The sequence below is a fragment of the Schistocerca nitens genome, chromosome 4 (genome assembly GCF_023898315.1).
Source record: "Schistocerca nitens isolate TAMUIC-IGC-003100 chromosome 4, iqSchNite1.1, whole genome shotgun sequence".
In the NCBI taxonomy this organism is placed as follows: domain Eukaryota; kingdom Metazoa; phylum Arthropoda; class Insecta; order Orthoptera; family Acrididae; genus Schistocerca; species Schistocerca nitens.
The window spans coordinates 375,158,004-375,230,092 of record NC_064617.1 but is presented as its reverse complement, the minus strand read 5'-3'; the positions used below and the strand labels follow the sequence as shown (position 1 = coordinate 375,230,092).

At 42.2% G+C, this 72,089-nt stretch overlaps 1 long non-coding RNA gene across 2 annotated transcripts; it reads left to right on the top strand.

Annotated features, from left to right (window-relative positions):
- The first annotated feature begins 16,128 nt into the window (after positions 1-16,128).
- On the top strand, positions 16,129-63,951 carry LOC126251953 (uncharacterized). Of its 2 annotated transcripts, none has more exons than XR_007545810.1 (2): positions 16,129-16,337; positions 63,780-63,951. It is a non-coding gene; the product is annotated as an uncharacterized LOC126251953 (long non-coding RNA). The 2 variants fall into 2 exon arrangements; XR_007545809.1 differs by lacking the exon at positions 16,129-16,337 and adding an exon at positions 51,085-51,326.
- Positions 63,952-72,089: the final 8,138 nt, after the last annotated feature.

Sequence of the window (72,089 nt, the reverse complement as noted above, 5' to 3'; positions counted from 1 at the left end):
ACTTAACCTAAATTATCCTAAGGACAAACACACACACCAATGCCCGAGGGAGGACTCGAACCTCCGCCGGGATGAGACGCACAGTCCATGTCTGCAGCGCCTTAGACCGCCAGGCTAATCCCGAGAGGCTGTTGTATAAGATTTCTTGTTAGTGTTGTTAGAGATAAGTTCCACATTAAATAACTGTAGGTGACTTTTGTGTCGGTCCTTGACAGATCATGACAACGATAGTAAGTAGGAAGCACCTTCCCGATGTTCTGCCAGATCTTCTTTATTTGGTCACACTCTCCCTTTTGGCTTATTTGGCCGTTGTCGGTGGCGTACGAATTACTTTAAAAATAGATGACATCACATAACTAGGACGAAGATTTTCGGGAATGTTTTCTTTGTTACAAGGCGAATTCCTGAACTAGTAACCCTTCTTAGTATTTCCTATGGGTCACCTGAAACGGCGGAGAGTGTCGGAGGGGAGTCGGGCACTGGTTTGTTTGTGACTAAGGGTCGCTTGGGTTGACGATTTTGTTCTTCAATTTTTTTTCTTCTTTTCTCAATTATTTCCATCAACGAGTCCTGAGATGCGACGCCAATTAGGAACGCCGGAAGTCCTGGGAGTGAGCGAAGTGCCGGACGGAAAACCTCACCCAGCGGGATCAACGCTGCGTCGGTAGCAACGACAGCGAACACCGGTTGTCTATCGAGAGTGCGAGACCGAAGACAAAAATGGTTCAAATGGTTCAAATGGCTCTGAGCACTATGGGACTCAACATCTTAGGTCATAAGTCCCCTAGAACTTAGAACTACTTAAACCTAACTAACCTAAGGACATCACACACACCCATGCCCGAGGCAGGATTCGAACCTGCGACCGTAGCAGTCCCGCGGTTCCGGACTGCAGCGCCAGAACCGCTAGACCACCGCGGCCGGCAGACCGAAGACAATCGGAAGCACTCTTATTCTGAAACTTATCTGAAAAGCAACTTGACCTCACTTCAAGCAACACCACCAACAGATGACATTTAAAATCACACGGAAACAGTCAGTTGAACTATGGCAACATACTCAGAAATATATTGACAAAATTTTTTGGCCACAATAAAATGTTCAAATACGTGTGAAATCTTATGGGACTTAACTGCTAAGGTCATCAGTCCCTAAGCTTACACACTACTTAACCTAAAGTATCCTAAGGACAAACACACACACCCATGCCCAAGGGAGGACTCGAGCCTCCGCCAGGACCAGCCGCATAGTCCATGACTGCAGCGCCCGAGACCGCTCGGCTAATCCCGCGCAGCTCCACAATAAATATTGAACGTGGAGGTAACATACAAAATGGTTAAGAAACAAGGATTCACAATCAACGAATTTACATAACAGTTTTCCACGTTAGTAATAAAAGCTGTCAAACATTAGAAGACAGTAGCGGCCACTCTAAGCTACCGCCATCTACTTGAGCTAGAGCACGTTTAGTGAGCTTTACGTCACTTATATCTATGCTAGTAGGCCTTATTAACTAATCACTCAGCTACTCAAGACTGGTTACAACTTTAACTAGGGATCCAGTTAAAGCGGGGAGTTAACTATCATATAACAAGAGTGCACTAGCCTGACTAACAGTAATACCCGGCATGCAGTAGTAGCCTTAAGAGCAACCATCTGCTCAGGCTCACTTTTGACTAAAGCAATTAAAACAGTTCTGTGTAGGACGTTGCATATGAAAGATTAAGACCATCACTGAGGAAAATGTACCACGTCGACGACGAACGCACATTCATTATTCCTTATGCAATACAACGGCTCACTTTCAAACTATGGACACATCCGTACAACAACCAACACGGACAAGTATACGAAATGTTCACCCAACAAGCAACGTGGACCTCGTTCTTTAGCAGCAGCCAAAACATACAACGGCAATCCTGAAACAATACGCCGATCGATAGACAAGTAATTTCTAAATCACGAAGGGAACACTCAAGACACAGAGGAACCTGGGGCAGCGACAACCAGTCACATGCTCGTTCATCCAACAACCAAGCAACAGGATAATTACAGATGAACTGTAACGTATATGCAACCAATATGTGCCTATGTTCGTCTGTCAAAATGGACTCGATAAGCAACCTGAGCTGTTAGTAATCGTTATCTAACCGGTGTAGCAAAGTGTGCGTATTGTACGAGTGTCAGTTTCATTGCCATTTAAGCCCTCAACAGATCGTTACATGAAAAACTTAAAACTAATCTTGGATAAGCTATCCGACTGCGTATTTGAATATGAAAATCCTACGGGAACAAATGAACCTGTACCAATGAATACCTAATCTATCTGACTGCGTTTTTGTATAAGAATTCACAAGTGATACAGAATCTTACTTGTGCAACGGAATTTACTGGATTAGAGTACGTGACATACTGTGGTGTGTAGGTGTCTCTGTTTTGACCCTAAGTTTTGCACTCACCTCTTTAGATGGCTGTCTTTTTCCATGAGGTTTGCCGGCCGCGGTGGTCGTGCGGTTCAAGGCGCTCCAGTCCGGAGCCGCGCTGCTGCTACGGTCACAGGTTCGAATCCTGCCTCGGGCATGGATGTGTGTGATGTCCTTAGGTTAGTTAGGTTTAATTAGTTCTAAGTTCTAGGGGACTGATGACCACAGCAGTTGAGTCCTATAGTGCTCAGAGCCATTTGAACCATGAGGTTTACAGTAATTCGCAGCAGCACGCAGCAGCAGCGGCAAAAGCTTATTGTTACTAAGAATGAGTTTAATAAACAGGAGTCCAGGTAACTGCTAAATAACTTGTAAGAAGGGATTCCGTAAATTAAATTTAAAACTTCAGAATCATCATAACCCATAACCAATAATAGACAATGACGGCTGAGTACCAGATTAGCAAATGCTACATTAACAAATTATTTCAATTTAATTTACATAACATTTCATAATCACAACATGTTATTTAGATGTGGAGAATAATTATTATTATCTGGAGGCTAAGGAGGCTTATTCAACTGACAGGCATAACATGGGATTATTGCAAACTTGGACAAATAATCACGAGCCTAACCCTGCAATTGCTTTTGCGCTATGTTGCGAATTTTACCTTGAATACCATCTTCAAGCGCAGTTAAGCCATCTAAATCTCTCCTGGCTATATAAATGATATCAGACCTTGAGTGTGGTAAGGTCTGTCACCGCCGACGTGAGAGCAGCGTGACACGTCTTCTCTCTCTCAGCTCTCGACCGACACTACTGCTTCCTCTCTCGCAGACAGACCTCGTCTCCCAACAATGCTTAGAATCGCGCTCCCATGTTTCACCCTCAGATTGTTGCTATCGATATCTGAGTGCTTATGCAATGCAAAGAATATTGTTAAGTTGGATACATTGTTATTAATGTAATGGAGAGTTCTGACACACTTCTTCCATAATAAAATACAGCCCGTTAAGTTTCATACTGTCGGACATGGCTCTCACGAACCACGTCGTCGAACAATACTACTGCGTAACCATCTAAGCCAGAGTATTGCCTCCAGTCTTAATACAGTTGTTCTAGGCGCGCAGTCCGGAACCGCGCGACTGCTCCGGTCGCAGGTTCGAATCCTGCCTCGGGCATGGATGTGTGTGATGTCCTTAGGTTAGCTAGGTTTAACTAGTTCTAAGTTCTAGGGGACTGATGACCTCCGATGTTAAGTCCCATAGTGCTCAGAGCCATTTGAACCATTTCAGATGGCACAAAGAGCACAATACAACAACATAGCACACCAGACAGGCCAGTTATAAGCCACTAATCATTCATGTGTTTGTCCCTCACCCCCCACCCCCTCCCAAAAAAAGACACTTGTGTGTCTAATCACAGATCACACACCATTGCGGAACCACTCACGATGAGGTTAACCGATTCTCGAACCGGTGATATAGTACAGACCAGGAACACAAAGCCACTTTGACAACACCTTGTCGATGTTTGCCGTAGCAAATAAAACCCAACCTGCGGCTGACGGAACGTGAGAGAAGCTAGTCCGTAGCTTCGCATTCCAGAAGCAAGTAATTAAGCCATGTGATTTCGGAGAAAATTTAAAACGCTCCTATTTCGAGGGCATACCACATAGCAGGTTTCGTTGCACGCAACTGGACTCGCTACAGGAATAATGCAGCCATTATTACGAAAATTAAATAAGGAATTTGAATCTGACTGCGCAACTCAGATCTCAATGTACAGCTGAGAGCGTGAAGCAACAAGAATAAACTTTCGAGAACGAAACCTCCAAACGATTTGTATATATGCAAATCGTAAATACCCCGTTACGAACGGCAATCGAAAGCGATCAAGAACGATATCACTACACGTGGTGCCTAAACCTGCCGGCAACACACACTCTCACTGGCGCACCTGATGAGACCGACGAATGTTAATAAAAATTCCTACACACAGCTCGCAGACGAATCAAACAATATGTATCCCCAATCACTGAACTAGCGTCGTTTGCTAAACCACCCACAGTGAAGCCAACGCATTTCAGAATACGTTATACATAACTAATTACGAAAAACACACACTGTGCCCGCATCTCGTGGTCGTGCGGTAGCGTTCTCGCTTCCCACGCCCGGGTTCCCGGGTTCGATTCCCGGCGGGGTCAGGGTTTTTCTCTGCCTCGTGATGGCTGGGTGTTGTGTGATGTCCTTAGGTTAGTTAGGTTTAAGTAGTTCTAAGTTCTAGGGGACTGATGACCATAGATGTTAAGACCCATAGTGCTCAGAGCCATTTGAACCATTTGCACCACACACTGAACTCACAACGAAATCTCAGAGACATTGTCTTTCCGGTCCCTACGAGAAACTACTCTTACTACAGCTGGTAGAAAGTAAGAATTCTATCCGATGCTTCCACCATTCGACCAACGAGTAACCACGACGGAACAGCTGGACGAATTACTTGAAGGACTTCTGCTACTAGGAAGATTTCTAAACAGCAACTCCACTGCATATGATATGACGGTGCGATGGATAGCGTGTTACAACAAGGTATAAATATATGACTTCACGTCTCGCAGCGCGGTCTAAAGCGCGGCTCCCTCCGTCGGAGGTTGGAGTCCTCCCTCGGACATGTGTGTTTGTGTTTGTGTGTGTGTGTGTGTCTGTGTGTGTGTTGTCGTTAGCGTAAGTTTAAGTTAGATTAAGTAGCGTGTAAGCCTAGGGACCGATGACCTCTGCAGTGTGGTCCTGTAGGCACTTACCACAAATTTCCCAATTTCACGCCTCAGTGATACAACAAGGAAACGAGGAAAACCTATCACCACCACTACTACTGGTCATGAAAGAGAATACAAACACCCTGGCTGCTATAAGACACCGGCTGGAGTGACCGTGCGGTTTTAGGCGCTGCAGTCTGGAGCCGAGCGACCGCTACGGTCGCAGGTTCGAATCCTGCCTCGGGCATGGATGTGTGTGATGTCCTTAGGTTAGTTAGATTTAATTAGTTCTAAGTTCTAGGCGACTGATGACCTCAGAAGTTAAGTCGCACAGTGCTCAGAGCCATTTGAACCATTTTTTTGCTATAAGACGCCAGGCTTCGAAAACAGCCGCTAGAGAGAGTAACTCTGACAGACAGGACCGCGGATGGTAGATGGCGGAATTACAAAAATCCGTGCGAGGTAGGACAACACGGAACACTACGACCGTGCCTCGATACTAGCTCACCCTCCTGCAACTTATTAATGGCTTACTTGGAACTGGTCGGGAGGGGGGGGGGGGGCGGATGAAAGAACGGATGGTCTCAAGTAGCGCATTATTGCCCTTCCATGTAGAGAGTGAAAAGCACGAAGTGCATCCAGATACTAAATTTCGATGACCGATAAAGAAAACAAAATCATCGCTAAGTGAGAATATTTACAATGGTTCGCTGATTACTTCTCGACATAGTCGCCAACACTGTTGAGGCATTTTTCCTAAGGATACACCATCGGTTGTAAGCCCACGTGATAGGAGTCGCTGAAAACATCCAGAGCCACGATGTCACTTCATTCTGCAACTCAGCGTCGTTGTGGAAACGTTTTCTTGCTAGAACATGCTTCATAAGACGGAAGAGGTGAAAGTCAATAAGGCCGAAGTCGGGGCTGTAGGGTGGAGGGTCCAACGTATCCCATCCTAATCGATTCAACAAATTTCATGTGGTGTCCGCTGTAAGGGTTCTTGCACTGTCTTGCACAACATCCCACATCTCGTATTTTGGATGACCCTCCTCAGATTTTCCATTGTCTGACAATATCGATCAATATTTACTCTTTCCACTCTCGGCAACGGTAAAATAATCTCGTACAGTAGGACAGAAGACAGTGCACTCTTTTTTTTTTTTATTTGACGGAGACTGCCTGTTTCACAAATGCACTACTATTGTTTCTGGCTTGGCATGTACACCCATGTTTCATCACCAGTAACTCGTCACCTTTCTCTGCGTCCCGCTGTAGGAATATCAATGTTTCTGCAAGACGTACGTTTTATGTTCATCTTTCAGTTGCCTTGGCACCCGTCTTACACTCACTTCATGAAAACCAAGCCACCGGGCGACAATATTATGCAACAGCGAGCGCGACATCTGGGGAAACTGATGAGAGAGTTCTCTAACTGTGAAGCGCCGGTTCTGCAAAATTGCCTTCTGCGCACTTTCCATCAACTCTGGCGCCACAGTGGACGGTCGGTCACAACAGTCTTCATCGTGAATATTGGTTCGTCCTTCAGCGAATCGGCGATGGGTCTCTGCTGGAGAGTGTTTCTGAGCGTACAAAAATTGGATAACTGCACGAACCTCGCAGTTGGCGGGTGACAAGAACAGAGCGCCATTTTATCCTAGCACTGTGATGAAACCACTGCCCTACCAATACTGAAACTGCACCAAATTATTCCCACATACCTCCTATAGGACTAATTATATCATCCTTGGACGCTATTTGAACTGGATTCGCCACGTATTTTCCAAGAATCAAGGGTATCTACCAAAAAATTTAGACAGTTATCCCCTTATTGTAAGGCGAATGCCGGAAGTAGACTCTCCTGATAGTTATTCAGCCAGGGAAGCTCTCTGTGCGCGGTATTCAACTGGGTGGGATATTTGACTGGCAAGAACAGTGTTAAGCTACCATTACCCTTCCTCTCGTTAGCAGGGAATCATAATAAAATAATAATAATAATAAATCATTTCAGTAATCGTAATCCTACTAGAAAGAAACTCAGAAAAAATTTTCAGTCGTACAAGTGCTGTACTTCGATTGGCGTTTTGGGGATCCTACACCCTTATCATTAGTCCCTCAAAGTGGCACTTAGTTAGCAGTTGTGGAACACATCCAAAATAAATGTCAAGTTCACTTACGACAACATATCAAAGTAAACAAAGATGAAACTGCTTACCGAATTTCGCTTACAACAATTAATGCCGGGCAGTTACATAATGAAATTCCCAGTGTGACCACGAAGAACCGTCCAGCCAATGCCAAGAAAAAACCACAATTCGTATGTAAACATCAAATGAATCCGAAACAATTCCTTGGAAACAAAATCCAGTTGTCGACGAGTATAATGGATCCTGTCACGAACAAGAACTACGACTGCGCATTGCTCGATGCAGTAGCCGGGAGGAAAATAAAACGATACACAGCTTTGGCAAACGTTGCAACAATATTTGTGTCACAACACCTCAGCATATGGCGATGTTTGAACGTTTCCGTGACTCTAATAACATACCTCGACGTTCTATGAAAAATCTCACGGGGAAAGCATGTAACGACGCAGCTTTATCATTGCTAGGGAAAAGTTTAAATTTTGCGACAACTCCCAAGAGTTTGCCAATGGTTGATTTTACTAGTTCTATTGAATAGCATACTTTTAAACTGCTTCCTGATGTTGCAGAGGAGGTTAGGAGGGGGGCTTGTCATGTGTTGACCGAGGTACGACTCCCAAGAGTAATATTACAGCAACTGAGAGGACTGCTTTATGTTCACCTGGAGCTGATCCGAATGTTGTTATTTTAACCGCAGACAGAGGCAATGCTACCTTGTTTTGGACAAACAGGATTACTTTCAAAAGCTGCAGTACTGTCTGATTCACCGTATCACAGGATCCGTGGTGAGCCCACGAAAAGTTTTGATAGACTAACGGTCTATGAGGTAATGTTCCTTTTCGCAAAACACTATGAAATGTTTTAATTCTGATTAAGCTGAACCTCTTAAAGTTGGATGGCCTTCCTAAGGTCCACATGGAAGGGATTCCTCTACGTCCGATTGTAACATAGGAGCTCCGACATATCGTGTTGAACAATATAGTAGGTCGGTGTGAGCATCACAGTTAATAACGGCGGATTTCTTACATCGATGGAGAGAATGCGTTTGAATGATTCTTTATATTTTAGTAAGTTTCGTCGTGGTCTCCCTCCTCATTGATGTTCCCCTGTCTAATACGTTACGGCTGACCGGGGTTATATCTAGTGTTGAAAAACCGAAACATTTTCTACATATGTTGACTTCCACTTACTTGTTATTCAAAGAGCAGTAGCACGAGCAGACAGATGGAGTTTGGATGGGAAGCCGATTGCCACCTGTTACTTCCAATTTCTGCATGGAACACTTCGCATAATGTGCCTTGCAGTCTGTGGCTTTGAAGCCTGTGTGCTTTTTGTAGAACGTAAACAATATATTTGTTGTTTGGTCTCGTGGCAGTGAGAAGTGGAACGACTTTTCGAACACGTGAATTCAATCCACTCAAATATTTGTCTCGCGATGGAAGTGGAAAGACGGCTGTCATCCCTCCCTTGATGTGTTGATCAGGAGGAAGGATGATGGTACGTTGGGTCGCATCTGCAGGCTGACACCTGTCACCATTCGGCTCAATGTGAAGGGGTATTCTGCACCTTGGCTCACAGGGCCCATGTCATCTGGAACCCTGAGAGTTTGTCAGTTGAGTTAGCCCATCTCGAGATCAACTTTCGTCAGTGCGGTTTTATTGAAAGACAGATCAGGCGTGAGCTGCACTATCGATCAACTGTGCACCGGGTGAGTGATGATAATACCGAGGTGGGTACAGGGAGCATTTCGAATAGGATTGGTCGTATTTTGAAATGCCTTTTTCGACCACCATATAAGATCAGGATCCTTTTACGTTCGGTAAAGGATGACCTTGGTTTGAATAAGGCGAGAGTCTACCGCATTTCATACATTGATAACACTGTGAGGACTGTGGCGATCGGCCGGTGTGGCCGTGCGGTTAAAGGCACTTCAGTCTGGAACCGCGTGACCGCTACGATCGCAGGTTCGAATCCTGCCTCGGGCATGGATGTGTGTGATGTCCTTAGGTTAGTTAGGTTTAATTAGTTCTAAGTTCTAGGCGACTGATGACCTCAGAAGTTATGTCGCATAGTGCTCAGAGCCATTTGAACTGTGGCGATCGGTGTATTGAGCATAAGCGTCACACCAGTTTACAACAGCCGAGAAAATCCGCCGTTGCAGAACATTGTTTCGGCACCGCTCATCCTATGGAATATGCACTGAAATGCTAAAGAAACTGGGATAGGCAGATGTATTCAAAGAGAGAGATATGTAGATGGGCAGAATACAGCACTGCAGTCGGCAACGCCTATGTAAGACAACAAGTGTGAATCAGTTGTTGGAGCGGTTACTGCTGCTACAGTGGCAAGTTATCAAGATTTAAGTGAGTTTGAACGTGGTGTTAAAGGCGGTGCACGAGCGATGGGACACAGCATCCTTGAGGAAGCTATGAAGTGGGTATTATCCCGTACGACCATTTCAAGAGTGTGCCGTGAATATCAGGAATCCGACAAAACATCAAATCTCCGACATCGCTGCGACCAGAAAATGATTCTGTAAGATCAGGACCAACGACGACTGAAGAGAATCATTCAGCATGACAGAAGTACAACCCTTCCGCAAATTGCTGCAGATTTCCGTGCTGGGCCATCAACAAGTGTCAGCGTGCGAACTATTCAACGACAGATCATCGATATGGGCTTTCGGAGCCGAACGCTTACTCCTGTACGCTTGAAAAATGCACGACTCAAAGCTTTACGCCTCGCCTGGATCCGCCATTACCGACATTGGACTGTTAACGACTGGAAACATGTTGCCTGGTCCGACGAGTGTCGTTCGAAATTGTATCGAGCGGATGGATGTATAGGGGCATGGGGGATGGATCTCTACGGGTATCGAGACAACCTCATCAATCCATACTTTTAAAGCTGGTGGAGGCTCTGTAATGGTGTGGGGCGTGTGCAGTTGGAGTGATATGGGACCCTTGATACATCTAGATACGACTCTGACAAGGTGACACGTACTTAAGCACCTTGTCGTATCACCTGCATCCATTCATGTCCATTGTGCATTGTGACGGACTAGGGCAATTCCAGCAGGACAATGTGGCGCCCCACACGTCCACAATTGCTACAGAGTGGCTCCACGAACATTCTTCTCAGTTTATACACTTCCGCTGGCCGCAAAACTCCCCAGACATGAACATTATTGAGTATTTATGGGATGCCTTGGAACGTGCTGTTCGAACAAATCTCCACCCCCTTCTACACTTACGGACTTACCGACAGTCCTGCAGGATTCATGGTGTCAGTTCACTCCAGCACGGCTTGAGACATTAATCGAGCCCATGCCAAGTCGTAATGTGGCACTCCTGTGGTGCTACGGCCCTTGTGCGTGCTCACGGGGGCCCTACACAATATTAGGCAGCTGTACCAGTTTCTTTAGCTCTCCTGTGTAATAACATGGAGAGCCTGGCGTGGACTTCCAGATATTGGGGTGGTGTTATTAAGGAGGAGTTGAAATTAAATTAGCATGTAACGTTAGAAAGAGAAAAGGTTGTTTTTGTTTCACTTTCTGCCGGACCGCCGCTCCCTCCCTTGCCAGATTAAATACTGTTGATTAATAATTTCACTATCGATAACTTCTGACGTCAGTCATCTTTGGTTTGTGTTGGCTCTCATGTTTTTCAGTGTGTGTGTATGTGTGTGTGTGGGGGGGGGGCGTTTTATCTTTCAGGAGTTTCTCTGCGAACAGAGAATCCAGATCCTTTTTTACAGCCATTTCCTACTTCAGTTAAGCCTTGAATGACAGGTTGTGCCCCTGTCGAAATACCGGAGGTGGTCGATAACGTCACCCTGCTGCATTCCTGAAGTTATTTGAAAAATCAACACGGTGTGCACTGAAGTTCACTCCACTTCTTAACCAGAATGTAGACCTTAGAAATGTCAGTGACAACCATCTGGGTTCCTTGGTGAGTAATTCATTAACGATCATACACAGATAACTTACAACCATCATTAAATTATATTAGATTATATATAATTTTTGTTCAAATAGATTTATAGTGAGGAGATATTCCAGGATGCAGAACATGTGAGAAAACAAGAATATTTAGAAAGAGAAACGGATTTGCTAATATACCTTCCCCAGGTCTCAAGTGAAAAAATTGTCCTAATGGATGTGGAATAAGTCAAAAAATCTGAAAAATATTTCCATTTTAAAGGTATCAGCTAACATCTTTTCACGAATCATGTTAATGTTATATACACCGATGTGGATATGATTATCCGTAGGCTCTTGTAGGCGTACTTCATGAAATGGAGAAATCATTCCACAACATCTATTTAGAATGATCATATCAGTACACTGCAGTTAACGTTTTCTTGTAGATGCGCTTTAATTCATAAGTTCGTATAGAGACTAGCATTTCAAAAACTGTATGTGAACTGGAAAATCGCGAAATTCTCTTTAACTGCCGCAACAGTTTGATCTACGCGATGACAAGAAAAACTGCTGTCAAAACAAAGGTGAAGTCAAGCTGTATGGTCGTGTCAACGCATTTTTCTCTTAGCCACAGTTACACAGTACTTCACAAATTTAAATAGCACGCCTTTGACAACAAACAAATTTGAATTGTACGTAATCTTTGTACTTTCAACTTCTTACAAAAATACATTTTCGAGATTCAGCCGCGGTGTCATGGGCTCATTCTTCCTTAGCAGCTGGACTTACATTAAATACAGTTCTGTTAGTCGTGGGATTAAAAAAACTGGAAGAGAAAAAGCTCCACTTTAGTAATGTTTCAGAATATGTATCAAGGAATGAAATGGTTATCCTATACTCGTCAAGAAGAACTGATCGCTGAAATCAGCGTGAATACCTCGTCGTACATAAATTTTTGCTTCAAACAGAGTAAAGGCTGTGTTCTATTGGCGATATAACGGTAAGGGTCAAGTTTCAAGCGGATTATGGTTGGTTGGTTTGGGGTATAAAGGGACGAAAGTACAGGATTATCGGTCCCAAGCGGCTTATGGAGACGCCATTTAGTTCCTGGGAGGTTCCAGAGAAAACCAGAAAAAACGTTTTTCACCATTTCTTCGCCGTTAGCAGGGGATATGTCAGTATCTAACTTCAGCAAATTGCTCAAATTTTAACGGCTTATTCTGTGGGCATTTATCTAGACGCTCTATTTTCCCTTTTCGTAAATATTTATCCGTATTCGAGAAACATCTAAAAACGTGTTTTTTTCTGATTCTGATTCTAAGACGATCATGCACAGCAAATTCCTGAAAATTTTACGGTACATTCCTAAGAAGCCGATCTCAGACAACTTCTAAACTTGTCTTGATATCTTTATCCGTCTCCGATGTTCAAGGTTATCTTACTTGTACACATAAAATACGCACGTAAAATTCTTGTGAGTGACGTAGCACGGAGAAATTTTCTGTGAGGTGTCTCCGTTATCATCAGTAGAGTCCTTGGAACCTCACGTTGTAGTACTGAAGCACAGGCAAAATTATTATGCAAACAAAATCTTGTCCGAGGTGTAAAATTATTTTTGTGTTGTTTCAATTTCACACGAGTAAACAATCAAAATTTTATTAACCCATAAGGTTCTTTTCGTATGACTGAGATGCCATGCTGTAGCAGGGAAAACATGTGAACGAGTTGAAAAATGCTCCTATCGGAACACAAAAATGACGAAAGTATTTCTCTTTAAAACACTAAAAATTGGGGTACCAATTTCGTCATTCTACCTCCCTCAGCACCTTTAAAAATTTTCCCAAGACTTTCAGCATACAAACATATTCGCTCATTTTTATGTTTGGAGAGAAGGAGACAATAGCAGTGGGAAAGAGCCGAGAAAGTAATAAATACCGGAAGACTGTAGACCGTGGTTGTGATATAGAATGACCGAAAAGGGGTAATGGCAGTGTGAGAGAAAGAGAGGGACACAGTGGCAATGTAACATATTTGACAGTGACGTAACAGTGCTAGAGGAAAAGAGTGAGGGTGATAGTGCGTCCGCAGCTCGTGGTCGTGCGGTAGCGTTCTCGCTTCCCGCGCCCGGGTTCCCGGGTTCGATTCCCGGCGGGGTCAGGGATTTTCTCTGCCTCGTGACGACTGGGTGTTGTGTGATGTCCTTAGGTTAGTTAGGTTTAAGTAGTTCTAAGTTCTAGGGGACTGATGATCATAGATGTTAAGTCCATAGTGCTCAGAGCCAGGTGATAGTGCCAGAGGAATAAAGTGAAGAAGAAAGTGGAAGTGGGTGATACCCATTGATAATGATAGACAGATTCTGTGACAATGATAACACGGAGGAGATATACAGTGACAGCGATACGAGACAGCAACAGCTGGAAGACGTGAATGAGATAATATCAGTAAGTGAGAGAGAGAGAGGCAGCGACAATGAGAGGAGACTATGGTAGTAGGACAGAACCAAAATTGTGGCTGAGAGAGGAGACGCCGGCTGAGAGACACAAGAGATGATTACAATGATATGGGCTGAATGAGTGAGTGAGAATGGATAAGTGGGAGTGGATGGGTACGAGTGACTTACAGCAAAGGACTTGCGTGTGTCTCTCTCTGTGTGTGTGGGAGCGAGCTACAGTTTGAAGACCTTGTGGAAATGAGAAGTTAGGTGCGTATTAAAATGAGCGCGAAAACATTGACATGCCAAAATTTCTGGGAAATTTTTCAGAGGTGTTGAGAAAGGTACAATCAGGCAGCTTCTATCCCATTTCTCAGAGTTTTTTAAAAAGGAGGATATTCCCCTTTTTGTGCTCCGATAGAACGATTTTATGCTTTTTTGTTTCAGCAACATTAAGAGCGAATTAAAACTCGTACTTAACATCGTCTGGAAACCTCTTCAACGTTTGAAACTAGGAGATAAATCATGTTTTATTGTGCCTTTAGTTGTCGTTCCTGAAATTTATAGAGCAGATATGCTTATGTGGTGAATTCTGCCGATTCGGTGATGTAACCGAAAAAATATTTCTGGCTCTTAAGTGTTTAGTTGTACTTAACCAAAGAAACATCAAATTTTGTGTAAAAAAAGTATTTCCTCAAAAATACATCATTAATAGTGCAGTGATAAAAAACTTTTTCTCCTGTTTCTTGTTTCAAACGAAGATTATTATTTTTTATATTGTAACGAAAGAAGTCAAGGGAAAGCTATAGCGAACTGTCATCCAGAAATTAGGATAATACCGCAGTGATGAGACATTTTGTAGAGCCTTGACAGTTCCATTTATTTTCACACTAGAAATGCTTCAGAATCTCGCGACATTGTATCGCAGCTGTGTCATTTCCTTGTGTAATTATCTTTCCTGTACGTATCTTTCTGATTTACTCATATTTTTTGCGTCACTTTTACAAGTATTTAACACAATATGTTGTATATGGACAAAAAGTTAAAGCAATGTGATTTATATACGATTACATGGTGTCTGTGAATGATCGGAATTGCTAAAAATGAAAACGGCCATGCAATCCCGCCGCGCTGCGTTGAAAATACACTGAAGAGCCAAACAGTCTGGTACACCTGCATAATATCGTGTAGGACTCCCGCGAGCTCGCAGGAGTGCCACATCACGACGTGGCAAGGGCTCGACTAATGTCTGAGGTAGGGCTGGAGGTAATTGACACCACGGATCCTGCAGAACTGACCATAAATCAGTAAGAGTAGGAGGGAGTGGAGATCTCTTCTGAACAGCACGTTGCAAGGCATCCCAGATATGCTCAGTAATGTTCATGTCTGAGGAGTCTGGTGGCCATCGGAAGTGTTTAAATACAGAATAGTGTTTGTGGAACTACTCGGCAGTAATTGTGGACGTATGGGGTGTCGCATTGTCCTGCTGTAATTCCCAAGTCTGACGCAGTGCACAGAGGACATGAATGGATGCAGGAGTTCAGACAGGGTGCTTACGTAGGTGTCACCTTGTCAGAGTCGTATCTAGACGCATCAAGGCTCCCATATCACTCGAACTGCACACGCCCAACACCATTACAGAGCCTCAACTAGCTTAAACAGTCCCCTACTATTATGCATGGTCCATTGAGTCATGAGGTTGTCTCTATACCCGTACACGTCCATCCGCTCGATACAATTTGAAACGAGGCTCGCACGACCAGACAACATGTTTCCAGTCATGAACTGTCCAGTGTCAATGCCGACGCGCCCAGGCGATGCATAAAGCACACGAGTGGGCCTTCGGTTTCGAAAGCTCATATCGATGATGTTTTGTTGAATGGTTAGCACGTTGAGACTTGTTGGTGGCCCGGAATTGAAATTTGCATCAATTTGTGGAAGGGTTGAACCTTTGTCACTTTGAATGACTCTCTTCAGTTGTCCGTTGATCCCGTTCTTGCAGGATCTTTTTCCAGCCGCACTGTTATCAGAGATTTGATGTTTTAGCAGGTTCCTGGTATTCACGGTACACTCGTGAAATGGTCGTACGGGAAAATCCCCACCTCATCGCTACCACGGAGATGCTGTGTCCCATCGCTCATGCGCGACTATGAAACCAACTTCAAACTCACTTAAATCTTGTCATTCTAGCAGCAAAAACTGATCTAACAACTGCGCCAGCAGCTGTTGTCTTATATAGCCGTTACCGACCGCAGCGCCGTATTCTGCCTGTTTACATATCTCTGTATTTGAATACGCATGTCCATACCAGTTTCTCTGGCGCTTCAGTGTATAAGGAAGTGCTACGAGTTGCCCGCGAAAGCCGGATTGTGTGGAAAAGCGAACCCGGTGACCTCCACTTCGAAACTGGTGGTTGTTAAAGCGAGCGGGAAGGTGCCCTTGCTGTCACTGCCGCCTGAGACAGTACTCGGGCAACATGTGGTCGCCGCTTGTGCTGTGTGTGGTTGTACTCCTGTCGGCTGCGTCCGCTGTCAAACAGGAGGCCGAAGTCCCACCACTGGGGGCGCGTGTGTACTCAGCCATAGCGGCCCCCATAAGATGTTCTTCAGGCTCTACAAACGTCAATGGGAACTGTATCGAGACTATCCAGCTACCAACGGTAAGCTCATTCTATGGATACTTTCACTCATAAAAATCTTCACTGTAAACTGTGCGCTATGTCTGTGCTGACCCCACAGATCCACTATCACTAGTGACGGGGTGACACCTTCAAAGTAGCCTCCGCTATTTACTATGTGGTGGCCTGCGGAGTATGTATGTAGATGTACATGAAATTTTAATATTAGTAAAAAACAAACACAGCTGTACTGATACACAATTATTACGTCACGAGCGGTTTCATTCACATGAACGTTAGGTTACACTGCCAACAGTCTCGTAACAAATCCCTCCCTTCTGTGGGGATTTCTTGGGAGACTAATATCAGTGTAACCTAATGATCGTCTCTCGAACGAAACCTTTCGTAATATAACAAATGTGTTTTAATACAGCTACGGAGACTTCTTATTAATATTTACAAGATTCAGTTGTGGAACTCAAGAAGGTCAAGATTATTTTTCTTTCAAATTTGTCCCTCCGTGTTGTTTCAGTGTGTGTTTTAAACCAAATCTAAGTTATGTAGAGCATGTGTGAAACAACGATAGAAACAAATTATTATTGCCAAACGAAGCATTTCCTAATTACTTAGAGTGCGATTCCTCAGGAAACAAAGGCAGTTCAATACATGGGACAATACAGCATCAAATCGCAGCTTTAACTTGAAGATGGTATATGATATAAACCTTACCTGTGAAACAATTAGAGAAAGTTTAAGTTACAAAGCGGTTAGAATGAACCTACTTACTACAATCAAAGACATAAACTCTGTACAAGATACATAAATGTAAGGATATACACACTACAGTTAATTTCAACGAACAAATACGAATAAATAAATGGTTCAAATGGCTCTGAGCACCATGGGACTTAACATCTGAGGTCATCAGTCCCATAGAACTTAGAACTACTTAAACCTAACTATCCTAAGGACATCACACACATCCATGCCCGAGGCAGGATTCGAACCTGCGACCGTAGCGGTCGCGCGGTTCCAGACTGAAGCGCCTAGAACCGCTCGGCCACCAGCGGCCGGCCATGAATAAATAACTAGCAGTGGATAGCAACGAAGTTTCTTAAAACTTCGTAGCTGCAAAATGCAATTAAATCTCTCAGCAAAATTGCTCATGGTTTCCATTGTGAGCTTTTAGCTCTTTAAAGTGTTATAACGGATGCTGAAGGACGTATATGCCGTACATTAGATGTTTTCTCAGTCTATCATTACTGCCCAGAGGTATGTGAAAACTTGACTTCCTCAAAAGTTGATTACATGTTAAGAAATATTTCCACGTGGAACATTTTATTTTAGTGCATAGTCTCCACAACTTTATTTCCTTGCTTGAGTTACGGAATGTGTTTAATTAACTTACTTTATAATTCTATTTATTCATGTTTCTTTTTTAATGGACTGTATTTTTTGCTGAAGAGATCAATCCATTAATAAAATTACAAATGCCCTGTGCAGCCTGTTTCTAAATGTTGCTTGTATTTCTGTATAAGGGGGATATGATGATATGTGAATGATGACGTTGTTTTCATGGATGTCCAACACTAAAATCTTCATTTTTATCTAAGATTTTGCGCACCCTAGTACTAACCAACATTTGGTTGCTTGGAATGTGAATGTTTACGTCGTCTAGTGTTCTTAAATTGTCTTTTGTAATTTGTTGCCAATGTAATGCAGTTATCTCTGTTTCCGGAGATGTGTCGGGAGCACTGGTAAGAAATGGTCCCTGCGTAAAAATATATGTTTATGTCCTCTTATGCGTAATCTATATAATATCTTATATTTAAACACGCAGGCTTAAAAAAATATGATAGGGCAGAGCAGCTGACAATCGATCCATTGTGTCCGAAATGTCTCCGCGTAAATTTATAACGAAGATGTTTAGCTGACTGAAAGTGAAATTCGTACCTTCATTTATAGTTATCACTCGAGCCTAGGTTGTTTCAAATATAATACATAAAATTAAGATATACAGTAGGCACAAACCTTAAGTCGATGTATTCGATTTTTCCTTTATTCTGTCTGTAGTTTAAGCCTCAGTGAAGTAAAGACCGTCAATAAATTAAATGTGGGTATCAGTCTTATGAAAGGAAACCGTTTTCCCGGAGTATGGTTAGAGAAACCAAAGATAATTTAAACTCTCGTGTGCTCTTATTCGTATTACGAAAATAAATCCCCCAGTCATCCCCATATGCCTCCAACGCTAATCTGCTGTTTGAGTACTTTTAGTCCGCCAATTGCTCATATTTTTGGTATCTTTGGTACATAGAGTGAATGAGTTCCTACGACATTAACACAGTAAAAACATGATAAGGAATTATCGGATACAGGTTAAGTCTGTAAAGAATTAAAGTGAATTGATTAGTCTTTATTACTCGTTCAGATAAAGGACTAGAACTTGAGGGAACTGAAATTTAAATACACTATCAGCCATCCTAAATCATAGCTTCTACGATTTTAGTTATCAGAGAACCACGCAATAGTTTGACTAAAGAAAACCATCGTCCTCCTGTCATTTGCAGCTCATAAAGGACACAGACTCTGACGTCACAGGCTGGCACCTACCTTAAACACAATAAATTATTTTCATATTATAGCTAATTAATACTTCCTTCACGCAGTTGACACAAACATCAATTAGGCTACATAGACTTTTCCAGTGTATGCTTCGTTTCTTTTACCGGTTCCAGTTTTTATTGCGGCGCCTAACTACTGTGCACAGCTGACTGTTCCAGTCCTAGATACACAAGACCAGTCATTTCTCCGTGGATCTTAAATATATCTTTTTTTTTTTGCAGTATTAAAATGCACTCCGCCTTACTTTCTCTTCTCGCATTAACAGACCACTTTTATGAATCCTATCACAAAAACTATAGGAATGTGTCCCATCTGATCCCATCCCAGACTTCTCTCCCTTTACTTATCGGTCGGTTGCCTTTCACTCAACCAAAGTTATATTATTTCATGCCACTTCATATATTTTATCCAACTTTTCATCATACATCCTCTTATCTAAAGGCATCGAAGCTTGTCCAGTGGTGCTTGAGAATAATACTAATGATTCAACTCTGCTTTTTATTGTTTGCTGCTTCACTTACCTTTCTGTTAATAAGCTTAAACGCACTGTTCCACTTTTGCAGATTTTATTACAAAACAGTCCTGAAACCAAAAGATTCTGTCGTCTTTCATATAAGTTCCGGAATATTTCATGAATTTAGACCGTGAGTGCCCTTTTCTGGTATTCTAGTTGAGGTAGCATTCATACTTCTAACAACGCGTACCCGATTTGTACAAGAGTAGTATTATTTTTCTATTCTTGACAACACCAGTTACGTTTGCGTCAGGTGAAAAGCAAATGCATAAATCTAAAACGATTGTTCTTCTTAAAACCTTTAATACTATAATGTCAGAAATAAACTGGAACGACAAAAGCCGATGTAGTGGGGGAATGGAAGTGCTAGTGGTTTTACTGGACAGATTTCACCTCATTTTCTAGTAGAAACCAGAATCTCAACTTTACACATCATTGCAAGAGCGAATTCACGCTATCTGATAACAACGGCTAGGTCTCATAATATATTTGTTACATTTGACTGTGAGATATTTTATCTTACAATAACCATAAAAACGTTTGGCTGTTATCGTTTATGTACGTTATACTAAAGCGACCAATAAGACTCAGCTATGCCCTTCATATATTATCAGAACACAACTATACAAGAGAGACGATAAATTCAGTTCTACTGACGAATATTGAAACTCAAAATATTAGAGCAAATACTTCAGATAATTCTTTGAAACGAAATTATTAACAGGGAAACGCGTACGTAGTCCGAGAGCACTGCGTATATCAATTAGAATCCTTTACCATTTGTAAACAACATGGGAACACATTACGTGTATGCTGTGACATCTCTGAGAAAAGCAATATGATCATAACAGTTTATGCGCAATATATCATAAGTCTGTTAACTCTCTAGATAACACAACACACACATAAATGTTTCCTTCACAGAATGTAAGATCAGACCAGATCCTTCTCCTTCCGCAAAGTATCACCATTCTGTTTCTGAAACTGCCCCTTTATTCCCTTACATTTCATACTCTAGACATATATAGTTAGCTTCTGACTTGAACTCGTGCCTACAACTGGCGAAATTAGTAGTGATCATGAACGCAAATAAACTTTTTGAAGTAGCATTACAGGTCCGACTAAATTCTAACAATTCAGTCGATAGTATTCGGAATAAACGTAAAAACACTAAGCAGTTTTACGGACTGAGGACAAAATCAGCCAGTGAATTAAATGTCCGAAATGCCTCAAATATGCATCTTGCCATGCAGCATTAAGGACGATAAACCAGTCATAGCGTTTATTTCAATAAATAGTGAGAAGATATTAATTAAAAATTATTACATCAACAGGAACCATGTTTTGAACAAGAATGGTCTTAACTAACCTGATCTCTTCCAAATAACTCAAAAAAGGAACGAAAGGGAAAAGGATACTCACAGTTAATCTGTAGTCACAAATTCACGCAAACTTTTGCACAAGAACGTACACAATATTTATGCTTATTAAATTGAGACACTGGAAATCTCAACCTCTCAACGATGCATGATAGTCCTTTGCAGCACTAAAACACATGATTACAGACATAAATAAAAAAAGAACCCACCCATAACACTAATTCCAACAAAAGCTAGCTAGAACGAAACATGGCCTTGCATAACAGGCCCTATCACTTACACGAGAGACCAAGGAACTGACATACACAGTTTAACAAGTCCCTAACTCATGTGCGGTAGGCAACACCAAAACGAAGATGACACGGATGACAGCTGAAACCCCAAGAAACACAAAATCATACAAATGACTGACCGAGAAAACAATATCGCTCACACAAATAGACGGCATGCAGCAGCCTCAGCTGAGCACCATGCTAATGGCCCCCAGGCACCGTGCTCCAGAACAACGAGAAAATGCCGTGCCGAGAGATTGCATCGGTTGCTGGTGAATGTACAGCGCCCGTCTGGTGACGCTGTACTCGATACGCGGCATCGAGGCAGCAGCAGACCGGCAGCCTGTTCCCTATGCCTGTTGTTCCACTACAGCCACGTGGTCCAGCCCTCCGCCCCTGATACCGAGAAGTGGCAGACAAGCAAAGAGCTTGTGCACTCGGTGCGCGGGGCGCACAGCTTATGACTGCCGTTCGTGCTCTGCGGTTGCGGCCACAGCTTCGACTCACAGTCCGGCCGGCGCGGTGGCCGCTAACCCAGCTGCATCAGCGGACCGTGGCTCTCCTTTCTTGCACACGGCGCACCAGCTATCGCTGCCTGACTCCCGCTAAGGCCACAGACTGCGAGCGCCGCAGCGTGCTCGCGGAAAACCTCTCTGACATCGACTGCAAATAATGCGCAAGCACCGCCGAAAAATAAATTGAGTTGCAGTGGCAGAAATCTCAAGCACGATGATGATATACATGGTGTCTGTAATTATAAAGTTCCAATTTTAAAACGCTGTAGAAGGAGAACCACTTCTCAGAATGACCTCAAATTTGAACAACGTATTATTGCCACGAGGAAACGTCAGTGGAAGAATAAAATTACCAATAGATGGCACTGTAAGCGTCTTAACGTATCTACGGCTACATCTACATGATTACTCCGCAGTTCACGATTAAGTGCTTGACAGATGGTTCGTCGAACAAAATTCATGTTACCGTTATACTCTCTAACGGCGCTCGGGAAAAACGAGAAGTTAAATCTTTTGCGAGTGCTCTGACTTCCATTGTTTCATCACGACGGTCGTTTCTCTGTGTGTAGGTGAGCACCAACTGAATATGTTCGCAATACGAGGAGAAAGTTGAAGATCCTGCAACGAAAAACGGCTTTGCGTTAATGACTGTCACACCAGTTCACGAATCATATCCGTGGTACTTTTCCTCTATGTTCAATAATACAGAAAGAGCGGCCCTTCTTTGAACCTTTTCGTCGCCCTCCCCAAATGATGCGGATCCCACACCGTAACTCCACAAGAAGGGGGTCAAGTGCGGTGTAAGCATTTTCTAAGTGTTCTGCAAATAAATCGCAGTTTTTGGTTTGCTTTCCCATAACATTATCTGTATGATCTTCCCAATCTAAGTAATTCTAGTCTGTAAGCACTTAGTCCCCCCATGAATCATTGACCTTGCCGTTGGTGGAGAGGATTGCGTGCCTAAGCGATACAGATAGCCGTACCGTAGGCGCTACCACAATGGAGGGATATCTGTTAAGAGCCCAGACAAACGTGTGGTTCCTGAAGAGGGGGCAGCAGCCTTTTCAGTAGTTGAAGTGACAACAGTCTGGATGATTGACTGATATGGCCTTGTAACACTAACCAAAACGGCCTTGCTGTGCTGGTACTGCCAACGGCTGAAAGCAAGGGGAAACGACAGCCGTAATTTTTCCCGAGGGCATGCAGTTTTACTGTATGATTAAATGATGATGGCGTCCTCTTGGGTAAAATATTTCGGAGGTAAAATAGTCCCCCATTCGGATCTCCCGGCGGGGACAACTCAAGACGACGTCGTTATCAGGAGAAAGGAAACTGGTGTCCTACAGATCGGAGCATGGAATCTCAGATTCCTTTATCGGACAGGTAGATTAGAAAACGTAATAAGGGAAATGGATAGGTTGAAGTTAGATATAGTGGGAATTAGTGAAGTTCGGTGGCAGGAAGAGCAAGACTTCTGGTCAGGTGAATACAGGGTTATAAATACAAAATCAAATAAGGCGTAACGCAGGAGTAGGTAAAATAATGAATAAAAAAAGGAGTGCGGTTAAGCTACTACAAACAACATAGTGAACGCACTATTGTGGCCAAGATAGACACGAATGCCACATCTATCACAGTAGTACAAGTTTATATGCCAACTAGCTCCGCAGATGAAGAGATTGATGAAATGTATGATGAGATAAAAGAAATTATTCAGATAATGAAGGGAGACGAAAATTTAATAGTCATGGGTAACTGGAATTTGATAGTAGGATAAGGAAGAGAAGGAAACGTAGTAGTTGAATATCGAATGGAGGTAAGAAGAGAAAGAGGCAGTCGCCTGGTAGAATTTTGCACAGAGGATAACTTAATCATAGTTATAACTTGGTTCAAGAATCATGAAAGATGGTTGTATATATAGAAGAGGCCTGGAGATACTGGAAAGTTTCTGATAGATTATATAATGGTAAGACAGAAATTTAGGAACCAGGTTTTAAATTGTAAGACATTTCCAGGGGCAGATGTGGACTCTGACCACAATCTATTATTTATTAACTGTAGATTAAAACTGAAGCAACTGCAAAAAGGTGGGAATTTAAGGAGATGGTACCTGAATAAACTGGTAGAAACAGAGGTTTTAGAGAGTTTCAGGGAGAGCATTAGGGTACGATTGACAGGAATGGGGGAAAGAAATACATTAGAATAAGAATGGATAGCTTTGAGGGATGAAATAGTGAAGTTACAAGAGGATCAAGTAGGTAAACAGCCGATGTCTAGCAGAAATCCTTGGGTAACAGAAGATATATTGAATTTATTTGATGAATGGAGAAAATAAAAAAAAAATGCGGTAAATGGAGCAGGCAAAAAGCAATACAATCGCCTCAAAAATGAGATAGAGAGGAAGTGCAAACTGCTAAGTAGGGATGGCTAGAGGACAAATGTCAGGATGTAGAGGCATATCTCACTCTAGGGGTAAGATAGATACTGCCTACAGGAAAATTAAAGAAAAATTTGGAGAAAAGAGGACCACTTGTATGAATATCAAGAGCTCAGATGGAAACCCAGTTCTAAGCAAAGAAGGGAAAGCAGAAAGGTGGAAGGAGTATATAGGGGATCTCCACAAGGACGATGTACTTGAGGACAATATTATGGAAATGGAACAGGATGTAGATGAAGATGAAATGGGAGATATGATACTGCGTGAAGAGTTAAACAGAGCACTGGTAGACCTAAGTCGAAACAAGGCCCTGGGAGTAGAGAACATTCCATTAGAACTGAACTACTGACAGCCTTGGGAGAGCCAGCCCTGACAAAATTCTATCTGCTGAGCAAGATGTGTGAGACAGGCGAAATACCCACAGACCTCGAGAAGAATATAATAATTCAAATCCCAAAGAAAGCGGGTGTTGACAGATGTGAAAATTATCGAACTATCAGTTTAATAAGTCACAGCTCCAAAGCACTAACACGAATTCATTACAGACGAATGGAAAAACTTGTAGAAGCCGATCTCGGGGAAGATCAGTTTGGATTCCGTAGAAATGGAACACGTGAGGCAATACTGACCCTACGACTTATCTTAGAAGATATATTAAGGGAAGGCAAACCTACGTTTCTAGCATTTGTAGACTTAGAGAAAGCTTTTGACAATATTGACTGGTATACTCTCTTTCAAATTCTGAAGGTGGCAGGGGTAAAATACAGGGAGCGAAAGGCTATTTACGGTTTGTACAGAAACCAGATGGCAGTTATAAGAGTCGAAGGGCATGAAAGGGAAGCAGTGATTGGGATGGGTGTGAGACAGGCTTTTAGCCTATCCCCGATGTCACTCAATCTGTATATTGAGCAAGCAGTAAAGGAAACAAAAGAATATTTCGGAGTAGGAATTAAAATCCATGGAGAAGAAATAAAAGCTTTGAGGTTCGCCTATGATATTGTAATTCTATCAGAGACAGCAAAGGACCTGTAAGAGCAGTTGAACGGAACGGACAGTGTCTTGAAAGGAGGATATAAGATGAACATCAAAAAAAGCAAATCGACGATATTGGAATGTAGTCGAATTAAGTCAGGTGATGCTGAGGGAGTTAGATTAGGCAATGAGACACTTAAAGTAGTAAATGAGTTTTGCTATTTGGGGAGAAAAATAACTGATGATGATGAAAGTAGAGAGGTTATAGACTGGCAACGGTAAGGAAAGCGTTTCTTAAGAAGATAAATTTGTTAGCATCGAGTATAGGTTAAGTGTTAGGAAGGCGCTTCTGAAAGTATTTGCATGGAAGTGAAACATGGACGATAAATAGTTTGGACAAGAAGAGAGTAGAAGCTTTCGAATTGGTGCTACAGAAGAATGCTGAAGATTAGATTGGTAGAGCACGTAGCTAATGAGGAGGTATTGAATAGAATTGGGGAGAAGAGAAATTTGTGGCACAACTTGACTAGAAGAAGGGATCGATTGGTAGGATATGTTCTGAGGCATCGAGGGGTCACGAATTTGTTATTGGGGGGGGGGGGGTGGCAGTGTGAAGGGTAAAAATCGTAAAGGGAGACCAGGAGATGTATACACTAAGCAAATTGAGAAGGATGTATGTTGCAGTAGGTATTGGGAGATGAAGAAGCTTACACAGGATAGGGTAGCATGGAGAGCTGCACCAAACCAGTCTCTGGACTGAAGACCATAACAACAACAAGCACTTAGAAGAGTTTACAGCCTTCAGACTTGTGTGATCTAAAGTGTAACGAAAATTTATCAGATTCCTTTTAGTAGTCATGTGTACAGCTTCACAATTTTCATTATTTAGCGTCAACTGCAGCTTTCTGCATCATACAGGTATATTGTCTAAATCATTTTGGAATTCGTTTTCATCATATGATGGCTATACCAGACGGTAAACGACACCAACGTCTGCAAACTATCCAACAGGACTACCTGCTCTGAGTGCCTCCTGAATTGTTTATGTAGATCAGGAACAGGAGAGGGCTACAACACTTCCTTGGGGAACCCAAGATACATTGGTAAGTATGTAGCTATTGTATCAGCATACTCTGAACGGACCTTGACTTGGATATCTAATTGTACGTTACTGACGTTCGCTGTTGTTCTTCATTCGAATTCAGGAATATTAACTTCGCTTCCTTTGGTGAAGGAGTTTCGGAAAACCGTAATTAGTAACTTCGTTTTAGTGGCACTTTCATCTGTGATATCGGCATTGTTGTCACGCAGTGAAGATAATAATCTCGTGTTGCCGAAGGTGTACTTTACAGGCCGGCCGGTGTGGCCGAGCGGTTCTAGGTGCTACAGTCTGGAACCGCGCGACCGCTACGGTCGCAGGTTCGAATCCTGCCTCGGGCATGGGTGTGTGTGATGTACTTAGGTTAGTTAGGTTTAAGTAGTTCTAAGTTCTAGGGGACTGATGACCTCAGAAGTTAAGTTCCATAGTGCTCAGAGCCATTTGAACCATTTTTTACTTTACATACGACCCGATTCGCTTCGAGGTTCCTGCTAGATTTAGACTCAGAATTTTGTTGCGTAAACTATAAAAAAAAAAAAAAAATTCGCATTGAAGTTCGCGCTTAATTTCGAGTCTCTGTAAAAACCTGGGGATTTTGCGTTCTTTTACATTTTGCATGCTTTTTTCGTTGCTTCTCCAAGTGTTTCGAACCGTTTTGTGTGCCAAGGTGGGCCAGTGCCATCTCAATTAATTTCGTTGGCACATATCTCTCAATTGCCGTCGATGCTATTTCTTTGAATTCAAACCACATCCAGCCATCGCTTACATAGTCATCCCGGAAAGAAAGCAGACTGTCTCTTAGAAAGGTGTCCAGTTTTGTCTTCTTAAAAAAAAAAAGTGTACTTTGTATTTATTATTGTTGAGATTGGATGTTACGATATTCAGTCTCACTACAACAGCCTTGTTGTCACTAATCCTTTTATCCATCATGATGCTCAATATTGTCAGAATCATTGGTTACTAAGAGGTCAACTATGTTTCCATAATCTTTTACACTTCGGGTGGTTTCCTGAACTAACCGTTCAAAATAATTTTGCGAGAAAACGTACAGTACAATTTCGGAAAATATTTTACGTCTACTGCGGGCTTTAAACGCGTACTATTGCCAAAATATGCATACGTAAGTGATATCTGGATTTGATCCCATAGTGAGGAGCAGTATTCAAAGTACTGTCGAACAAGAGCTTTGTAAGCTACCTCCTTCGTAACGTACTGAGGATTCTTCCAATGAATCTCAGTCTGGAATCTGCCTTCCCTGCTGTAAGTTGTATGTAATCGTTCCACTTTAAAACGCACAGTACGCATATTACTACGTATTTTGTGGAAGTAACTGATTTAAATGGTTGTTCTGCAATCGTATAATCACACAGTAATGGGTCTTCCAGTCTATTTATAACCGATGTTCGTTAATGTCGAGGATCAGTTACCACTACCTGCACCAAGCGTCGATCCTCTGAGGTCTTTTTGCATTTCAGTAAAATTTTCTAGCGTAGCGACTTCTCTGTGTACTACTACATCATCTGCGAAAAGCCTCATGAAACTACCGACGTGTCTACTATAAGTCTACTATATTAGTTACACACTGTATGTTGCGAAAAGTAATTTACCTACAACACTCCCTTGGGGTATGACCGAAGTTACTTTTACTTCTGGAAACTTCTCTACATTGAGAGTCACATCCTGTGTTCTGTTTGTTGGAAACTCTGAAACTCTTGAACCCAAACACAGAGATAGTCTGATATTCCGTAAGCTCGTGTTTTCTTTTTTTTTTTTTTTTTTTTTTTTCATTTCGCTTAATGAACGCGGAGCTGTACTGAAAGTCTCACGAAAGATGAAAAACACGGCGTCCACCTGTGCATTTGTGTCTACTGCTTTCTGGGTCTCATGGACAAACGGAGCGAACTGGGTATCCATGTCGATCCCTGCCGAGGAATTTTCCGATCTCTAGAAGTGTCGTTATATGGAAGCGTGACTTGCTCCAAATCTTCACAACAAACCGACGTCAGAGATGTACGGATATAGATTTGTGCTTCTGTTCGATGGTTATTGAAAATGGGAATGACCAATGCATTTTTTCCAATCATTGGGAACACTTTGCTTCTTCAGAGAATTACGATACACCGCTACTAGAAGAGGGGCAAGTTCTTCTGCACATTCTATGTTACGAGAGGTCATGAAATCGATACGTCCCAATTTTTTATGTGAAAAATCTCAAAGTTTTTTTAATAAAACAAACGTTATTAACATTCGACATCTTTGTTTCTTTATGTATCACACTTACGTATGCCTTTCTCAACATATTCTCCCGGGACCGATGGCCCTCGCAATCTGGTCCCTTCAATCCCACTAACCAACCAACCATATTCTCCATGGCCACGAACAAATTTCTCCCAACGAGAGACCAGTTTGTTGACACCATCACAGTAGAACGTATGACTTCGTTGACGGAGGCACAACCTCACCTCTGTTTGCATCGCTTCATCACTATCAAAGCGGAGTCCTCGGAGGTGTTCTTTAAATTTTAGGAACTCATGAGTCGATCCCAAAGTGTCGTGTGTTGCAGCGCTAGTGTTTAGTCTGCCATCGTTATTCTGAAGACTGGGTGGTCCATGAGTGGACGAACTCTTTGAATTCTAAATTCGATTACAGCGAGCTGTACCTCACGCACCGACATAGTTACGTTGCACACCGGTATTTTACGTGCCACAGCTTGCAGCCGTCTAGCGACAGAGAGCTACAACAACGTAGACATGAAGAATAAAGATGCGGAACGTTAATAACGTTTGTGTTATTATAATACGTTTAAGAGTTTTTACATTAACAATTCGGATACATTACTTTTCAGCACTCCCTCTTAGAATCGTACTGGTATCCCGTTAGTTCCAGTGGGCTTCCCTCCTAAGAGCTATTTCAGTTGCTGTCTCATCCCATAGACATCTATCTCTGTATCAACAACTTTGGCCATCGCGCAGCGATTTAAGGACGCTACTATAGTGCCATCTTCCTCTTTGAAGCAGTTTGGGAAAGGGAAGGTTGATATTTCGACATTTTTCTGTGACACCAAGCTTTTCCAGGCGTTTATGAACACAAAGTGCCTCGACAGTCGGCTTTGTTACGTTTATTGATTTAACGTAAGCCCAAAACCTTCTTAGGACTTCCAGTCAAGCTGATAGAATTTTACTTTTCCAATTCGTTGAATGCTTCAAGCATGGCTGCTCTTAGCCTAAATTTAGTTTTATTCAATCTCCTTGCTCTGGCTACATTAATACACAGCAATGTTGAGCAGGCTACCTTCCAATAGTAACGTGGGTGCACTCGGCGACTGTGATATGATTTACAAATGATAGAGCACAGCAATCAGTCGCCCTCTTTTTGTTGGTTTGATCTGGCAAATCTGGATTTCGGCTAGTGCCTAGCTATTATTGATGCACTTTTTATAGTCTCAGTGCATGTCAGTTTCCTGTTTTTCGAGCATCTGTCACAGTTCTTTCATTACTACAATCAGTATTGAAAGAACTGTGACAGACGCCCGAACAACAGATAAATGACGCGCATTGATACTACGAAATAGTGCATTGTTAATGGCACCAGCAATAATCTAGATTTCGCAAATGAAACCAGCAAGAAAGAAAAGGACGACTGAATGCTGTGTTTTATCGTTTTTAAAACACAACACTGTTTGTGCTGATGGTGAAATTTTCATGCTGACACTCAGCTAATATGAAATAAGTTCCTTGTCTCTCTGGCTAAGCTCAAAGATCTTCCTACGTTTCTTCGTATTTCTATATACAGCCGAATTAAGTGAGGCTAACAGGGCCTCACTATCATTGAATCCCGATTCTAAGTGAACTGAGTCGAAAAGTTCGGGTCTGTTTTAGGGAGCAGGTCTAAGATGTTTCCTTCATGAGTCAGTTCTCATTTTAACTGTACGTAGTTTCCTCGGCGTTTCATTTGAATTCCCGTAGACATCTTCAGTTCGAATAGTGTCAAACTATGTGTTTTGAACATCGTCTGACGAAAAAAAAAACCAAGTTTCAAGCGATCACCGGTATCGTTCTTGGTTCATAAGCGATTAAGGGAAAAAATGGCCGCAACTCTTTGGCGTAATATTTGCTTTGCAGGCTGCATTAGTTTTCAGAAAGAACACAGAATCTCCTGGGGGGGGGGGGGAACTATTATGCTCCATGTAGCAATAAAAGTGCGCGTTAGATGTCCTTGACAGATTGTCAATATCAGTAGACTGAACCCGTAAGTATATAACCATCAGTCATAGTTTTCCCCATCTATTTCGCCATTTACTTTCTTAATACCACAAAATAATCGCACAATGATGCGGTGTAATAGGTATGCGTCTGTATCAGACATAAACTGCTACAACACACAGTAGGAAATCTGATAAAGGTCCTTTGTGTTTCGCAAATGGAAAAGACCACAGGACACGTCCATCTGTTACAGAGGCGCATAATTGCTGTTCTGTATTCACTTCGCTCAGTTACAGCAGAATTCTGTAATGCATTTTATTGCTTAACAGAAGAAATACTTGTACCTAATAACGAAAGAAGGAAGCACATAAATGTTTACGAAAAGATAGCAATATAAGACACTGAGGATTAAACTAAGCCATCGTGAAATGTGTGCAAGAAAAATGCAAAGAAATCGAAAAAGAGAAATTTTGGAAGGACATGTTCAGCGTACAGAATAGGCAGTACAAGTTTTGGTGAAACTGAAAGCAAAGGTGTCAACATTAAGAGCGCAAGAGGAATGCCGTTTTTAAAGTAGAGTAGCGAGCTGAAACATGGAAAAAGTTTATTTGAGACCTCTGCTGGAGAGAGAAACGCATCGCGTGAAAGGAGAAAAAAATGGGAGTCAGCATGAAAGCACAGGGAATTCAGTACTGGATCAGAGTTTAAGACAGCTTTGGAAGACATGATATCGAAGAGGCTGAAAGCACAATAACATTCCTTCAGAATTTTCCAAATTTCTGGGCGGAAGTTACAACCAAAAAGTTATTCAAGCCAGTTTGCAGAATCTATGTGTCTGAAGACATCCCATCATCCTCACAATCCCGAAGATAGCAAGTGCACATAATTTCGAGAACCGCCATACAACAGCCTAATAGTGACACGAGTAATACGCAACCGAATGGAAAAGAAAATTGAGGATCTGTTACATGACGAATAGTTTAGCTTTAGGAAAGGTAAGGGTACCAGAAGGGAGTTCCTTCATTCCGTTTGATAATGAAAGCAAGACTTAAATCAAGACAAATTCATGGGCCTGTCGCCTCTGGAAAAGCTTTAGACAATGTAAAATAGTTGAAGATTTTTCAGAATTCTCAAAACAATAGGTGCCAGCTGTAGGAAAAGACGGGTAGTGTGCAGTGTGTCCAAGAACCAAGAGAGACAGTAATAACTGAAGACCAAAAAGTATGTGCTGGAATTAGATATGGTATAAGGTAGCGATGTAGTCCTTCGCTCCAAATTTTAAATCCATCCTCAGTAAAAATATGGAAGAACAGCAGGAAATTTTGAACGGAACGAACAGTCCAGTCACACTACAAAATGAAATTGGATCAAACTGAAGAGAGACGAAAGTAAATGGGAGTACCTTAAATGAGATTAGCGGCTGCCGGAAAGTCAGAATTGAAGACTGGTTCAGTGTCGAGGTCCGGTGTGCCGGCCAGCCTGTGGATGGTTTTTAGGTAGCTTTTCATATGCCTCGGCGAATGCGGTCTGATTCCCCTTGTTCCACCTCAGTTATACTATGTCGGCAATTGCTGCGCAAACACTTTCTTCACGTATGCGTACACTATTATTACTCTACCACACGAACATCTGGGGTACACTCGTCTGATATGAGACGTTCCCAGAGGGTTCCACTGGGGGCTGAACCGCACAATAAGACAGGGTTCGGAGTAGGGCGGCGGTGGGGTGGGTGGACTTCTGTGGCCTGTTGTGGCGTTGTGAACCACTGGGGGCTATGGCGTGAAGAAGCCTCTCCGTCGTTTCTAGGTCCTCGGTTCAATACACACAATACTGTGAATCGGTGGTTAGTATCTGAATAGAAGCTTTTGTAAAATGCCTGTATAGGCCATACTTGAATATTGACTATACTTGAATATTGTATATACTCAAATATTGAAAAAGTATCTGGGGTGCTGAAAAATCGTAATCGACAGGCACCTGAAGAGGACGTGGTGAATCTCGTGAATATGTTTAAAGAAAATTTCATAAATCGCCATTCGTGAATGAAACGTCAACAATTTAGAATTAAGCTGATGCAGTAATGCAGTTCTTTTACCAACGCTGCAACTGTGAATTGGAAAGGAAAACCCTAATAGACGGTACAGTAAAACGTGCCCTTTGTCACAATGTTGACATTGATTCGCAGCGGATAGATTTACATCATGTTGACATAAAAGTTTTCTAGGTATGGTACCACGTATAATGCATAAAACTACTGCTGCTGGAGAAAAAACAACGTTTCGGCCACGGCTGCAGTGGCCTTCTTCTGGGTCTAATGGTGCGTTCTAGCTATGTAGTGTCCCTTATATTTTGTTGTTACTGTTCACTGCGCATGCCATTACGTCATAATTTTAAAATGTAGTTAGCTTCATCGGTCACTTAAGGAAGAAGGAGAGGAAACTTTATTTAAATAGGTTATTGCGGTGGAGGCAGAACGTAACCTCTGTTGTCTATTGGCTCTTGTGTTATGTGCGATGATTGGTAGTCACCGTCGAATGAGAAGTTGGCTGCTGTTTACCAACTGCTGGACGTCGGCCGCGCGGCGTCAGTTACTCGCCGGTAGTGTTCGTGCCTCGTGTTGACAGTGCGGTCTGTAGGGCTCTGATTGCTGGCAGCCAAGATGGGTCAAGCCTGAGTCCATCCTCCCTGTTCATCTTGTTAAGGTGTTTACGAATTTCGATGGCCTCTCTGATTTTGCGTTTCGTCATAACCGGCTGCTTGGCCAACGCACAGGCATCGCTGAGTTTTATTTCTTTTCCGCAGTCTTGCTGATGTTCTGCCACTGCAGGTTTGTTGTGTAGCTCTAGACGAATATAGCGCTCGTGTTACTGAATGCGTGTTGCTGTTGGCCTACCAGTCTCGCCAATGTATGCCTCTCCACATTCGCATTCCACCTTGCAGACGCCTGCAGTGTGTAATGCGCCCACCTCGTCCTTAGTGGAGCCTAGCACGTCCTGGATCCTACGATCACTATAGAAGACAGGCTCCACCCCAACACGGCGAAGGTGTTTGCCTATTCGGTCAGTAACATTTTTCACATAACGTAAGCGAACTGTTGGCTGCTGTTTGTCTATTTCTTGCTTATCTTCCTTATTTGTGTTCGTCGACAAAGCTGTGTGGATCGACTTACGGCTATAGCCATTCGCTAGAAACGTTGTGCGTAGCCTTTTAAGCTCAGGTGTGATGTTTTGAGCATCACTTAGGCGCTATGAACAGACAGCCAAAGAACGGATGACAGAGTTCTTCTGTGGTGGGTGGTGGTAGGTTTGGGCCTGCAGATACCTGTCTGTATGTGTAGACTTGCAATATAATCTGTGCCCCAGTGTGCCCTCCGTTCACCTGTATACTTGGACGTCTAGAAATGGAACTTCACCATTCTTTTCTACTTCCAGCGTGAACTGTATTCTTCCGTGCATATTGTTCAAATATTCGTGAAACTTGTGTAGCTCCGTTTCACCATGAGGCCATATAGCGAACGCAACGTCCACGTATCTGAACCAGCAACGTGGGCGTAAAGGAGCTGAACCGAGGGCCGTTACTTCAAAGGCTTCCATGAATATGTCGGCTGCCAGTGGAGACAGGGGTGACCACATTGCTACGCCGTCTGTTTGCTCGTAGTATTTTGCTTGCCATTTGAAGTACGTTAAAGTCAGGCACAACTCAACCAGGTCGCATATGTCTGGCGGGACAGGCTCCTGAAGGATGCGGATAGTTTCATCTACTGGCCCGTTCGTAAATAGTGACTTCACGTCAAAGCTGACCATGATGTCCGTAGGTAAAATTGTTTCTCCCTTTAGGTGTTCTATAAAGTACGTCGAGTTCTTCACATAAGAGTTCGTCTTGCCAACTAGACGTCTTAATTTGCAGCCTAGACACCTTGTCAAATTGTAAGTAGGTGAATTGATCCCATTCACTATTGGCCTCAGAGGATAATTTTCCTTGTGTATCTTTGGAACACCGTAAATTCTAGGAGAGACTGGTACGCTGGGAATAAGACCTTTGGCTGTGTCAGCGTCAATTCTCGAGTCCTTAATCGCGGCCTGCGTCTTTCGAATTATCTTCGCCGTAGGGTCCGCCCTTAGTTCTTTGTAGACGGGATCATTTAATAATTCTTTTGTCTTCGTAATGACAGTAGCATAGCGTTTGTCTGCTTTTAATATCACAATTTCGTCGTTGTCCTTCAGTTCTTTGATAGCTGTCCTTTCCTCTCGGTTAAGGTTGTGTTTCGGTGGCTTGAGGTGCATATGGTACTGTCGCTAGCAGAGGGTGAAGAGATAGAGGAAGTATATGAGGATATTCAAAGGGAAAGAGCTCTTTGATTGCCTCTTCAGGTGGGTGGGGGAGATGACTTGTCTCACGACATGATGGAAGATGAAACAGGAGACGACAAGAAAGAGATGGGGGATCCAGTATCACAATCAGCTATTAAAAGAGCTTTTGTCGACTTAAAATCAAATACGGAAAAATGAGTGGATAACATAGTATCCGAATTGCTAAAATCGTCAAGTGTGGCATATTTGTACACTACAGGCCATTAAAATTGCTACACCAAGAAGATGACGTGCTACAGACACGAAATTTAACCGACAGGAAGAGGACGCTGTGATATGCAAACGATTAGCTTTTCAGAGCATTCACAAAAGGTTGGATCCGGTGGCGATACCTACAACGTGCTGACATGAGGAAAGTTTCCAGCCCATTTCTCATACACAGGCAGCAGGTGACCGGTGTTGCCAGGTGAAACGTTGTTGTGATGCCTCGTTGTAATGAGGAGAAATGCGTACCATCACGTTTCCGACTATGATAAAGGTCGTATTATAGCCTATCGCGATTGCGGTTTATCGTATTGCGACACTGCTGCTCGCGTTGGTCGAGGTCCAATGACTGTTAGCAGAATATGGAATCGGTGGGTTCAGGAGGGTAATACGGAACGCCGTGATGGATCCCAACGGCCTCGTATCACTAGCAGTCGAGATGACCCGTAGCCCTACCCTTCATTCGATCCCTGTGAAACCCTACATTTCAGCAGGATAATTCACGACCGCATGTTGCAGGCCCTGTACGAGCCTTTCTGGATACAGAAAATGTTCGACTGCTACCTTGGCCAGCAAATTCACCAGATGTCTCACCAATTGAAAGCGTCTGGCCAATGGTGGCCGAGCAACTGGATCGTCACAATGCGCCAGGCACTACTCTTGATGAACTGTGGTATCGTGTTGAAGCTGCATTGGCAGCTGTACCTGTACACACCATCCAGGCTCTGTTTGACTCAATGCCCAGGCGTATCAAGGCCGTTATTACGGCCAGATGCGCTTGTTCTGGTACTGATTTCTGAGGATCTATGCACCCAAATTGCGTGAAAATGTAATCACATGTCAGTTCCAGTATAATATATTTGTCCAATGAATATCCGTTTATCATCTGCATTTCTTCTTGGTGTAGCAATTTTAATGGCCAGTAGTGTATATAAACATTGGTGTGTAGAATTTCGGAAAAACATCATTCACACAGTTCCCAAGATAACAAGAACCGACAATGCGAGAACTATCTCATAACAGCTTAATAGCTCAAGGATCCAAGTTGCTGACAAGAATAATGTACACAAGATTGGAAAGGAAGTAGAGGGTCTGTTACATGACTAACAGTTTTACTTCAGGTGGCATAAATGGACGAAAGACACGTTGAGTTTGATAATGGAAGCAAAACTGAAAAAAAATAAAGACACTTTCATTGGATTTGTGGGCCTGGAAAAAGCGTTCGACAATGTAAAATAGCGCAAGATTCTTGAAATTCTGAGAAATGTCGGAGTAAACTAAGGGAAAGGGGATAATATACATTATGTACAGGAATCAAGAGGGAACAATAAGACTGGGAGACCAAGAAAAGTGTTCGAATTAAAAAGCGTGGGAGATAGGGATGTAGTCCTTGGCGTCTGTTGATCAATCTACACAAACAAAGAGCAATGACGGAAATAACCATTCAACAGTGGGATAATACGCTAGGTGAAAGGATTTTGATGATAATATTCACTGATGGCTTTGCTACGCTCAGTGAAAGTGAGTAGGAGTTATAGATTATGTTGATAGAAATGAACAGTAATAATGAGTACAGAAGAAAGGTTTGAGAGCAAACCGAAAGAAGACGAAAGTAATGAGAAGTAGCAGAAACGAGAACGGTTGAAAACATCAGAGTAGGGGACCACGAAGTAGACAAAATTTAGGAACTCCACAATCTAGCAATCTAGGCATCGAATTAACTCATGATCGACGGAGCAAGGACGACAAAAAAAAAAAAAAAAAAAAAAACACCTGGCGAATAGAAGTCTATCAAACTTAGACCTTAGATTGAGGAAGAAACACCTAAATGTACGTTTAAAGTCCAGAATTGTATGATACTGTGATACTGAAACATGGGCTGTGGGAAAACAAGAACGGAAGAGAATCGAAGCATTTGAGATGTGGTGTTACGGAAGAATGTCGAAAATTAGGTGCACCGATAAGGTAGGGAATGAGGAGGTCGTCCAGAGAATCGGCGAGTCAGCAATATATGGAACACTGACAAAAAGTAGGGACAGCACGATAACAGTTAAGACATCAGAGATAAATCTCAATGGTACTAGAGGGAGCTGTAGAGGGTAAAAGCTACAGAGGGAGTCAGATATTTGTCTACACCTAGCAAATGATGTACGTTGCAACAGCTACACTGAGATGAAGAGGTTGGTGCAGGAGAAAGGTTCCTGGTCAGCCGCATCAAACCATGCAGACCGCTGATGACACTGTTGTTGTTGTGGTCTTCAGTCCTGAGACTGGTTTGATGCAGCTCTCCATGCTACTCTATCCTGTGCAAGCTTCTTCATCTCCCAGTACCTACTGCAACCTACATCCTTCTGAATCTGTTTAGCGTATTCATCTCTTGGTCTCCCTCTACGATTTTTACCCACCACGCTGCCCTCCAATACTAAATTGGTGATCCCTTGATGCCTCAGAACATGTCCTACCCACCGATCCCTTCTTCTAGTTCAGTTGTGACACAGACTTCTCTTCTCCCCAATCCTATTCAATACCTCCTCATTAGTTATATGATCTACCCATCTAATCTTCAGCATTCATCTGTAGCACCACATTTCGAAAGCTTCTATTCTCTTCTTGTCCAAACTAGTTATCGTCCATGTTTCACTTCCATACAAATACTTTCAGAAACGACTTCCTGACACTTAAATCAATACTCGATGTTAACAAATTTCTCTTCTTCAGAAACGCTTTCCTCGCCATTGCCAGTCTACATTTTATATCCTCTCTACTTCGACCATCATCAGTTATTTTGCTCCCCAAATAGCAAAACTCCTTTACTACTTTAAGTGTCTCATTTCCTAATCTAATTCCCTCAGCATCACCCGACTTAATTCGACTACATTCCATTATCCTCGTTTTGCTTTTGTTGATGTTCATCTTATACCCTCCTTTCATGACACTGTCCATTCCGTTCAACTGCTCTTCCAAGTCCTTTGCTGTCTCTGAAGGGCTGGTGGCCGAGCGGTTCTGGCGCTACATTCTGGAACCGCGCGACCGCTACGGTCGCAGGTTCGAATCCTGCCTCGGGCATGGATGTGTGTGTTGTCCTTAGGTTAGTTAGGTTAAAGTAGTTCTAAGTTCTAGGGGACTTATGACCTCAGCAGTTGAGTCCCTTAGTGCTCAGAGCCATTTGATTTTGTCTCTGAAGGAATTACAATGTCATCGGCGAACCTCAAAGTTTTTATTTCTTCTCCATGGATTTTAATACCTACCCCGAATTTTTCTTTTGTTTCTTTCACTGCTTGCTCAATATACAGATTGAATAACATCGGGGAGAGGCAACAACCCTGTCTCACTCCCTTCCCAACCACTGCTTCCCTTTCATGCCCCTCAACTCTTATAACTGCCATCTGGTTCCTGTACAAATTGTAAATAGCCTTCCTGTATTTTACCCCTGCCACCTTCAGAATTTGAAAGAGAGTATTCCAGTCAACATTGTCAAAAGCTTTCTCTGTCTACAAATTCTAGAAACGTAGGTTTGCCTTTCCTTAATCTAGCTTCTAACATAAGTCGTAGGGTCAGTATTGCCTCACGTGTTCCAATATTTCTACGGAATCCAAACTGATCTTCCCCGAGGTCAGTTTCTACCAGTTTTTCCATTCGTCTGTAGAGAATACGCGTTAGTATTTTGCATCCGTGACTTATTAAACTGATTGTTCGTAATTTTCCCATCTGTCAGCAACTGCTTTCTTTGGGATCGGAATTATTATATTCTTCTTGAAGTCTGAGGGTATTTCGCCGGTCTCATACATCTTGCTCATCATGATGACACTAAATGACATGCTGATGACACTAAAAAAAAAAAAAAGAAAGAAAGAAAGTGCTGCTCTCTTACGGAGTGTTGGCTACCGGCTTACCGTTCAGTCACTACGGCAGCAGCGAGTCTAAATGGTTGTTGAACTTCCTGACAGGTTAATTTTTAAACTGCCCAACAAAGGTACTTGGATGGCATCGAGAATGTTACCGAACTGGGACATCTTACAGGGATTCTCTGTCGTTTTATTGACGCGCTTGTTTACGTTGCACCCGCAGTTGATCATGTCAAAGGAGGGCATGAAATTAAAAGCAGAAACACCCTTTGCTTCTTCAGATCAAGTTCAAATTTCGTCGAATGATATTGAACGGTCCTTAGTTGTTAGACCGTGTATACTATAAAGAAATTACGGACAGATCACGTAAAATGAGGTCGCAGCCCAACCATATGCTTACAGGAGGGCTGAAACGTCCACAAGGTGTCAGCACTGTCAAACGTTGTTAGGAAAATCATGCTGTTACTCGTCGCATTGCGAAATGTTGCTTTCGGCCGCGAAATGTATGGGAATCAACGCCCCAAGGGGAGGGATGGTTTCATTGACGCCTTTTATGTCACCCCTTGAGACAGACAAATGTTGAAAATTAAGTGGACTGATAAGAAAGGCAATCAGACGTTTCTTCACAGAATCGAAGGGGAAAAGATAGAGAAGAAAAAAAGTGCTAGACGAAAGACATGGACTGTGCGGATGGTCCCGGCGGAGGTTCGACTCCTCCCTCAGGCATAGGTGTGTGTTTTTGTCCTTAGGATAATTTAGGTTAAGTAGTGTGTAAGCTTAGGGACTGATGACCTTAGCAGTTAAGTACTATAAGATTTCAGACACATTTGAACATATTTACTAGACGAAGGGACAGCTTGATATGCAATATGTCATCACGGAACAACTTCCATGGTACTACAAAGAGACCTAAAGGGAAAGACAATGATTGTAATACATCCACAAAAATAGTCGATGATGAAGAGTGTAAGTGCTACTCTGAGATGAAGAGGCTGAACAACAAGTAGTGGCGTGCCATGCCATCCAGAAGCACCTCCTCGAAATGAGAGAAAGAACCCACTGTCGCGCCTTTCCAACTGCCACGACACAGGGTGCATACCTTATCATGAGTTCAGAGGCACAGAAAGTATGAAATACGCATAGGCTCATCCAACAAGATGGCCGTGTTGCATGCCGGATGACACACTATGGTTGATTCGAAAATCATATAAACCTGTTCACTGAGACAGTACAGAAAATGTGATGTGGAAAACGAATACGTGGGACTGAATGGGCCTCCTTCCAACACTCCCATTGAAATGGTCACGTTAATATTGCACTTACTACTGTCACTAGCTCATTTGATTACATAAACGAGCAGGAAATCTAAGCTATATAAATTTGACAGAAAAGGATTTGTACACCTCTTGAAATATTGACTCTAACATACACTACTGGACATTACAATTGCTACACCACGAAGATGATGTGCTACAGACGCGAAATTTGACCGACAGGAAGAAGATCCTGTGATATACAAATGATTAACTTTTCAGAGCATTCACACAAGGATGGCGCCGGTGGCGACACCTACAACGTGCTGACATGAGGAAAGTTTCCGACCGATTTCTCATACACAAACAGCAGTTGACCGGCGTTGCCTGGTGAAACATTGTTGTGATGCCTCGTGTAAGGAGGAGAAATGCGTACCATCACGTTTCCGACTTTGAAATAGGTCGGATTGTAGCCTATCGCGATTGCGGTTTATCGTATCGCGACATTGCTGCTCGCGTTGGTCGAGATCCAATGACTCTTAGCAGATTATGGAATCGGTCGGTTCGGGAGGGTAATTCGGAACGTCGCGCTGGATCCCAACGGCCTCGTATCACTAGCAGTCGAGATGACAGGCATCTTATCCGCATGGCTGTAACGGATCCTGCAGCCATGTCTCGATCCCTGAATAAAGAGATGGGGAAGTTTGCAAGACAACAACCAACTGCACGAACAGTTCTACGACGTTTGCAGCAGCATGGACTATCAGCTCGGAGGCCATGGCTGCCGTTACCCTTGACGTTGCATCACAGAGAGGTGCACGTGCGATGGTGTACTCAACGACGAACCTGGGTGCACGAATGGCAAAACGACATTTTTTCGGATGAATGCATGTTCTGTTTACAGCATCATGATGATCGCATACATGTTTGGCGACATGACGGTGAACGCACACTGGAAGCGTACATTCGTCATCGCCATACTGGCTTATCACCCGGCTTGATGGTATGGGGTGCCATTGGTTACACGTCTCGGTCAACTCTTGTTCGCACTGACGGCATTTTGAACAATTCAGATGTGTTACGACCCGTGGATCTACCCTTCATTCGATCCCTGCGAAACCCTACATTTCAGCAGGATAATGCACGACCGCATGTTGCAGGTCCTGTACGGGCCTTTCTGGATACAGAAAATGTTCGACTACTGCCCTGGCCGGCATATTCTTCAGATCTCTCACCAATTGAAAACGTCTGGTCAACGGTGGCCGAGCAACTGGCTCGTCACAATACACCAGTCACTACTCTTGATGAACTGTGGTATCCTGTTGAAACTGGATGGGCAACTGTACCGGTATACGCCATCCAAGCTCTGTTTGACTCAATGCCCAGGCGTATCTAGGCCGTTATTACGGCCAGAGGAAGTTGTTCTGGGTACCGGTTTCTCAGGATCTGTGCACCCAAATTGCGTGAAAGTTCTAGTATAATATATTTGTCCAATGAATACCCGTTTATCATCTGCTTTTCTTATTGGTGTAGCAATTTTAATGGCTAGTAGTGTATATATTCATTACCTGAACCAAATATCTGCACGATGCCTTAAAACGTACTCTGAAATAATGTTGGTGTTTTACTATATGCCCTTTTTACTTTGAAATAGTATTTCTGTTCTTGTTACATGTTTCTTGCAGCTAGTAATTTCCAGGTGCCACGGTTTTTCCAAAGTTTCACAGAGTGAGTGTGATGTATTATGACAAGGCAGCCTGCGACCACTGGAGGTATTCTGTTTGAATTGTATTTTTTTTTTCGCATTTGCGTTTACGTTCAGTTTTTAGTCAGAGACATCCACAGAGTCATGCTCTGAAGTAGTGATTTGCTTCTCCACTGCTGGTGAAGGTTTAAACCTTCAAAATGCGATGTGATTGTGAATAAGCAGTGACTGGTAACAGTAAACTTGTTGTTTGATTTGATATCAATAATCTAAAATGTTCGAATTTGGAGTTGTGATTTTATCAATGTTGTGCCCACCAAGCACGTTAGCGAGTAATATTACTTGTAACGAGATGGCAGCTGTAAGTCCCAGTCATAACTAATTTGTTTGCTTTCTGTTGATGTATGCTGCTGTCGAAATGTGTGTCGTGGCTCATTATATCATTAATTAGTGTTACATATTGGATGTGTGATACTAGATTTACTAGTCGCGTCAGGAATGCAACTGAATTGAAGTTTAATTGTAAAAATGTGCTGCTACGGTTGCAGTTTCGAATCCTGCCTTGGGCATGGATGTGTGTGATGTCTTTAGGTTGTTGTTGTTGTTGTGGTCTTCAGTCCTGAGACTGGTTTGATGCAGCTCTCCATGCTACTCTATCCTGTGCAAGCTTCTTCATCTCCCAGTACCTACTGCAACCTACATCCTTCTGAATCTGCCCAGTGTATTCATCTCTTGGTCTCCCTCTACGATTTTTACCCTCCACGCTGCCCTCCAATGCTAAATTTGTGATCCCTTGATGCCTCAAAACATGTCCTACCAACCGATCCCTTCTTCTAGTCAAGTTGTGCCACAAACTTCTCTTCTCCCCAATCCTATTCAATACCTCCTCATTAGTTACGTGATCTACCCATCTTATCTTCAGCATTCTTCTGTAGCACCACATTTCGAAAGCTTCTATTCTCTTCTTGTCCAAACTAGTTATCGTCCATGTCTCACTTCCATACATGGCTACACTCCATACAAATACTTTCAGAAACGACTTCCTGACACCTAAATCTATACTCGATGTTAACAAATTTCTCTTCTTCAGAAACGCTTTCCTTGCCATTGCCAGTCTACATTTTATATCCTCTCTACTTCGACCATCATCGGTTATTTTACTCCCTAAATAGCAAAACTCCTTTACTACTTTAAGTGTCTCATTTCCTAATCTAATTCCCTCAGCATCACCCGACTTAATTCGACCACATTCCATTATCCTTGTTTTGCTTTTGTTGATGTTCATCTTATATCCTCCTTTCAAGACACTGTCCATTCCGTTCAACTGCTCTTCCAAGTCCTTTGCTGTCTCTGACAGAATTACGGCCGGCCGAAGTGGCCGTGCGGTTAAAGGCGCTGCAGCCTGGAACCGCAAGACCGCTACGGTCGCAGGTTCGAATCCTGCCTCGGGCATGGATGTTTGTGATGTCCTTAGGTTAGTTAGGTTTAAGTAGTTCTAAGTTCTAGGGGACTAATGACCTCAGCAGTTGAGTCCCATAGTGCTCAGAGCCATTTGAACAGAATTACGATGTCATCGGCGAACCTCAAAGTTTTTACTTCTTCTCCATGAATTTTAATACCTACTCCGAATTTTTCTTTTGTTTCCTTTACTGCTTGCTCAATATACAGATTGAATAACATCGGGGAGAGGCTACAACCCTGTCTCACTCCTTTCCCAACCACTGCTTCCCTTTCATGCCCCTCGACTCTTATAACTGCCATCTGGTTTCTGTACAAATTGTAAATAGCCTTTCGCTCCCTGTATTTTACCCCTGCCACCTTCAGAATTTGAAAGAGAGTATTCCAGTCAACATTGTCAAAAGCTTTCTCTAAGTCTACAAATGCTAGAAACGTAGGTTTGCCTTTTCTTAATCTTTCTTCCAAGATAAGTCGTAAGGTCAGTATTGCCTCACGTGTTCCAACATTTCTACGGAATCCAAACTGATCTTCCCCGAGGTCCGCTTCTACCAGTTTTTCCATTCGTCTGTAAAGAATTCGCGTTAGTATTTTGCAGCTGTGGCTTATTAAACTGATAGTTCGGTAATTTTCACATCTGTCAACACCTGCTTTCTTTGGGATTGGAATTATTATATTCTTCTTGAAGTCTGAGGGTATTTCGCCTGTCTCATACATCGTGCTCACCAGATGGTAGAGTTTTGTCATGACTGGCTCTCCCGAGGCTATCAGTAGTTCTAATGGAATGTTGTCTACTCCCGGGGCCTTGTTTCGACTCAGGTCTTTCAGTGCTCTGTCAAACTCTTCACGCAGTATCTTATCTCCCATTTCGTCTTCATCTACATCCTCTTCCATTTCCATAATATTGTCCTCAAGTACATCGCCCTTGTATAAACCCTCTATATACTCCTTCCACCTTTCTGCCTTCCCTTCTTTGCTTAGAACTGGGTTGCCATCTGAGCTCTTGATATTCATACAAGTGGTTCTCTTCTCTCCAAAGGTCTCTTTAATTTTCCTGTAGGCAGTATCTATCTTACCCCTAGTGAGACAAGCCTCTACATCCTTACATTTGTCCTCTAGCCATCCCTGCTTAGCCATTTTGCACTTCCTGTCGATTTCATTTTTGAGACGTTTGTATTCCTTTCTGCCTGCTTCATTTAATGCATTTTTATATTTTCTCCTTTCATCAATTAAATTCAATATTTCTTCTGTTACCCAAGGATTTCTATTAGCCCTCGTCTTTTTACCTACTTGATCATTTGCTGCCTTCACCACTTCATCCCTCAGAGCTACCCATTCTTCTTCTACTGTATTTCTTTCCCCCATTCCTGTCAATTGTTCCCTTATGCTCTCCCTGAAACTCTCTACAACCTCTGGTTCTTTCAGTTTATCCAGGTCCCATCTCATTAAATTCCCACCTTTTTGCAGTTTCTTCAGTTTTAATCTACAGGTCATAACCAATAGATTGTGGTCAGAGTCCACATCTGCCCCTGGAAATGTCTTACAATTTAAAACCTGGTTCCTAAATCTCTGTCTTACCATTATATAATCTATCTGATACCTTTTAGTATCTCCAGGGTTCTTCCATGTATACAACCTCCTTTTATGATTCTTGAACCAAGTGTTAGCTATGATTAAGTTATGCCCTGTGCAAAATTCTACCAGGCGGCTTCCTCTTTCATTTCTTAGTCCCAATCCATATTCACCTACTATGTTTCCTTCTCTCCCTTTTCCTACACTCGAATTCCAGTCACCCATGACTATTAAATTTTCGTCTCCCTTCACTATCTGAATAATTTCTTTTATTTCATCATACATTTCTTCAATTTCTTCGTCATCTGCAGAGCTAGTTGGCATATAAACTTGTACTACTGTAGTAGGTGTGGGCTTCGCATCTATCTTGGCCACAATAATGCGTTCACTATGCTGTTTGTAGTAGCGTACCCGCATTCCTATTTTTCTATTCATTATTAAACCTACTCCTGCATTACCCCTATTTGATTTTGTATTTATAACCCTGTATTCACCTGACCAAAAGTCTTGTTCCTCCTGCCACCGAACTTCACTAATTCCCACTATATCTAACTTTAACCTATCCATTTCCCTTTTCAAATTTTCTAACCTACCTGCCCGATTAAGTGATCTGACATTCCACGCTCCGATCCGTAGAACGCCAGTTTTCTTTCTCCTGATAACGATGTCCTCTTGAGTAGTCCCCGCCCGGAGATCCGAATGGGGGACTATTTTACCTCCGGAATATTTTACCCAAGAGGACGCCATCATCATTTAATCATACAGTAGAGCTGCATGTCCTCGGGAAAAATTACGGCTGTAGTTTCCCCTTGCTTTCAGCCGTTCGCAGTACCAGCACAGCAAGGCCGTTTTGGTTAATGTTACAAGGCCAGATCAGTCAATCATCCAGACTGTTGCCCCTGCAACTACTGAAAAGGCTGCTGCCCCTCTTCAGGAACCACATGTTTGTCTGGCCTCTCAACAGATACCCCTCCGTTGTGGTTGCACCTACGGTACGGCCATCTGTATCGCTGAGGCACGCAAGCCTCCCCACCAACGGCAAGGTCCATGGTTCATGGGGGGAGGGTCTTTAGGTTAGTTGGGTTTAATTAGTTCTAAGTCTAGGGGACTGATGACCTCATATGTTAAGTCCCATAGTGCTTAGGGCCGTTTGAACCACTTGTAAAATTGTTTAATAGAAATCATAGCATATAGGCGATTTCAGACATTATGTAGTTTCATTGCTGGTGCTCGTGTAACAATGGGAATGAATAAATATAAAGTGTGTTATCAGTGACTGATTATTCTAAATGACAGCCCTAAGTGTTCACCTCATTGTGCTTTATTGCCAACAGTGCAAAAATTATGCATAAATAACAGCTACACTTGAATACAATTTGGCTGCGATTCAGAGATCGAAGATGAGACGAAATTAAGATACAAACTTTCCATCTAGGTGGACAATTCCATTTTTCATTGCGTATTCCTATGTTCCTAAAAATACGGGCGTATTTGAAAATAGTTAATAGTTAAAAGCTGTTGACAGGGGCTTACATAACAGCCACGGCGAAAACAGGAATTGCCCATCGATACATTAATGGATGCGCCACCCGAAATGATATTAACGTCTCCGCTTTGGCCACGCTCGGTAGTATGTGACACGAACGCCGTTTCTAATGTCTTTTGAGTCGCAAATCGATAGCAAAGGAACAACGTGTGGCAGCGTTTACTTCATTAGCATGCCCATCCACAGTTCTTTGGATCTATTTTGCTGCGTCTGTGAAGGTTGTGGTCACTAACCTGTTGACCTTGAGGAAACGAGTAGCTTAGCAGTAAAAACTAGTCGTTTTCTCAAATTGCATCATGCCGCTGTAGCACGTGGTCTGGCTAAACGTGTTGTGGTCGCCATTCTCTCTCATTATCTCGGCGTCTCTCTTTTCTCTCTCTCCCACTCCCCCCTCTCTCTCTTTCTCTCTCTCTCCTGGTACGTTTGACGATGGTGCCGAATTTCGATCAGTGGATATACGAAAAGGAAGAATGTTTAACGTTTAACATCCAATCAGCGACGTGGTCATTAGAGACAGATTACAAGAGCGGATTGAGTACGACGAAGGAAATTAGCCGTGAACCTTCAAAGGGCGATTCCCCGCGTTCGTCTTAAACGAAATAATCAAATCATTGGAAACCTTAACGTAGGAGAAACGGAGAGCGAGGCATGTAAGAATGATGCTTTCGTGAAACGATTTCCTTAATAACAGTGCCAATATTAGTATGTCCATATAAATACAACTGTTGTTTCCTTACCTGTTTAGACCGAAAGGCCGCACTAGGCCAGACAGACTTAATTTGGCCAATTAGAATATTAGAAATTACATGTTGGTAAAGATGTTATATTCTGTATGCGTTGCTGATGCGATTCGAAATCTTTATTGTCAGACAGATGCGATTCCAGTTATTAACCAAAAATTAGTCCGCTCAATTGTATGTAAGAAAAGTGTAGTTTATTGTGAAGTACTACACGTAACCGTGCATCAAGTAGTTTGTATCCCATACTCAACATCACAATGTTTTTACATCGTCTTTCATTTCGACAGAGAAAAAATTACCGTTAGTCTGTTGAGGAGTATCTGGTGGACACTAAAACTGTATGCTGCTGGACTTTGCATTGTTCATAAGCAATAAATAAAGGAATCACGTGTGACATCGAGTCTTAGACTTTTAATCTCCAAAATGTAATCTACTTCCGAACAAGAGTAATTGTTTGTAACATAAAATTCTAGTACAGATAGTATTCAACGTAATTGCCAGTTACATATACACTAACACAATCTTTACACCCAGGTATGGGTGGTTAGGGGAACTCGGGGCGGAACGGAATACTTAATGTTTAACAATTTCTATAAAATAAGTGAACACAAGGAAACACTTCTTAAACTGATAAAAACACCTTGTAGTGTAACCTAATGTACCTTATTTTAAAATCACTTAAAACAATACATTTTGCATTTTTTACAATTTTTCAAAGGAAGACTTGCGTATTTCCCGTTCCACCCCACCCACGGGGCAGAATGGGATAAGGGTATTTTTTGTTAAGTTATTGCATAAACGTTGAATTTCAATTACGAATATCGTATTAAACTATGACAAAATGTTATATAACAGGCAATTCAGACTAAGGAATGTGTAATTTAAACAATTAAAAAGTCATTCTTCAAAGTAAGAAAATATTTTAATGTCATTCTGAAAAATGTACAGTGCTTAGTAACCACCAGACCACTAACTAATAGTCCTTTCGACAATAGTCACAAATCAGTATTTCCTCTTCATCTTCACTGTCTATGCCAGCATATGAATTGTGCGCCCACTCTGGCATGCGACCCAGCATTAGAAACGGAGTAGAAGTCCCCACAGTAGAGATACTCGGCATCCTCTCTGTCTCTCTTCTCCATCATATTCTTCCTTTTATTTTTCTTAAGCTCTTTGATGTCCTCTGTTTTGGTTGTTTTGGGTGTACAGTTTGATATTTTTGCCTTAAGTTGCATTCCACCTGACGTCTCAGTCCTGACATTGTTTATATTTGTGCACCCTCCTCCTTTCTGTAGGCCTACTTTACGTGCGACAGCATTCTGCAGTTCCTTCTTATAAAGAGAATCTGTTAGTACGACGATTTTTTCTTTTCGTCTTGTAGTCCGCCGAGTTTTTGAACAGATTAGTGGGATTGGAATGACAGCCTCGGGCGATAACTGGAAAGCTGAGTTGTTCGGCGAACTTAGCTGGTTGGGAGAGTCTGGCATCCATGAACATCCAGGCTGGGTTTGCTTTCTACTTGGATCAAAATATGACGTGGCAGAACGGGACACTATCCCATTATGCCCCGTCTCGTTCCGCCCCAAGAGCACTTTTGAGGTTAACAACTTCCATGGAGTGTAATAACTGACGTATTTAAACGCATTAAATAACTAAAGTATAACAAATGCCATGCATTTTAAGGGAATGCGTCATTTTAGGGTATACAATTAACAATTAACAGCTTACCTGGCGTTGAAATTCACCAAACGATAGAACAACGCAAGCGGTAACGTGACGAACAACAATTCACTTAGATCTCGCACTTCAGCCTAAATTAGAATGGCTGCCCTCACTTCCCTTCCATTCGGAGAAATAGTTACATGCCCATACAACAGGTTGCAACACTGTCCAGTCTGGAAAAGAGCAATTTCCCATTGTGCCCCGCTATCCCGTTCTGCCCCGAGTTCCCCTACGCAGTTTCTAACAAGTGTCTTCATAAGGCTGCGCATTCATTGTGGCTCCATGTTCGAATAACTTGACAGGTAGAGGGCTACTGCAGTGGAAGATGAAGGTCATCATGTCCTTGCTGGAACATGTGTGGACAGAATGATATGTCCGGTGTTTTGACTGTTGGTTTCGCCGTTTGCCCGTGGGCTGTGGAAATGCTGTCGGACGGAATCACCCTGTCTCACGATAACGCCCGCCACCAGACTGCCAAACGGACGAAGGATACGCTTCATGCAACATCCATTGTAAAGCCCGGATCTTTCACGAGTGATATTCACATCTTTGGCGACCTGAAGAAAGACAGGCATCGACCTGAAGAATGACAGGTATGGATGTCTGTCTCAGTGAAGTGAAACAGTGGGAGCAGTTGTGGATGCGTCAACGCCCGATCGCGTTCTTTGACACAGGAATTAAACGCATAGTCTCCCAGTAGGATAATTGTCTTAACACGTGTTGCTGTTATTTTGAATGGAACCATTCCATTGTCCTGTTGTGGCAGGTGTTCGGTTTTAGTTCGTTTGTCCTTCATAAACTACGGAATGAATAAGTCAGAACAGATGCAAGATGCTTCTGTCAATTATACTGAAGAGCCAAAGAAAGTGTTACACCTGCTTAATATCGCGTAGAGCTCCTGCGAGCACGCAGAAGCGGCGCAACACGACGTGGCATGGACTAATGTCTGAAGTAGTGCTAGCTGGAATTGACACCATCAATCCTGCACGGGTTGTCCATAAATGCGAGGGATTGGAAATCTCTTCTGAGCGGCACATTGGAAGTCACCCCAGATATGCTCAGTAATGTTCATGTTTGGGGAGTTTGGTAGCCATCGGAATTGTTTACACTCAGCAGCTCTGGAAGAGGGGGGGGGGGATGTCGCATTGTCCTGCTGGAATTGCTGAAGTCCGTCGGAATGCACAATGGACATGACTGGATGCAGGTGATCAGGCAGGATGCTTAAGTATATGTCACCTGTCAGAGTCTATCTAGACGTTTCAGGGGTCCAGTATCACTCTAACTGCACACACCCCACATCATTACAGAGCCTCCACCAGCTTCAATAGTCCGCTGATAACATGCAAGGCGAAGGGATTCGTGAGGTTGTCTCCGTATCCCTACACGTCCATCCACTAAATACAATTTGAAACGAGACTCGTCCGACCAGGCAACATGTTTCCCTGTCATCAACCGTCCAATGTCAGTGTTGAAGGGCCCAGGCGAGGCGTATACCTTTGTATTGAACAGGCATCAAGGGTATAGGAGTGAGCCTTCGGCTCCCAAAGCCCATATCGATGATGTTTCGTTGAATGCTTTGCATAACACTGTTGACTGCTCAGTGCTGAAATCTGCAGCTATTTGGTAAAGGGCTGCACTTCTGTCATATTGCACAGTTCTCTTGAGTCCTCGTTGGTCTCGTTCTTGCAGTATCTTTTTAAGGCCGCAGCGACGTCGAAGATTTGTTGTTTTGCCGGATACCTGATATTCACGGTGAAATGGTCGTACAAGAAAATTTCCACTTCATCGCTACCTCGGAGACGCTATGTGCCATCGCTCGTGCGCTGACTACAACACCACGTTCAAACTTACTTATATGTTGATGACCTCCAATTGTCGCAGAAGTAATCGATCTAATAACTGCGCCAGACACTTGTTGTCTTATATAGGTGTTGCCGACCGCAGCGCCGTATTCTGCCTGTTTACATATTTCCGTATTTGAGTACGCATGCCTATACGAAATTCTTTCGTGCTTCAGTGTATAATACTACTGTTTGAAACGGCGTCTTATCTACCTCAGTAACGACACAAAAATTTCTTTGTTATTCCCCCTCAAATAGTTGTAGAAAACTGCCAGTTGAACAAATGTTAGGTATCCTACAAACCGTACTCAGGTAAAATTCAACAACCCATTCATTAAGACAAGAGATTACTCGAAAGAGACGGCCGGTATCCACCCTCTGATTTACGTCGCAGAGTTTTACTATACAAAGGAGATGCGTGGTGTAAAAGGGTAATTTATTGATCACGAGATCCAGTTTTTACGAGCAGCCTATTCGCTGAAAGTAGTCAAGCTGCTCACCTTGAGAGTGCCAGGTGCAAGAATCCTGTAGCTTCCACGAGGCGAGTTATTCTGCGTCTTAAGGCCGTAGAGCAAACATGTGGCTGCGTCTGTTGTGTACTGTGTTTCTATTGCAAATCGTGTTCGTTTTTGGGGAGGAAACCGTGTCTCCACATGCGACGCCTGCCGGAATAATGACCCAAAGAGAAGGTGACTCGTCTCAGAGTTGTCCTGAGGGATACATTAGCTTTCGGGAAGGCTGCATACAGCCCTTCGACTTCTCGAAGGTAAGTGTTTTCTGATGTTTTGGTACACAGTCTTCGTACACAGTCAGTTACGCGACAAATACTCTGAGAAAAACACGTGCAGGTAGAGTGGTGCCAAATTCTAACATGATTCATTATCTGCAGACAGTTTCTTGAAAAATGTACGTAAAAATCTATTTCTTACAAGCATTCTTCGGTGTGAACATTAACTATCCCTGAAATACTGGTATTAGATGAGAATAAAATTAGAGGAAACGGTAACTATCATACTTTCTTTTCCTGGTAAGTTCTCCGTCCCTTAGGTTTGAAGCACGGACAGGTTCATCTTCAGCGGTGAAACATGTAGTATATTACAGCGCATAAGCAATGCGTACATCATGACAACAGCTCCAGTTGCAGAGCAACCAGCAGAATGTGCGGAGCTGTCTTACAACTTAAAATTTTTCTTCCTTTTCACGTTTACAGACAAAACAGAACCGTAAAGTAACCATTTATGATATCAATTCAAGTAAACAGCTTCACCTGAGTTACTCATACTGTAGTCTGAACTTCAGTACAAGATATCTTGTTTATTCCCTACACAGTTTGTACACAGTCCTTTAGTATATAAATGTGAAAGGCGTGCTGTAAGCAGCAGAGGCGATTTGTGTTGTACACTTTTCATTAAGTGCAACGTACTGAATGATGCCCATGGCAGCCTCCAGCCGACAGAAATTCTAACGTCGTGTGGACAAAAGCATATGATGACTTCGCTATTCTGCTCTAGGATGAAAATAGACGTGCTAACGCTATTTTTATTTCAGCTACTTTATCCTGAACAGTGAAAGACGCGCGTAGTCTTAGGCGCTGTTTGAGCAAGTAGCTAGAGGTAAACTACGTTTAGAAAAACATTTTCACTTCCTCAAACGAACTGGAAAACTATATCATAATGAACTGCGCCTACTACGTGAATGGAGTTATTGTGAACACCGGACAAATAAAAATAGGATAAAAAGGATTGATGTAAAAACATCGCTCTCGTAGGTCGTCAATCGTTTTACGGCTTTGATGGAGTTCACCACGAGTTTCTTCTGCTGCTTTCTTCATCTCAGAGAAGCACTTAAACCCAAAACCATGAAATATTTTTTGTTACTTACTGTAAGCTATGTCTTTCCCTACAATCTTTGCCCTCTCCAGCTCACGCTTGTACCGTGGAGGCTATTCGCCTTATGCCTTAACATACGAAATGTCATCCAGTTCCTTCTTCTGGTTAGTACTTTCCACACAATCATTTGAATATTTACTCACCGATTCTACGGTGAAGTTCCTCAATTAATACTAGTCCACTTAGTTTTCAGCATCATCCTGTAACAGTACATCTCAAACACTTCGACTGTCATCATTTCTTATTTTACCACAGCCCACGATTCACTTACACAATACATTGTGCTCTAGGTGTAACCTATTAGTTATATTTCTAATAGAGGCCAAGTTTGGTGCATGTAACCATTCCAAGCGTTTCGCAGCTCTTAAATCTACATGACTATTCTGCAGTTGAAAATTAAGTGCCTAGCATAAAGTTCATCGAACCACCTTTAAGCTGTTCCTCTACCGTCGCACTCTCGAATAGCCAGGGGAGCTCTTACGTTATTACGATCATTTCTCTCTGTGTTGACAGGTGCTAACAAAATGTTTCTGCATTCAGAGGAGAAAGTTGATGACCGAAATTTAGTGAAAATACCCTACCACGGCGATAAACGCCTTTGTTTTAATGACTCGCTTGTGTAACCATAAAACTCCCTGCCCTTCATTAAACTTTTCGGATATCCTCCGTCAGTACTATCTGTTGTGGATCCCATACCACAAAGCAGTACTCCTGAAGAGGACGGACGAACTTACTGCAGGTCCTTTTAGTAGGACAGCTACATCTCCTAAATGTTCTGTCAATAAAACGCAGTCTTGGGTTTACTTTCCTCCAGCATTATCTACATGATCGTTCCAAGTAAAGTTATTCGTAATTGTAATCCGTATGCATCTAGTCTGAATTGACCGCCTAGATTTATCACTGACCGTGTGACGGCAACTTAGTGGATTCCTTTTAGTACTCAAGTGAATGACTTCTCATTTTTCATTATTTAGGGTGAACTGCCACTTTTAATGCCATACAAATATCTTAACTAAATGTTTATCCAATTGTTTTTGATCTTCGAATGACTTTACGAGACGGTAAAATTGCAAACAATCTAAGAGGGCTGCCCCGACTTTCTTCTAAACTGTTTATTTAGATTATGAACAGCATCTACATCTACATCTGCCTGACTACTCTGCTATTTACAAAAAAGTGTCTGGCAGAGGGTTCAATCAACCACTTCTCTACCGTTCCACTCTCGAAAGCGCGTGAAAAAATGTGCACTTGAATGTTTCTGTGCGAGCCCTAATTTCTCTTATTTTATTATGATGGCCACTTCTCTCTATGTAGGTGGGTGCAAACAGAGTGTTTCGCAATCGAAGGAGAAAAGTGGTGGTTGAAATCTCATGAGAAGATCCGGTCCCAACAAAAAACGGTTTTGTTTTCGTGATTGCCACTCCAATTCACGTGTCATGTCTGTGGCATTATCTCCCCTATTTCGCTTTGATACAAAGCGGGTGGCCCTCTTTCGGACTTTTCCGATATCATCCGTCAGTACCACCATACGCGGATCCCACACCGCACAACAATACTCCAGGATAGGGCGGACAAGTGTGGTATGAGCAGTCTCTTTAGTAGACCTGTTGCACATTCTTTCTGCCAATGGATGACAGTCTGGTTTGCTCTACTCACAACATTATCTATGTGATCGTTCCAATTTAGCTTATTTTTAACTGTAGTCCCTAAGTATTTAGTTGAATTTACAGCCTTCAGATTTGAGTGACTTCGAATCTTAGCGGATTTCTTTTAACAGTCATGTGAATAACTTCGCACATTTCTTTATTCAGGGTGAATTAACACTTTTCGCACCTTACAGATATCTTATCTAAATCATTTTGCAATTCGTTTTGGTCATTTGATGACTTTACAAGACCGCAAATGACAACATCATCTGCAAACAATCTAAGAGAGCTACTCAGATTGTCTCACGTTTCTGGATCGGTGCTGACTACGTGTCAATAAATCGTTTCCTTCGAGGTAAATCATAATGTTCGAATACAGTATATGTTCTAAAACCCTACTGCAAATCGACGGTAGTGATATGGGCCTGCAGCTCTGTTGATTACTCCCATTTCCCTTTTTGGGTATTGATGTGACTTGAGCAATTTTCCAATCTTTAGATACGCATCTTTCTTCGAGCGAGCGGTTGTGTATAATTGCTAAATATGGAGCTATTTTATCAGCATGCTCTGAGACGAACGTGACTGGTATACAATCTGGACCAGAAGGCTTTCCTTTATTAAGTGATTTAAGCTGCTTTGCTACGCCGAGCATATCTACTTCTATGTTTCTCATCTTGGCAGTTTTTCTTGATTGGAATTCAGGAATATTTACTTCGTCTTCTTTGGTGACGAAGTTTCGGTAAACAGTGTTTGATAACTCTGATTTAGTGGTAGTGTCATCAGTGACTTCACCGTTATTCCCGCTCAGTGAAGTTATTGATTGCGTCTTGCCACTGGTGTGTTTTATGTATGACCAGTATCTCTTTGGGTTTTCTGCCAGATTCCGAGACAGAGATTCGTTGTGGAAATTATTAAAAGCATCTCTCATTAAGTACTTGCTATATTTCGAACTTTGCAAAACTTTGCCAATCTTAGGGGTTTGCGTTCTTTTAAATTAGGCATGCTTTTTTCGTTGCTTCTGCAACAGTGATCTGACCCGTTTTGTGTACCGTGGACCTTCAGTACCATCACTTATTACTTTATGTGCTATATATATCTCTCAACTGCCGTCATTACTATCTCTTTGAAATCATTCCACATCTTTTCTACGCTTACATGATCAGATCGGAATGGGTGGAGACTGTCTCTTAAAAAGGCGCAAAGGGCATTTTCATCAGCTTTTTTTTAAAATAGATGTACTCAGCGTTTCTCTTTGATGGTTGTGGATATTGTGGTATTCATCCTAGCAACAACTGCCTTGTGGTCGCTAATCCCTCCATTCGTCATGATGCTCTCTCTTTGTTCAGGATTATTTGTTGCTGTGAGGCCAAGTACGTTTTCGCAACCATTTACGCTTCGAGTGTTCTCATGAACTAATTGCTCAAAGCAGTTTTCTGAGAAAGCATTCAGTTCAATTTCGGACGACCTTTTATGCCTGCCGCCGGCTCTATACTTATAATTTTTCCAGCATATCGAGGGTAGACTGAAGTCACCACTAACTATGGTTGTATGAGTGGGGTACCTATTCTAAATGAGACCCAAGTTTTCTTTGAACTGTTCTGCAACTATATCTTGTGAATCGGGGGTTCGATAAAACGATCATATTATAGTTTAGTCCTATAGTCAAGATGGCCTGTAACACATTTCTGTGGAACGCCGGATGTCACTTTTGTTTCACTCGATGACTGTCCGTCAATCACTAAAAACTGTGTCCTCTGTGACAGGTAATCAGGAATCCAATCGCACAACGGAGACCATACTCCATAGTTAGGCAGTTAGAGAAGAAGTCACTTGAGAGGAACGTGTCAACAGTCTTCAGGAAATATAGAAACATGGAATGAGTCTGAGATCTCCTGTCGACATCACTCGTTACTTCGTGTGAATATAGAACTATCTGTGTTTCACGAGAACGATATTTTCTGATTCCGTGCTGACTATGCGTCAGTAGATCGTTTTCTCAGAGGTTATTCAGTCTCCCATTTCAAGTCAACGTTAGTGATGTGCGTCTCTAATTCAGCGGAAGACTCCCACTTTCTTTCTTGAGTATTACTGTGACTTGCGCAACTTTCTAGTGTTTAGGTACCGATCTTCCGTTGAGTGAGAAGTTGCATATGATTGCCAGGTTTGAGACTACTGTATCAGCGTTCTCAGAAAGCAATGCTATTGGAATACAGTCTGGACCGGAGAACTTTGCTTTATTAAGTGATTTAAGCTACTGGACGTGGATATCTGCTTCTTCATTAGTCATATTCGCAGCTGTCCATGATTCCCATTTTGAAACATTCACTTCGTCTTCAGAAAAGTCAACATAAATGCGCTAAAGTCTGTTGCATCACTAGTTCTTTATAATTTTTAAAAATAATAGAAAATTTTAATACAATATCCTTCTGTGGTTTTCAGATGTATTTACTAATCTTAAACGTCTTTTGGCGAGGAATAGTCCTATTCTTGTGCTACTGTGGTTCTTAATTCATCCTTGCCTCTTCCATCAATCGTTATCTTGCTTCCAAGGTAGGAGAATTTCTTCACCCCGTCTATTATTAGGTGGTTAGTTTTGTGTTAAGGTTATAGATAATCTCATTTCGGCTGCTCCTCGGTACGGTCATTCTTTGATTTACAATAGTTCAGTATGATTCGCTCAGTACATTGAACAATTTTTTGTGTTCTTCTTATCTCTCTCAGCGGGTATCAATGTCATCAGTGAATCTTATAACCATTATTTTTAACCTGAATGTCAACTGAAATTCTGTACCTTTCTTTCATTTCCATTGTTGCTTCTCGGTATACAGGTTGAATAATGGGGGACAAACACTGCATTTCTATTTTCCACCCATTCAACTCCTACAACTTCTCTTTTGGTATTCCATTCTTATTGTACCTTCTTGTTTATACTACGTTTTGAATAATATACGACTTTCCCAAAGGCATTTACCTTTTTAAGATATCAAAATTCTTGAACCACTTTATAATGTCGAAAACTTTCTCTAGGTCGAAAAATCGTACGGGAGCCCTGTGATTTTTCTCAAATTTTCCTTTTATTATCAAGTGTAACATTAGACATACCTTTCCGGTGCCGTTATAAAGCTTACCCAGGAGCAGATCTAGACTCAGATCACAATTTAGTAGTGATGGAGAATGTACTGTATTTTAAGAGACTGGACAGGAAGACTGAATATGCAAAGAAGTTGGGTACGGAAGTACCAAGGAATGACGAGACACAGTTGAAGTTCTCTAAGGCTGTATATACAGCAATGACGAATAGCTACGTAGACAGTACAGTTGAAGAGGAATGGACACCTCTACAAAGTCCAATGACAGAAGTTGGAAAGAAAAACGAAGATGCAGAGAAGGTAACAGCAAAAAAGCTATCAGAAACATAAGGTTCAAATGGCACTGAGCATTATGGGACTCAACTGCTGTGGTCATAAGTACCCTAGAACTTAGAACTACTTAAACCTAACTAACCTAAGGACAGCACACAACACCCAGCCATCACGAGGCAGAAAAAATCCCTGACCCCGCCGGGAATCGAACCCGGGAACCCGGGCGTGGGAAGCGAGAACGCTACCGCACCACCACGAGATGCGGGCTCAGAAACATAAGAAATAAATACTTAAGTCGATAGATGAAAGAAGGAAATACAAAAATTTTCAGGGAAATTCAGGATTACAGAAATACATATCGCTGAAGAATGAAATAAATACGAAGTGCAGGGGAGCTCAAACGAAATGGCTGCATAAAAATGTGAAGAAATATAAAAAGAAGTTATTCTAGGAAGGACTGATTCAGCATATAGGTAAGTCCAAACAAACTTCCGTGAAATTAAAAGCAAGGGTGTTAACATAGTAACATGAAGAGTGCAACGGAAGTACAGCTGTTAAGTGCAGAAGAGGGAGCGGATAGGTGGAAAGAGTACCGTACATTGAAGGCCTCTACGCGGGCGAAAATTTGTCTAAAGTGACGAAAGAAGATGCAGAAGTGGATTTAGAAGACATAGTGGGTCCAGTATTAGAATCAGAATTTAAGAGAGCTCTGGAGGGCTTAATATCAAATAAGGCAGAATGGATAGATAACATCCCATCAGAATTTCTAAAATCATTGGGGGAAGTGCCAACAAAACGACGATTCACGTTGTTGTGTAGAATGTATGAGTCTGGCGACATACCATCTAGCATTCTGAAAAATGTCGTCCACACAATACCGAAGACTGCAAGAGGTGTCAAGTCAGCTTAACACCTAAGATTATGAGCGTAATTCAAATTAAATGGACAGGGGTCGAGCGTGAAACTAACGAGTTGATGTCAGAAGGACCATGGACAATCTTAGTTGGTTTACGAAATATAGGGAAAAATCCATGCAATGGCTCAGTGGATGGTGGGTTGACGGCTTCAGAAAACATCCGCGTGGCAAATGCATGCATCTAACTCCCGACCGTAATGCATAAGAAGGTCTGTGGGAGGGCTTCATCCAGATACGGGTATTACATGGTAATTAGGGATTATTATGATGAGTAAAACAAATAGTCTCAAATGTTCATTGATGTAACGAATGGTACCCTGTAACATCAAGAGATGATTAATTTTCAGGCGACTCGATCTAGCTTCAATGGTTGCGTAAACATGTGTGTACAACATCCCTTGTAGGATCACATTGGTCCATCCTACGTTCACGTCGGATGCAATCGGACACGGGACGTGGCTTCACCGCTTTTTTTTAGGTACTCAGTCACTTGTGTCCTCGGTACTCCTCCTCACGTATCAAACACTTGTCATCATGCCACAGCTGCAATATCAGATTAGGTAAGTGCAGTATCCTGGCAGTATCTTTGCATAATATTAAACCCATCTCCATCTCCTTCCCCCCGTATGAGCAATGCGACTGTGGAACAAGTTATCCTGTAATGTACGTCTTATCAAAAACCACTCTTCATTCAAGACAAGATTTTATCTGTTACCATCGGCGATGGTTCTCCACCGGTATACATCAGACGTATTCTTTCTGTCCATCAGGAACCAGTATCTCTCTTTCACACTGTAGACTATGTGTGCTTTTCTCAACCCTTTCCATTTCCATCACACCTGTTCATTTTATCCTATTATTTCTCCCTTTTTCAATGACTTCTTGACGCACTTCGGTTTCTTCTGTGCCGTTGCCCCATGCTTCTGTTAGAAGCTACTATTCACAATGGACACGAACGTAATGAGAAATTCGCTTAATACAATGTAACGGGGTCATGTTGAAAAGTAAGGTCTCCTAATTTTTAAATGAACCCTCTTAAGGTTTTTTAAATAAAACGAACGTTATTAAAATTCTACGTATTTATTCTTCATGTCTGCATATATTTTTCCCAACATACTTACTCTGGTAATACATACATCTTTCTCAACGAGAGACTAGTTTGTTGATAACTTCACTGTAGGATGTTTGGCTTTGTTGACGGAGTCACAACCTCACCTCTGCTTGCACCACTTGATCACTATCAAAGTGAAGTTCAAAATGGTTCAAATGGCTCTAAGCATATCCATGCCCGAGGCAGGATTCGAATCTGCGGCCGTAGCAGCAGCGCGGTTCCAGACTGAAGAGCGCAGAAGCGCTCAGCCACAGCACAGTGAAGTCCTTGGAAGTGTTCTTTAAGCTATGGAAACTAGATGAAAATCGGAAGGGCTCAAGTCGGGACTGTACAGATAATGGATGACAGATATCGCAGATATCATAGTGCTCATGTGTGGTCTGAAGTCGTCAAGCTGAACGAGACGACGCTCCTTGTGTGAATGAACTCTCTGAATTCGAAACTCTTTTAGAGTGCGCTGTTTTTCTCCCATCGACATAGTAACGTAACACCCCGCCTTGTTACACGCCACGTTTAGAAACCTTGTAGCGCAGATTTGTGGGCATGAAGAATAAAGTTGTATAATTCTAATAATGTTTGTTTTATTTTAAAAAAGTATTAACATTTTCCTCATAGGTATTCGGAGTGATTACTTTTCAGAACACCCTCGTTAAAAGATTGAAATTTCCTAAATTTAGTGTAATCATTCCTATTCACATTGTCATTTTTGTAATAACAATAATAATAATTGTTATTATTATTATCATTATTTCTCTTTCCTGTCTCAGACGTTATGTCTGGTTAAAAATGGAAAGTGTTGCGGACCTTTATCAAGCGTGACTCCTTTTAACTGTACGGTATACGTTGCATTGCATTTTGTAACTTTCGGGTAATTGAACATGTATCAATAATTACAGATTTCTGTAGTTGTATATATACGTTTGGTTGTAGCTGTATTGCGTTGATGTACTGGTAGATATTGTGTGGTATGACTCCTGTAGTTGATAGTATAATTGGTATGATGTCAACTTTATCCTGATGCCACATGTCTTTGACTTCCTCATCCAGTTGGATGTATTTAACAATTTTTTCTCCTGTTTTCTTCTGTATATTTGTTGTACTGGGTATGGATATTTCGATTAGTTGTGTTAATTTCTTCTTTTTATTGGTGAGTATGATCTCAGGTTTGTTATGTGGTGTTGTTTTATCTGTTATAATGGTTCTGTTCCAGTATAATTTGTATTCATCATTCTCCAGTACATTTTGTGGTGCATGCTTGTATGTGGTAACGTGTTGTTTTATTAGTTTTTGTTATATGGCAAGTTGTTGATGTATTATTTTTGCTACATTGTCACGTCTTGTGGGGTATTCTGTATTTGCTAGTATTGTACATCCGCTTGTGATGTGATCTACTGTTTCTATTTGTTGTTTGCAAAGTCTGCATTTATCTGTTGTGATATTGGGATCTTTAATAATATGCTTGCTGTAATATCTGGTGTTTATTGTTTGATCCTGTATTGCAATCATGAATCCTTCCGTCTCACCGTATATATTGCCTTTTGTTAGCCATGTGTTGGATGCGTCTTGATCGATGTGTGGCTGTGTTAGATGATACGGGTGCTTGCCATGTAGTGCTTTCTTTTTCCTATTTACTTTCTTCGTATCTGTTGATGTTATGTGATCTAAAGGGTTGTAGAAGTGGTTATGAAATTGCAGTGGTGTAGCCGATGTATTTATATGAGTGATTGCTTTGTGTATTTTGCTAGTTTCTGCTCGTTCTATAAAGAATTTTCTTAAATTGTCTACCTGTCCATAATGTAGATTTTTTATGTCGATAAATCCCCTTCCTCCTTCCTTTCTGCTTAGTGTGAATCTTTCTGTTGCTGAATGTATGTGATGTATTCTATATTCGTGGCATTGTGATCGGGTAAGTGTATTGAGTGCTTCTAGGTTTGTGTTACTCCATTTCACTACTCCAAATGATTAGGTCAATATTGGTATAGCATAGGTATTTATAGCTTTTGTCTTGTTTCTTGCTGTCAATTCTGTTTTCACTATTTTTGTTAGTCTTTGTCTATATTTTTCTTTTAGTTCTTCTTTAATATTTGCATTATCTATTCCTATTTTTTGTCTGTATCCTAGATATTTATAGGCATATTATTATTATTATTATTTCTTTACTTTCTCAGACGTTAAGTCTGGTTGAGAATGGAAAGTGACGCGGACCTTGATCAAGCGTCACTTCCTCTTAACTGTACGGTATGTGTTATATTGCATTTAGGAACTTTCGGGTAATTGAACATGTATCAATAATTACGGATTTCTGTAGTTGTATATATGTGTTTGGATGTAGCTGTATTGCATTGATGTACTGGTGGATATTGTGTGGTATGACTCCTGTAGTTGATACTATAATTGGTATGATGTCAACTTTATCCTGATGCCACATGTCTTTGACTTCCTCAGCCAGTTGAATGTATTTTTCAATTTTTTCTCCTGTTTTCTTTTGTATATTTGTTGTATTGGGTATGGATATTTCGATTAGTTGTGTTAATTTCTTCTTTTTATTGGTGACTATGATGTCAGGTTTGTTATGTGGCGTTGTTTTATCTGTTATAATGGTTCTGTTCCAGTATAATTTGTATTCATCATTCTCCAGTACATTTTGTGGTGCATACTTTTATGTAGGAACTTGTTGTTTTAAAAGTTTATGTTGTAAGGCAAGCTGTTGATGTATTATTTCTGCGACATTGTCATGTCTTCTGGGGTATTCTGTATTTGCTAGTATTGTACATCCGCTTGTGATGTGATCTACTGTTTCTATTTGTTGTTTACAAAGTCTGCATTTATCTGTTGTGGTATTGGGATCTTTATTATTATTATTATTATTATTATTATTATTATTATTACCGTATATCACTCTGTGTTATAAGAGTTGTAGTGTTTGTTCACTAATACCGTCTAAAATGGTTCAAACGTCTCTGAGCACTATGCGACTTAACTTCTGAGGTCATCAGTCGCCTAGAACTTAGAACTACTTAAACCTAAGGACATCACACACATCCATGCCCGAGGCAGGATTCCAACCACCGACTGTAGCGGACGCTCGGTTCCAGACTATAGCGCCTAGAGCCGCACGGCCACTCCGGCCGGTTAAGAACGTCTGGTTGGATGTAAGAGTCAACCTGAAGGCCCCAATCTTTCTGTCTTATGCGTAAAGGTATGGAAATCAAAAAGTAAATCATTTCATCTATAATCTTTCTCAGTCCGTGTGCTGTCTAGGCGCTTTACAGATTAGATGCAAATTTCATCCAATGAAAATTAGTTACGAAGTATTTTTGAGATCTGGAGGTTAACGGGAATCTCTACAGTTCCCTTACCTTACAAGAAATTTTATGTAATTGCCGAATATGAAAATATTACTAAAAACAACTCGGGAAATAGAATGGACAACTGTCTTGCTTCAGTACGATCAGTAGTGAACTCTATATGTTACGTTTGCATGAAATTCGGAGATATGGTACTAAATTATATTTCAAAAATTGTATCATGTACGGTATTCGTATAGAATATACTATATAAAATTTATCTAGTCAATTATGAAATTCCGAATTAGATTGAGATAATAAATCCACTTATCAATGACAGCCAAACTCTCTCCCGTTTATCAGCCTTAAAGTGATAGCCATAACTTTCAAATTATTTTATTTTTAGTGACTTTTAGGATTAATTAAAAGACTGGAAGTTGCAGATACGGCTTTTCTTCCCACGAAAACAACAATTCACTCCTCAAACTCACTTCATATCCTCTCACAAGGCAGTAACACAAGTCATAGTGTACTAAGATACATGTAATGCAATAAGGATATTGAAAATTTAAGCAATTAGCATAAACACCACGTAGTATACTATCAGATGTATAAAGTAAACTGCGCTGCAGAAAACAATAATCAGACAAAAATGATGACTTACCATCTAGTAGCAACGCTTCTGTAATCTGCAGTGGAAGGTAATACAGCATCTATCTTAGGAATTTGCTTTTATCTAGTGGCTAGGCCCTGAGATTCATGGGGTTGCGGAAGGCAATGGGTCAACATTATCGGATAAATGTTTCGTAATTCAGAATTTCTTATTTTAGTCTTACATTATGATCAAAGTTTAGAACTTTCAAATGGTTGAAATAAGTTCTGACCACTACGATACGCTACGATTTGTTGAACACGAGCATTTAGTCTGATATTGGCTTCTTTTTCTTATATACTGTACGCTCATGTTACTTCTTGCAATTGTGTAACTCAAGCTTTTCTTATTTCCAGGCCAAGAACAGCTGAAGGAATATAGACCAAGAGAAGAGAAACACATAATAATTGCCATGAATTACTGTACCATCCTTAGTCTATCAACCGCATTAACCGAACATCATTTCACTGTAAATTAAGCAAAAGAACAAATAATAAATGATTATACTTAATACATAGATAAAGATTATTTTTGTGCTATCAAAGTTTATTTATACCTTTTGCCTTACAGCTCATCCTGTTACTTCGATTTAACTAATTTAATTTAATATTGTCCTATCTTACTAGTCACGAAACACGTGACCGGAAACGTAGTCTGGCGCCTGATTGTATCAGGAAAGTTATTGCAGTGTTCCAGGTGAGTACGATGGAACACTGTCAACAGATTTTCTGAGGAATTTAATGCATTTCCGTCAAGAATTTGATTACTGTACACCAGTGATGAGCGGATTTATCGATACATATTATGGTGCGATGCGTGTCACGCTATGAAACGTTTTGTTATGTGGATAGGCTAAGACGTCGCGTTGAGTACCGATTCCTGCACGAGGACAAGCCATCTTGATAGGTATTTTATTTACAGTTTTCATTTCAGAGACTATTCTGAATGCTCTATTCCAAAAGGATTTTGGCTATGTGACACCAGATTTGTAGTTAGTAAACATGTCGTTTCCCAAGGCACGTACTAGTAATGTTCTGAAATAGTGTTGCTTCCATCTTGTACCATACGCCATTCCGCTGCTCAAAGTCAGGTGGTATCCATAAAGCGACCGAAGTTTTCTACTCTAACATCCCCTAACAGAGTGTCAACCGCATAGGCATTTGGAATGTACCACGATCGTAATACTAACAGCTATCGGCTGATCTACAAATTACCAAAGCAACACCATTGCATGCAATATTTTACAATCAAAGAGGTACTAAAACTTTTTCATGGAGTTGCGGTAATAGCAACAAGGCACTGGAACACTTAATGTATACTGTGAACCAGGGGAGATGCAAGTCGTAGCAATAACTCACAAGTCTACAGTATATTTACAGCCAAACATGGAAATAGTATGAGAATTCCAGAAATCACACATATTGAAAGTATTCTTACTCTAGAAATTACATTCATTCAGAGTACTCTTCAAATAGTATAAGAAATCTACTGCGAATTAACGTAACACTTAGTACGCGTGTTCTAAAGTTCTAGTAAGCAGTACATCTACATCCACAATCCGCAAGTCACCTGACGGTGTAAGGCGGAGGGTACTTTGACTACCTCTTTCGGTTCTCCCTTCTATTCCAGTCTTGTATTGTTCGTGGAAAGACAGATTGTCGGTACGCCTCTGTGTGGGCTCTAATGTCTCTGATTTTATCCTCATGGTCTCTTTGCGAGATATACGTAGGAGGGAGCAATATACTGCTTGACTCCTCGGTGAAGGTATGTTCTCGAAACTTCAACGAAAGCCTGTACCGATCTACTGAGCGTCTCTCCTGCAGTGCGTTCCCCTGGAGTTTATCTATCATCTCCGTGGCGCTTACGCGATTACTAAATGATCCTGCAACGAAGCGCGCTGCTCTCCGTTGGATCTTCTCTATCTCTTCTATCAAACCTATCTGGTACGGATCCCGCACTGGTGAGCAATATTCAAGCAGTGGGCGAACAAGTGTACTGTAACCTACTTCCATTGTTTTCGGATGGCATTTCCTTAGGATTCTTCCAATGAATCTCAGTCTGGCATCTGCTTTACCGATGATGAACTTTATATGATCATTCCATTTTAAATAACTCCTAACGCCTACCCCAGATAATTTATGGAATTAACTGCTTCCAGTTGCTGACCTGCTATATTGTAGCTAAATGATAAAGGATCTTTCTTTCTATGTATTCGCAGCACATTACACATGTCTACTTTGAGATTCAATTGCCATTCCCTGCACCATGCGTCAATTTTTGCAGATCCTCCAGCATTTCAGTACAATTTTCAATTGTTACAACCTCTCGTTATACTACAGCATCATCCGCAAAAAGCCTCAGTGAACTTCCGATGACATCCACAAGGTCATTTATGTATATCGTGAATAGCAACGGTCCTACAACACTCCCCTGCGGCACACCTGAAATCACTCTTACTTCGGAAGACTTCTCTCCATCGAGAATGACATGCTGCGTTCTGTTATCTAGGAACTCTTCAATCCAATCACACAATTGGTCTGATAGTCCATATGCTCTTACTTTGTTCATTAAACGACTGTGGGGAACTGTATCGAATGCCTTGCAGAAGTCAAGAAACCGGCATCTGCCTGGGAACCCGTGTCTATGGCCCTCTGAGTCTCGTGGATGAATAGCGCGAGCTGGGTTTCACACGATCATCTTTTTCTAAACCCATGCTGATTCCTACAGAGTAGATTCCTAGTCTCTAGAAAAGTCATTATACTCGAATAGGTGTTCCAAAATTCTACAACTGATCGACGTTAGATATATAGGTCTATAGTTCTGCACATCTGTTCGACGTCCCTTCTTGGCCACGGGGATGACCTGTACCCTTCTCGAATCCTTTGGAAAGCTACACTCTTCTAGAGACCTACGGTACACCGCTGCAAGAAGGGGGGCAAGTAATAATTATCCAAGTAGTTGAGCTTTCAAGTAATATTTAACAATGACGGTTAACACAATATTCACGAAGTCAAATTCATATTTTTCTAAAGTTAAGTGGTCTCTGAACATAATTTCAAAGTTACATCGGTTTTAAAAAAAGTTACGTGAAAGCCATGCAAAATTTACTCGTAATATGCATTTCGGAAAGGCACTTCACAATTCAGTTTCAAAATTATTGCATGAGAGGCGTTAGTGAACGATCAATAAAAGTTTACTTCTTCGTCCGGTAATAAGGGATGCATACAGATGTTTATGTATGCAATTTAGACTCAACTTGCTATCAGAATAATCAATTCAGAACAATGAATTAAAATCACTGTATACATGTTTGCTTAAAATAAGATTGCAGTCAGAAATTTACACTTAGGACCGGGACCTGTCTCAGAGAAAAATCAACGATCACACAAATGACTAAATAAATTTTCACATTCCATTATATATTGAAAGAGGTTGAATCCACATCAACTGAGAATGTCCGTAACTTCCTGTAAGGGTTCTTGAATTCCAGAAATTAAATTTCTCTCTACAGAGAAGTGTGCGTTATTTTGCAGCTTCTCTCCGGCAGACAAACTGTGTGCAGGATCGGGACTCACCGCCTTCCCGGGACGGTGTGTGGCCCTCACAGCTTTACTTATGCCTGTAACCAACTCCCTCCTCTTTCCCAGAGTTCACAACATTCTCCTCCATAACTTGGTGTCTTATCCAGGTTCTTCGTCGGCACCCCGCTGGCACATTGTAATGAAGTTAAACACAGAGAGCACGCCGTTGTAGAGTAAACCAACATCGTTCCGGAAACAACTTCATAGATATAGAGAGAGGCAAAGTCCTTTCTCGGAATGTCTTTACTCCCAGGAGCGCAGGACCAGAAAGGCATGTAAGAGAGCTTCTGGGAAGAAAGGGAGAAGTGCTTGATAAAGGGGAAGTGCAGATGACAGACCGAGCTGTGAGTCATGCTTTTACTATTTCACTACATACGAGCACTGCCTGTGGCAGACAATGTTCCAAGTTTGAATCTCTGTTCGGAACCTTGTTTTTGGACTTCTTACGCGCTGTCTCGGTCGTGCTTATTTTCGGCGACAACGTACCATCATTCTGGGCGTAGAGAAAATGAAACAGTTACTTCCAAAACCAAGTACAGAGGTACTGTACAAACAGACGGAAACAACGCACGAAATGCATGCTTGAACATAAAGCTAGTCAAGCCTGCAGCTTGTATTTGACAACGAACGGCACCTGCGCAATGTCGTCAAAAAATTGTTCAAATGTGTTTGATATCCTATGGGACTTAACTGCTAAGGGCATCAGTCCCTAAGCTCACACACTACTTAACCTAAGGACAAACACACACACACCCATGCCCGAGGGAGGACTCGAACCTCCGCCGGGACCAGCCGCACAGTCCATGTATGAATTACACATATAACGTTTCTATGAGTGTGAATTACATATATGTTTCTATGCACCACGTATTGTTGGTAAAACAAGTAAAATATTATCGATCGTTGCCTAACGCTTCTCATCCAATAATTTTTAATCTGAGTTGTGAAAGTGCCTTTCTGAAACGCATATTGCGAGTACGTTCTATATGACTCTAATGTAGTGATTTAATGTATGGTTCAAATGGCTCTGAGCACTATGGGACTCAACTGCTGAGGTCATTAGTCCCCTAGAACTTAGAACTAGTTAAACCTAACTAACCTAAGGTCATCACAAACATCCATGCCCGAGGCAGGATTCGAACCTGCGACCGTAGCGGTCCTGCGGTTCCAGAATGCAGCGCCTTTAACCGCACGGCCACTTCGGCCGGCCGATTTAATGTAACTAAAACTAGGATGTAGTCTTGTGACTATGTTCAGATATTTGTTGACCAGAAGATATATTAATTTCGGTTGTGAATATTACATTAACCGAAATTTTTAGTATTCTTAAAGGCTACACTTCTTGGCTAATTATTACTGTTTACTATAACTTCAGAACGTACGTAATAAGTGCTAGCCCTACTATAATCTGCAGCAGATTTCTTATACTACAGGGTGTTCGGTAAGTAGGGGAACTCTGGGCGGAACGAGATACTTAACGTTTAACAATTTCTATAAAATATGGGAACACAAGGAAACAGCTCTTAAAGTGATAAAAAAACACCCTGTAGTGTAACCTAAGGTACCTTATTTTAAAATCACTTAAAACACTACGTTTTGCATATTTTTAAATTTTTCAAAAAAAGTCTTACATATTTCCCGTTCCGCCCCACCCACGGGGCAGAATGGGATAAGGGTATTTCTTGTTAAATTATTGCATAAACATTGTATTTGAATTAAGAATATCGTATTAAACTATGACAAAATGTTGTAAAACAGGCAATTCAGACTAAGGAATGTGTAATTTAAACAATTAAAAAGTCATTCTTCAAAGCAAGAAAATATTTTAATATCATTCTGAAAAATGTACAGTGCTTAATAACCACCAGACCACTAACTAATAGTCCTTTCGACAATAGTCACAAATCAGTATTTCCTCTTCATCTTCACTTTCTATGCCAGCATATGAATTGTGCGCCCACTCTGGCATGCGACCCAGCATTAGAAACGGAGTAGAAGTCCCCACAGTAGAGACACTCGGCATCCTCTCTCTCTCTCTCTCTTCTCCATCATCTTCTTCCTTTTATGTTTCTTAAGGTCTTTGATGTCCTCTGTTTTGGTTTTTTTGGGTGTACAGTTTGATATTCTTGCCTTAAGTTGCATTCCACCTGACGTCTCAGTCCTGACATTGTTTATATTTGTGCACCCTCCTCCTTTCTGTAGGCCTACTTTACGTGCGACAGCATTCTGCAGTTCCTTCTTATAAAGAGAATCTGTTAGTACGATGATTTTTCCTTTTCGTCTTGTAGTCCACCGAGTATTTTGACAGATTAGTGGGATTGGAATGACAGCCTCGGGCGATAACTGGAAAGCTGAGTTGTTCGGCGAACTTAGCTGGTTGGGAGAGTCTGGCATCCACGAACATCCAGGCTGGGTTTGCTTTCTACTTGCATCAAAATATGACGGGGCAGAACGGGACACTACCCCTTTTTTTCCCCGTCCCATTCCGCCCCAAGAGCGCTTTTGAGGTTAACATCTTTTATGGAGTGTAATAACTGACGTATTTAAACGCATTAAATAACTAAAATATAAAAAATGCCATGCACTTTAAGGGAATGTGTCATTTTAGGGTATACAATTAACAATTAACAGCTTACGTGGCGTTGAAATTCACCAAACGTTAGAACAACGCAAGCGGTAACGTGACGGACAACAATTCACTTAGATCTCGCACTTCAACCTAAATTAGAATGGCTGCCCTCACTGCCCTTCCACTCGGAGAAATACACTCCTGGAAATGGAAAAAAGAGCACATTGACACCGGTGTGTCAGACCCACCATACTTGCTCCGGACACTGCGAGAGGGCTGTACAAGCAATGATCACACGCACGGCACAGCGGACACACCAGGAACCGCGGTGTTGGCCGTCGAATGGCGCTAGCTGCGCAGCATTTGTGCACCGCCGCCGTCAGTGTCAGCCAGTTTGCCGTGGCATACGGAGCTCCATCGCAGTCTTTAACACTAGTAGCATGCCGCGACAGCGTGGACGTGAACCGTATGTGCAGTTGACGGACTTTGAGCGAGGGCGTATAGTGGGCATGCGGGAGGCCGGGTGGACGTACCGCCGAATTGCTCAACACGTGGGGCATGAGGTCTCCACAGTACATCGATGTTGTCGCCAGTGGTCGGCGGAAGGTGCACGTGCCCGTCGACCTGGGACCGGACCGCAGCGACGCACGGATGCACGCCAAGACCGTAGGATCCTACGCAGTGCCGTAGGGGACCGCACTGCCACTTCCCAGCAAATTAGGGACACTGTTGCTCCTGGGGTATCGGCGAGGACCATTCGCAACCGTCTCCATGAAGCTGGGCTACGGTCCCGCACACCGTTAGGCCGTCTTCCGCTCACGCCCCAACATCGTGCAGCCCGCCTCCAGTGGTGTCGCGACAGGCGTGAATGGAGGGACGAATGGAGACGTGTCGTCTTCAGCGATGAGAGTCGCTTCTGCCTTGGTGCCAATGATGGTCGTATGCGTGTTTGGCGCCGTGCAGGTGAGCGCCACAATCAGGACTGCATACGACCGAGGCACACAGGGCCAACACCCGGCATCATGGTGTGGGGAGCGATCTCCTACACTGGCCGTACACCACTGGTGATCGTCGATGGGACACTGAATAGTGCACGGTACATCCAAACCGTCATCGAACCCATCGTTCTACCATACCTAGACCGGCAAGGGAACTTGCTGTTCCAACAGGACAATGCACGTCCGCATGTATCCCGTGCCACCCAACGTGCTCTAGAAGGTGTAAGTCAACTACCCTGGCCAGCAAGATCTCCGGATCTGTCCCCCATTGAGCATGTTTGGGACTGGATGAAGCGTCGTCTCACGCGGTCTGCACGTCCAGCACGAACGCTGGTCCAACTGAGGCGCCAGGTGGAAATGGCATGGCAAGCCGTTCCACAGGACTACATCCAGCATCTCTACGATCGTCTCCATGGGAGAATAGCAGCCTGCATTGCTGCGAAAGGTGGATATACACTCTACTAGTGCCGACATTGTGCATGCTCTGTTGCCTGTGTCTATGTGCCTGTGGTTCTGTCAGTGTGATCATGTGATGTATCTGACCCCAGGAATGTGTCAATAAAGTTTCCCCTTCCTGGGACAATGAATTCACGGTGTTCTTATTTCAATTTCCAGGAGTGTAGTTACATGCCCATACAACAGGTTGCAACACTGTTCAGTCTAGATAAGAGCAATTTCCCATTGTGCCCCGCTATCCCGTTCTGCCCCGTGTTCCCCTAATAAGCATTTCATAACTTGCCGTATTAAAGTCATGGAAGTTATAAGAGATGCCGGAAGTCATCCCCTTGAACTTGAAGACTCAGTTGCTCGCGTTTCTGCATGTTGTTGAAGACGTTGTGCAGAACATCGGGAGTGACGTTGCGAACTTGACGTGTCAGTGCAGCTTGGAGTTCTTGTGTGGTGTGTGGAGTGCCTTCATAGCCTTCTTCCTTCAACGTACACTGTAGAAAGTGATCTTGTGGAGCGAAGTCGGGTGAACGCGGAGACGAGAGTCTTCGGGAGATGATGCGGTCACCGAAGATGGCCTTTGAAATGTTCATCGCCTTTTGGGCGGTGTGTGCAGTCGCCCCATCCTGTTGGAACCAGGCATTCTCAATTTCGTCCTCATTCAATTCACCTAGGAAGGGCTCGAAAATTCCGTTGCAGTACCGTTCTGCATTACTGGTGTAATGAAAGAAGATCGGCCCAATGATGCGTTTTCGAGTCACGGCGCACCAAACACCAATGATGAAAATCATCATGCAGTGGGGACACCTTAAATTCATGCGGATTCACCATAGTCCAAATACGACTATTCTGGCTATTGACGTAACCGGAGAGGTGAAACATTGCCTCATGCGTGAAAAACAGCCAAAAATGCCCTCACCGTTGTCCTGCAGGAAGGACAGGAACCAGTCGCAAAAGTTCACATGCGCCGGGCGACCAGTGTCTCTCAGCTCATGCACAACAGATATTTTGTACGGGTAAATGGACAGTCACTTCCGGAGAATCTTGAGAGCGGAACCCACGGACACGTGG